This window comes from Takifugu rubripes, chromosome 20 (assembly GCF_901000725.2).
Source record: "Takifugu rubripes chromosome 20, fTakRub1.2, whole genome shotgun sequence".
Classification (NCBI taxonomy): domain Eukaryota; kingdom Metazoa; phylum Chordata; class Actinopteri; order Tetraodontiformes; family Tetraodontidae; genus Takifugu; species Takifugu rubripes.
In genome coordinates, this window is record NC_042304.1 from 6,699,160 (window position 1) to 6,769,465 (window position 70,306).

Genomic DNA, 70,306 nt, shown 5'->3' on the forward strand with positions numbered 1-70,306 from the left:
CGTGGGCTCATCTGTACAGCGTTTATGACCGCCTTAAAACTTATCATGTAAATTACAGCGGCCAGCATCAAACATCAAAGACGCGCAGAATAAAAGAGCAAGAGACTTCACGTGGAGACCTTTCACAAAGAAATACATTATGCTCATCTCTCCATCTGTCACTGAGCTCACCGCCCAAACGTTTGTTTCCAAAGCAATCTGCTACCACATCTGATACTCACATGAGGCCCTTGCTTTGTTGTTGACCTCAGGGGTCATTTCGACGTTTCCGAGGTCAAACAGTAACCAGCAGAAATGGTGATAGGATTTTATTTTTTGGACAAGCCGCCCCCCCCCCCCCCCAAAATCCCAGCAAAGAGCTGAAAGAACACAGAACACTGCGATGTGCATGCATCACCATGCAAATGCTCAGTGAAATGTGACGTCGATTTCAGAAAACATCCAGTACGTTGAAAAGGCGTCATAACTATTATGAATGGTGATCTCCAACCGTGGCAGTGATTGAGTTGCTACTCTGGTCATTTGTGAAGTTGGAGGTGAATTTATCATTGCTAATGTTTTAGCCAATTAATATAACAAAATGCAAATAGTTTGAAAAAAATCAGCCAATAATTCATGATTAAAACAACTAAAAAATATGTCAGTTCAGGTCTGCTGAGAAACATCACATCTATTTCCATCTGTGCTACATGCAGACTATTTCTTTCACCAGGGGTTCAGATTTACTTTAGTTCATTTTAATTCCGTATTGTTGCCTGTGAATAATAAGTCTTAATGGAAAATGCAAATGTTTACAGGAATTCTTGAACTAAAATGTATGCTTTGGTTTCCGAAGGCAAATTATTTCCTTAAACTCCAATACAGAGGGAATAACACGGCAGTCAATGAGCCAAACCTGTGGTTCAGATGTCCTGAAAATAAACTGCATTTTTTTTCCACACTAACAGAAAACACACTCCTGATGCTTTGTGTACCACGTTCTTGCTCTTGTTTCTCATTCCAAGTCCCGGTTGTTCCAGGAAAACTAACAAGGATGGCTCCAAGCGTCGTACGCAGATTTTATTTTTCAAGGACAGAAACGAAAGATGGAAAAAATGGAATCAGAGAACCCGAAGAGTAAAAAAAACCAGAGGAAATCAAGATGTAGAGCAGAGTTCCGGATGTGAGGGTAAAAGACTGGGAGTTTTATTGACATCAATGTGGAGCTGAATGGACTGTTTTTTAAAACGAGGGTTAAATTTAAGTGAAGGTGGATTCAATTTTATATCTGTTTATATGCAAGTTACATAAAATAGTTACATAAAATAGTTCAGTCCAGTGAGATTTGGACACTCCTAGTGTTGAGAACAGAATTCCTTGAGAAAATTGAAAAATTAATGTTGCTACTTAAGAACAGAATTGATTTTGACCACAACACTGGAAGTTCATTTTTATTCTGTTAACATTATAGATCACAGCTGACATGTCACACAAAATGCATGTTTATGTATTAAAGTCTTCTCTCTGTGCTTGTATTATTGAGTGATTGAAGCCACGACCAATAGAAAGCTTAGATTATTATTCACGATAAAATTTACTGTCTGTGTATCATAAATGTCTGACAATGGCTTAAAGGTCATCCATGTTCTTTCACTTCTGTCTCACTACGGAGCTTAAGAAGTGAATCTCTGCAATCAGGAGCTTTTAACAGGAATAATTTAACTTTGCTCTGCTCTTATCAGGTTTGTTTAACAGCTTGTAAAATGCAGAAAGAGGGTGTGGGAAGTCGCAAAAGAGGTGTCCTTTCCTTCCGTCCTGCTCGCCCACATGAAACAGCAAAGATCAGACGGGGTGTTACGCAGAATAAGTTCACAGCCGATCGGAAAGCCTCTCGGTCTGGACAAGCTCTTCCGACACTCCTGCAACCTGTCCTGTGGTTGCAACTGGGTGCTGATTCAGACCAGAAGGTTCAAATCACCATGTTCCTTTAATTTGCCCCATATGGCCCAAAGGAAGAAAGAAAAAATAGAGCAAAGGTGTCAAAAAATGGCCTCCTAACTGGTTCACTGGACAGTAATAGGGTTGATCTGATCTTGTTTTAGAACACCTGACTGGTCAACAGCAGAGGCCATGGGGCAGGAAGAGGATGTCTGTGTGTGTGTGTGTGTGTGTGTGTGTGTGTGTGTGTGTGTGTGTGTGTGTGTGTGTGTGTGTGTGTGTGTCTCTATAGGTGTCACTGAATGAAACAAAGATGAAAGAGGATAAGTGATCTCAGGTATAGGCAAAAATTTTCCTCAACTTTTTGGGGCGACGGGGGCTGTTCTTGCAGGGTTTTCGCATATCTTAAAATGTTTATGAATGAGTGCAGTGGCCCCACCCCTCCTTTTTTTACCCCCTTAGATTTCTGCCCTGACCAGAATAAAATGCAGGGCAGCTCAGCCAGGGTCGTCACAGAGAAGAGGGCTGACCGACTGACTGCACCAAGCAGAGCGTGAGGCCATTCACTCGCTGCTTCACTGCCCCGTGCAAGCTGACACACACTCACTGACTGCTCTCACACACACACACACACACACACACACTCTCTCTCTCTCTTTCTCTCTCTCTCTCTCTCTGTCGCAAACACACACCGGCTCTTTCCCTCCCATACTCACTCACTCCCTCTCCCTTTCTTTCTCTCCCTCTCTTAGTATCACACACATACACACACAGAGTCAGTCACCAACCTTCATTCAACTCCCTCTCAGCCACGGGTCAGCAGCTCAGACAGGCACCTTGTTCCTATTCAGCTGGAAAGAGTAGAGCATCGCAAGGTGCACACGTCCACACTGGCACACACTCGTGCTAAACCAGGCGGTACAACCAAACGGAGGGGGACACACCTGCATCCTCGCACACACCCGGGACTTCATCTGTGGGTCAGGAAAGAAGATTTCAGTCCGAGAAGGAACGAGGAGCAAGACTAAAGAGGAACTTTTAAAAGTGGATTCCTGTTACGACAACAGTTTGAGAAACAGTCGGGTCAATAGAAACACAGTCGAAGCCGGAGATGACATCTGGAGGACCTTTAACGAGCCTGCTGCTATAAGAGGGCCTGCTGCTGGGACTGGTCATCTGTCACGTCCGAGCAGTCTTCTGTGAATGCCATTTCCCTCCCTGCTCACTTCAGGGCTCCCACCCTCTTGTCATCCCTCCACTGGGACACACTAGAGATCACCAGCATGCCTACAGCTTGCACAAGGTGCACCTTGGGAGTCTGACCCACCATGTGCAGATGGACGCCGCCCATAGCTCATCTCTGTCCTGAACCTGCACTGATCAGCGCCACTGTGTCCACTGGACGAGCCGTCCCCCTGCCCACCGCAGCCTCCCTCTGCCTGGCATGCTTCATCCTGCTCCTGGTCACCGCCGGTACCACAACCGGGGCCTGTCCTCCTGGGGTAGGGCGCGAACCCTTTCAGGTGCTGGCAGGCGGCCTTAACTGTTCGTGGACGCTTGAGAGGCACACTCGCAGTTACAATCACCTAGAGGGTGATGTCCGACTACGGCGGCTGTACTCGGCCAACAAGTTCTTCCTCTGCATTGACAAAACAGGCAAGGTGGATGGCACCCGGCGGAAAAACTACCCAGACAGTGAGTAGATATTCTCTATGTGAAGTGTTTACTGGGTGTTGTCATGGACGGGATGCCCTGTGACGTTGTGACTTTATCTTTATACCTGTATTTTCCTATCTGTTCACTTTTATGGCAGTTCACAGGGATATCCTAAGGTTCAGCCACTGCTGAGCTATTTGTGTTGTGTTTAGAGTATGTGAGAGGGGGTTGCTAGGTAAGGAGGGAATACCCTGGTGTGGATTTGTGCTCCCTGTGGGAGAGCCGGCACATGAAAACTGACTTGAGGAGAGACATTTTGCATCAGTTGGTGAGACAAGCTGGACCTTGGAAAAAAAAATAAATTTTTTTAAGTTTCTCTAGGGAGAAACTTGTCAAATCTGTGACGAAAGGATGTCAGTCGTAAAAGGCAGGTGTACATGGAAACAGATTCCTTAGACTTGTGTGCCTGTTATCCTTTGATCAGTGTTATCTTGAATGTGTGTTGAGCCTGATTTCAGGAAGCTGTGGATGTCAGCAGTAATGTTTCTTTTGGATAAATAACCATTAGTCGTTGTTTTCTAGGAATCATGCACAAAGATTAAGTGCAAATGACTGACCTCATATAGCACCTGCTCAGATCAGACACTTCCCAACATGATCAGTGTTGTACACATACATTTCCAAATAGATGCACATTCTCCCAGAAAACAACAGTCAGTTAACCAGTTTATAGATAAAGGTTTTTTCCACATGTTGGATCAGGTCAGGTGGGCCGACTCCGTTGATGACCTGAACCCCTTTGACATTCACTTCAGGCTGACTACTGACTGGATATCCATGTGAGATGTTAATGCCTTTGAGGGCAATATTTATGTTTTTGGTTGTTAATGCCTTTTACACAAGTGGGTGAGTCAGAGTTTTTCCATAAGGCTACTGGGGGCAGCAGCAGCTGCGGCGAACTGCTAATGGGCCGGTCTGTCTGTTGTCACTCTTTCAATAAACTCCAGCAGCAGACTGAATGACATTTGTTAACCTGTCAGAATTAGTCACCTGGGAGAATCTTTCAAAACCAAACACTCTCGTAAAAATTCCACTTGCGACAAATGATTAGCGCGTTAAACCCAGACCCACAAGGCTGCCCAAGCTCTCAGGTAATACATGGTTTGTCAGCTCACATAACAAATGACCGCTCAAAAACATCCAAATATTTCTAGACAAGGTGGATGAGTGGCAGCAATTCCAAATTTTTACTTAGCATTCCCAAAGTTCTGAATATCTTTCAATGTAAGCGTGATTTAAGTTGGGGGGGGTGGGGAGGGCGCAGCAGGTTTCTGAGAAAGTGCAGTCCCCTAGGAGGTAATGTCCTTACACACTTTAGACATCATCCTCTCATTTCCTCTGGAAACAACGATCCTTTCTGCGCTCCTATAGGGTGTGTGCTTGCACCCGGCATCAACCCATCGTCGTGTAGATGCTGGGTTCAGTCTGTGGTTGACCCTCAACACGGGGCAAAACTGGACAAAAAAATTATTGCAAAGATCTTAAAATCAGTTCAACTGTTTTCTTTTGGGTGGGGGGGGGGGGGGGGGGGGGGGGGGGGGTGTAATGCCAAATTGCAATATATACATCCCCTTAGAAGTGCAAAATGTCTGCACTTTTATTGTTTTTCTGCACGATACAGCAGTGCTGACAACATCCCTAGACAAAAACCGAGCCCAGCTGTCTGGCCGAACCCTCTGTCCTCTGTGTTGCCTGCTACACCCTCACCTCCACCCCACTCAGTTTTTCCAGCCCCTGCTCCCAGCTCTCAGGTGCAAAAACAGTTGGAATTAGTCAACAGGCTCTCTGCTAATTGAGGATGGAAAATATTGTATCAATCCCAGTGGAGCGGGGGCATGGAACAGCTGAGGGAAGAGGGAGGAAGACTGGCTTGGATGGAGGATGAAGGGACATGGGGACAAATGCAAAGCACCCAGGCCCAATGAATATGGTTTAGTATTTTGTCAGCCATCCATTTCAGTTCATCAAGAATAAGGTCCAAATAAGGCGTGTGATACACTCATCGATAACCCTCTAAGCGAGAGAGCCACGGGTAAAATTCATACGTATCAATACGGAATGTATCAGCTCCCTTGGTGTTATGAGAATAATGTCCTTTTTGGATGGCTTTTCCTTAAATAAATTAGAGTCAAGCAAAACGCAAGCTTACAAGGTTTGCGATCGTTAATCAGATCAGCTTCTGATAGAAATTGGAAAGACAAATGCCTCAGCTATTGCCTGAGTACAGCTTGTCAAGTCACATAAAGCAAATATACTTTAGACTGATATGTAAGTACGAGCCAGCTGATGCTAAAATGGTTCAAAATGGCCACAAGAAAGTGTACAGCGCAGCACTTAGATGGAGAAAAAGGGAGGGTGTCGCAAAGTGTTTTTCTTTTGACCTACGGTAAAGCAGTGAGGGATCGAGAGGAAAAAAACACACCCAAGTGTTTAGAAAAGCTGCAGAGGCAGGTACGCATCATATCCTGCTCAGGGTCATCGGTCATGGCCTGCTAATTAGACAGCAGCAGAGGTTCGGGAGCACGCCTAGCAACCAATCAATAGAGAAAATTGTATAGAGCTACACGCAAGTAGTCCTGAATGCAGGGAAGGAAATAAAATTGCTATTTAAAGATTAAATCAAACTATGAGTGCAAAGCCTTTGTTTTGCTTGCTGTCTGTATTCATCTACAGTTTCTTAAGTTTCATTTTTGTTTATACAGCCTCCAGGTAGTTGCGTTCCCTTAATTCACCCTTAAGAATTAAGCTCACCACACTGCAATAATCAGGCCAGGGTCGCTCTTTCCTCCTTCCACAGCCACGTCCCGCTCACAGCCAGGGTGGGATGTGTTGACTAAATTTCCCTCGGTGTGCAGCATGTTGCCTGTTTGATGTGTCAGTTCTCCAAGTTCATTGGTGTGTTTGGCTTGGATGTGACACATGGGAAGAAAATCTTCCACCCTGCTGAAATATTCTGGGGAATATGTTCAAAGTTGTCTTTAAAAGTCTGGAGACGGACTTTTCTTGAAAGTGAGAAAGTGAAAAAAGTGCGTGTTGATGAATGGAATTAACCCCCACTGTAAATGATTCGAGGCGATATTATCTAAAGCACATTAAGTCTCACATTTGGAGCGACACATTTTCTATTCTATGCAAACATGTGATTTAAGAATTCAGGTGTTATGTTTGAATACAAGTCCTGTGGGAAAATCAAAAAGTGCAGAAAGAAATAATATTATGGCAAAAATTAAAGAAAACAATCCAGATTAAAGACTATATAACTGTACATTGTGTCTCTGTTTTTGTTATATTTTACTAAATGAACAGCTTTTTATTTGCTGCTGTATTTTAATTGCAGAAGTCACATTTATTTTAGAAATGCAAAAAAAGAAGAAAGAAACTACTAAATAATTATGCAGAACTATGTGGATTTGGATTCAAAATCTTTTAGGAAATTTCCGTTCATTTTGGGGTTTTTTTTTATTTAAAAAATGGTTTTTATTTTCCTAAGAAGAGTAACTTTGATCATAAAATCAAGCCCAAATAAATCTACGGTATATTTTTATCTTATTTTAACACCTGCAGTTTAGCTTCAAAGTTAAGGGAAGACACAGATCCATGTCTGGTCTGCAGGATTTGCAATTTTGTGAGAACATTCAATCTGTCGTGGACGTTCTGCAGCCTCACCGTGACTCGCCATTAATTCTGCATGAGCTCAGACGGGCATGTGTGACTGGATCAACATCAGGGCGGCTGGAGGGGCTGAAGAGGGAAGCACCTGGCTGAAGGAAGTCCTTTGGTGTTTTAAATCAAGAGAATACACATGTTAATGAGGCCAGCCTACAGAAGGGCCGGGGCGTGCTTTGCTCAGCATTGAGGTGGAAATTAAAGGCTGGAGGAGTGCTGGAGCGTTTCCCGTTGCTCATTAGGCCTTATGTAAGGTTTCTTCTGGGTCTTCTCAATCCAGAGACCATTCGTGGACATTTTTAATGCCAACGGGAGTGAAAAATCCCACAAATCATGCTTTCATTACTGACCCAGGAACTGTCCTCAATTGACGCAGGACAAAAGGAAATCAACGGTCTGACAGCTGTTTCAGGTATTAAAAGGAAATCTAAAGAAAACATGGCTGACGATGTTTAGAACACGCCGTCCTGGGAACAGCGGTACAAGAGTGTCACTCTCCTTTTTAATTAGCCGAGCATCTCCCGGTCCTACCATTGCGGTTTGATGTCATGAATGGGCTCCAGAAATGTAGCAATTAGTAGCTACCGAACTTTAGCAGTCTGGAGGCACCACCTCACTGGGATTTACAGGGTTCATCAGTGGGTTTATAGAGTCTGACTTTGGCTCCAGCAGCCTCTTCTGTTACTGAATCCCAGAGCTCTGCACATCCTGTGGGTGTGAATCCAACACAAAAGAGTAGATTTCACAGCGCCAGGAGCCAGTTATGTGGATCTTAAAGCCACTGGTAGATGAAAAACCCTCACGGACAACAAATTGAAGAATTTAATCACTCCAGATCAAGGAGGAAAAGCTCCAGCTGTTTTTAGGAGGCAGAGAGAGGGCCTAAAATAAATGTAATCATTCATGAAAGAGTAGAAAGAAATGAAGTCATTTATAAAAAGAAAATTGTTTTAAAAACCGTGTGGAAAGGGGGAAAAAATATGTCAAAGTTAATTCTTTGTGCTTTTCAGAGAGAGTGTAAATCGATCACGCAATAAAATCCGTTGGGAACAGGCATATGTTAGAATTTCTCACTAAGGAGCAGCTGTCAGTCATATCTGACGATGTACAGCGAGCGCGCTGACGTGTTCAGCCCACTGAGTCATGGGGAACAGGTTCCGTCTCTGCCTTCAATAATCTGAGACGCATTAATGATTTTGTTTTGGCCTTCCCCATAAAGCTTCTCTCCTCCCTGCAGAAACGGAGCCAGACATCATGTCTTGGAAAGCGCTTAGCCACTGGCCCGCGAATAAAGCAGCTGAAAGAGACCCCCCCCCCCCCCCCCCCCCCCCCCCTCCTGAAGGGGAGGTGAGGGGGGACAACTTGGCAACTCTAAATACAACCACGGCTGACTAGCTAATGCTACAGAACTTTAAAGGTGTTCACATTGAACCTAAAAATCACAAGGAGCCTCAGACCAGGAAGCAATAAGAGCAGGAATGTAATGCACCTGTTGCCCTACAGACAAATCTGGGAGATTTGGTCGAGCTCATAAAGGAAGCAACAAGGGACTGTAAAATCACGTCCTTTTGAGTTTATTACATGTAACATTGGCAAATCTGGGTCTCCCCACTTTGTAGCCTGATGTAAGAGGAGCACATGGCACTTGTGTGAACGTACACTAGACTTTAGTCTGTCCATTTCCCATAAACAGCTCTTGCGTACAAAGAAACCACAACCTACACAGCTAAATACTGGCTTATTGTAAAGCAATCAAGTCATAAAAGGAGTCACGACACCTCAGTGGAAGTAATTCTCCACGCTGACACATATCGCCGGCGTTATTGTTCCTTGTAACTAGTTTTTACATCAAATAAAGAGAATTTTTTTCATTTATTTCACTTTCATCCGCGCAGAACTGCTTTTATTTGAGAACGCCACCACTTGTTGTGTGCTGACAGCAAAGTGTCAAAGCTTTAGCACCCAAACAAAAAGGAAACTTTAAAGTTCCATTAGAAAACTCCATGTCCCATGAGGAGATAACGTTTAGGTGTCATTGAAACGCAGCCGCGTGGCCGCCTAACATCTTGATACGCCCTTACTAGACGAAGCCGGCCTGACTTACAGCGGTCATAGTGAGTTCGACAGCCTGAATGTCTGAGACCGTTTCCCATAATGCAGCTGATGCACAACATTTCGGTACGCCTCATCTCAACTCCTGGAGCGACTCTTCAGTGTCTGTCAGACAGGCAGAAGTAGCTAAAGTGATAGAGGCACATGTTTAAGAGTGCATTAGTCTACAGGGGCCACACGCAGACCACACGGAAGACAACGCAGACTTGACATCAAAACCGAAAACCAACATGCTGAGTTGGTATGACAGGAGGCGGTTACGTTCATGTGTGTGCGCGTGTTCGAAGAAAATGGAGGAATTTTGTTCCATTAGGTAAACAGCCTCCTCCTGAAGCTGTGATGCTTTGAAGACGTGTCTGGACTGAATAACCGTGCTGCATTTCCTGAAGGAGGATAATTAATGCAAATGAGGAAGGTTGAAGACGCTCTCTCGTGCATTCCACCAGATTGAGACCATACACTTTCTGAGGTCACATGCACTCAGACCTGCATTCTGTCTCAAAGGCAGTTCCTCTAAATTGATGCGAACAGAATGGGAGGATTGCATCAGGACGCTTTGAATGTGTATGTGTGTACAGTAAGAATGCATGCGTCTGTGTTTGTACATGTACTTGGGGGAGCGTGAAGTGGACTCTAAACTGAAAAAGATGTGCATTTTCTTTGCCTAATGGTTAATACGAACCAGACTTTACCTTGCACTCAATTCGGGTCTATGTATATTCGTGTGAGGGTGTGTGTGTGTGTGTGTTTGCATACATGTGACATGTGCAAATTTGTGTGCACACTGGTATTTTCCCTGTCTGGAAGCTCGTGCTCCTCATTAAAACACAGATGGTGGCACAAAGCATCACAACAGACCAGTCAGGACAACATGGTTCCCCCAGACATCAGGTCACTCCTGGTGTTTATTCTCATTCTTGCTGCCTTCTTGTTCTCCTGTCGTGCGCTGATCAAAGCAGAATACGGCTGAACAATATATGATAATCCCTCTTGTTACAGTTCTAATTGGTCTGCCTCCTGCTAACCATAAAACCTGCGCAAATGAGCGAACACTGCGAACTCCGGGTAGATAAAGGCTGCTTTGACCTGTTTATCTATCCGTCTGTCTTTCACTACCATCCTTTTGTTTCATTTTCTGTTTCCCTCTCTCCACCTCTCACCATGTCTGCCTCTGCCCTAATGTCTCGTCTCCTCCCCTGCAGTGGATAGGGTTGGGGTCAGGGCCTTTTAGCCAGTGGAGCAGGAGACAGCTCTGACAGGGCCGCAGATCTTCACTCGCGTGTCCTCTGTCACCTCTCTGTGCGCCTGTCTCATTTTAATAATGTAAATATGGGGCAAACTCAGGCCAGGGAATATTCTGTGTCTGGGTGCTCACTCACTGGAAACTCACTGGCCCACACGTGCACACGCTGTCCATGTATTCTTCAATCAAACTTGGGTTTTTGTGGTTTTCTTTTTACCGAACTTACAACTACTGCAGATATATTTATATTTATTTATCCAATATGCTGCTTTATGAATTTTACTTGGTTTGTTTGTTTGTTTGTTTTAATAAAAATGGGGTGTAAACTGTTTTATGTTCCGTTTTATGACATATATCAGCAGTGTATCATGTCGACAGGACAGCCTTCCTCAAAAGTAAAATCCACTCATTATGTTCTCTTCTATGGCCATAGAGGATGTTAAACAGCACAATTTGATTCTTATCTTAATATCTTTGACTTACCATCCGCCCTGTTTTTATATTAGTATGACAGATGTATACCTCATCTCCTGTAATTAGATGCTTGATTTACAAGGATCTAATCAGTTAATTAACTGATTTTCTGGGGCAGAGTACAATAACAAAATCCAGGTCAAAGTTCGCGCAAGTAGCGGCAAGAAAATAACTTCATCTATTACAAGTTCTGTAGCTTGGATTATTTTCTGCAGGGTCGGCAAACAGAAATTTGGATTTGTTTCCTGTGCCACATCTGTCTGTTAGTAAAATAACATATAAACTTAAGTTATGAATGGATTGAAATGACATTTTCCCGAAGTGTTTATAGTTGGTCAATGAACACATGATTCATTTTGGTGATGTTCCGGAGGGACTTTGACCTTTAAAAGATCTTATGCCAAAGGGCTTATACTGTACTATATATAGATATACACACCCCACACTACGGGTATAACTCACATGTAGGGGGAAGACCTTTGGTCTACAAGCGCTTATTTCTAGTTCTGTATTGTTCTGCTTATAAAACTTGTCCAACTACCTATTTAAAAAGAAAATTAAAGTTGAGTATAGAGAGCGTTTGATTAATTGTCAGGGAATTCTGGGTCACCTCTTTGTGGAGGCTAGTCAGTAGCTCTGTTAAGACCACAGCAATGATGGAGGTAAAGCTTCAAACAGGGCATTTGTTCTGTCCTAATTGCGTTGGATCTGGACGGCCACCCTAAACCACCCACAGATGCCAAACACCAGTTTACTGCAATTTAGTTGCAGAGGGGAATGACCTCAGTCTAGTGTGGATCCTGCTCTCCCCACCACTCCTCCCAGGGTACCAAAGGGCAGGAAACTGCAGAGGCCGTGAGTCACAAAGCTCTCGGCAGGCAGATCTGTTCGTAACTATCTGCGAAGCCTTTGATATTTTGCTATTTGCTTTTTACGGATGTGATGCATGATTTGGTAGCAGTCTGCCTGGGTTGTCCTGATTAAAGAAACAACCTTAGTCGGTAAGATTGCAGCCCCTCAATACCACACAGACACAGACGAGCGCGCAGTGGGCTTCGTTAACCTTTTTCACCCCTGCCATCCCTCAGCCACACCACACCATCCCTCCACAGCGTCGCTCACCCACCCCCTAGGCTTGTCCTCTCCTGTTACCTTCTCTAGCTGGACGGTCCACCCCCACCACTGTTTGTAACTCTATGGTCTGATCAGCCAAAGGTCTTCACCTCAGCCACTCAACATCCTGGAGCGCCCTAATGAACTGACTGATGATCCATTACATACAATCACAACTTAGCATGTCCAAGGAAGTTAGCGTTCCATGTTTGAATTACCGCAGAGTTACTGATGACAGGACAGACTAATCACTGTCATGGAGACAGCGTGTAGTAGAACACACACATGCATGCACACACAAACACACATTTACATAGAAGATCATAATGACTGATTAAATCTCTCCGTAAAATTCTTTATCAGCTAGAAATCAAAAAGCAAGTTAAACTTTGATTAGCATGTTGATTTAGATTATTCAATTTTTTTTACACCATTAGAGATTAAGATATAAGGTTTTTTTTTACCATGGAGTCTTTACACCGTCTAAATCCTTCTCCCATCCACATCTGTATCCCTTTTTGAACAGAAACACTGTTTTACTTCTGTCCGCACACATCCAGATGTTGACGGTGATTCAGGAGTATTGGGTCAGTCTGTCTGGGGATAAATCAGACAGACTAATCTGTCCTGTGAGGGGATGGGGGGTAATTGGTCACATTTGACCCCCCAGCCCTCACGGACTGTGGGAACGCAGGCTTTATCTAGCAGCGGTAATTGGCTAATGAAACACTTCCGCAACCCTTCCACTAGATTGTCATCCACCGGTTGGGATTGGGTGAGGCATGTTTGTGTGTGTGGGTGCGTGTCTGTGTGTGTGTCCATCTGCATGAGTATGGCTGATACAAGTTATCAGAAGTCTTGTTTGTGTGTGTGCGCGCGTGTGTGCGCACACAGGGGTGCATGCTGTCTAGAGAAAATGGCAGGATGCGGAACTCCCTCTGGCCATCTCCACAATTTTATCACCATCATCAGGCTGACGAGGCCTGCAGCGTACTGATACATTGACAGAGCAGACATTAACGTGTGGTTGCCATTACAGCCCAAGTTTAGGTCCGAGGAAAAGTTGGGGTGACTCGAATTAGATTTGGGGCCTGAGGCGGGGTTTTTGCCAGTTGGCAGAGTTTTTCTCATACTCCCCGTGTTGCCATTGATGACCCGATGTCTCTCTTGTGTGATCTTTTATCGGGGTAAAGTCGGGCTCACATCAAAAAGACAAGAAAAGCAGGCTGGGGCGTGTGAGTTGTGGGACTGGGCTGTGGGGGTTACCGAGAAAATAAAGGCTAAAGTTACGGCACCGAGACAATGTTTCTGAGGTCCCATCAAGTGAGCCATTCATGGGTTCAGGACTACCAGTTTGTGGAGCCAGGGAGACACTCCGATAGAGTGGGGCCCAGGGTGGCCTTCTCTTTTTGTCCCAAGTTGACCCCTGCTCTCCCGTATGGCCTCTGCGCCCCTCACCTGGCCTGTCCCAGTGCACCAGTAACAAGATACCTGTAATTTGCTCTAATGGCCTTTGAAAGACCTGGCTAGGTTAATCCCCGGAGTACTTCTCCCAGCAGCACCATATGAAAGGGGTGGGGGTAAAAGGGCCGAGCGCGAGTCCTGAAAGAGGACCGGCCTTTGGATTGTCTGCAAGAGAGTGTCACCCCTTGCGGCTGGGCTGGGGCCGCGGGAGTGTGGGAGTCAGTTTTCATCAGATCAGCAACATGTAGTTTGTTCACAGGCTCAACAAGCTCAGCTGGGGTTTGTAGAGAAGAGCAGCATCTTCTTTACACCTCCTTTAGTGTCTCAGACTGGCAGGAAGGGGAACAGCCACACAAACAGGCTGCAACTCTATAAATTGCCGCTACGATTCTATCGAAATCTAACGATTGATACTGAATAACAGCGATTGATATTTCCTAACACGTAGAGCAGAAATTTTGATCCGGGGTGATGAAAGACAAAGAACCTGAATTTGTCTTAGGATCAGTGAAAGAAAATGAATCATAAAATGGAATGAGTAAGAATAGTTCAAGATGTCAGTCAATGAGAAAAGAATTCTTAAAAATATGGTGTGTGTATTTATCTGGCAGCATCCTGGACACAACATAGTGTTTACAGGATGATTCTGAACGTTACAGCATGTTTACATCTGTAAAGGTTCAAGCACGTAAAAAGAGGGGCCACAAACACTCCTGCTGATTATTTTCACCGCTGTTATTTTCATCATCTTCCAATTTCTAATCGGTTCAAACAGGAGGGGAAGTAATTCGAAATGTGCAGGAATTCTGAATGCGCCCGCTGAAACAGACCAGAGAATCTGAGCTCATTGGGGTCTGCAGGGTCCGGTCTGGTTCTCTGGCATGTTGGGTTGAATGTTTTGCTCTGTGGTTAGAGTAAACAGTTCAGCTTAGGTCCCTGTTTGGAATTTATATTTGAAAATATTGTATGTATTTAGGAAGATATATTTATATCGGTGTATGTCTGCATCTCTGCTGCCAAAAGCTTTTCAATATAAATAATAATTTTGTATGATTGCAGTTAAATTTACCTGTCTATTCTATATTATTACACCATAATCTTGAGTTGAGTTCAGATATAAATTAAATTCATGTCTTGGATAGGAGTCAAGGACCAATTGATTGCAATTTTGTGACTTTTCCTGCTCTGGATCAGGATCTGTTGTACAGTATAATCATTACATTCATAACTCAAACAGCAATTGAGCGTGGATTTGGCTGAAGTCTGGCATGTGGCTTGGGTTTGACCCAAAAATAAATGTGTTTATTTTTGTGTGTGGCAGAATTCTGACTGACAGACATTTCTCATGGTGGTCTCCAAGAAATACATAAAATATTGTAGTGCTGTGAGAGTGAGCAGTGATGCATGTCTGGAGCAGACAAGGGAGGAACAGGAGGACTGACCCAACAGAGGAAATGTTAGAGGGGCAGACAGCGCACTAGAAGAAATGGAGACAAGTAGAGTTAGGCATCAAATTCACCTGTCATTAAGGTGCGGTATCATGTCTGACAATACATTAATGACAAAGATACTATCAGGTGTAAATGTGTGTGATGAAGTGAATTCTGGTGGGATGCAGCACCACACTTTAAAGACAAGAGTAATGGAGACCTTAGAGGATGAGAGGAAAATGCTGCATGCTCATTGGCCATCTCTCTTTCTCTCAGACAGACACACACATGCACGCATGCACACAGCAGTCACTACTTTTAAAGAGACTGTTTTTTATAGCTTTTTTATAATCCTGTAATCTTGCAAGGATGTTGCATAACATGCATTTTTAGCCTGATTAAATGTTTTTAAATGCTAAAAAAGTCATTTTTTCATCACATTCTGTCTGGAGACTCAACGTGCCTCTTTTGTATTGTGAGGGAAACCTGAGAAAACCCACCAACATAAACCAAAATAAGCCTTGAGCCACAACAAAATGACTGAACATGGAAGCTGAAAGGTGAACAAAATCTGAATCTGTTTCCATACCTGGATTACTTTTATAGCTTATAAAATGAACAAAGGTAACGCTTATTATAGCTGTAGCAGCAGGGAACAAAACACATTTGATTCACAGCAGAATCGTAACTGAGCAATAAACTGTAACTTTGTGCGTCGTCTCTCTTAATAAAGCTCATGACATTGTTGACATCTCTACAATGCTGACATCTGGATGTGTTAATACTCACAGCCTCTTATATCACTGACAGTCTGGTGAAAACCAGACACACAAAAAAGGTCAAAGGTCGGGCCTTGCACTACAGAAGTAATGCAGCTCAGTGCTCCCTCGTGCATTAAAGTGAAGCCCACAGTTGCAGAGACATGCTTTTATTTTGAAGGAGGGAATAGATTGATATAATGTGGGCTTTCTCCCTGAAGTTATCGGATTGATTAAAATAATTCGGAATGTATTTTGGCCCAAACTAGACAGGAATAAATGTAATGGTTTATAAACCTTAAATCATAACAGCATTTTAGTCATTTCAGCTAAAACAGCCATTGGGAGATACCACAGCATCTGCTAATCAAGGGCCATGAGCTTGTGATCCCAGAGGTCAAAACCCTGCCCGATGAAGCCTATTTTCCAGGAGGAAATCTCCACTGAAGTCATGGTTCACAGGCAGCCCATGTTTACTCTCCTTTCACTCAGTTTAGAGTATCTTTGGTGTATGTGTTATGCATGTGTGCCGTCATCCGACCCCATCCTTTGGTGTTCGGCTAATCTGGCGTCTGTGTGATCAGTTTCCATCTGATCCTCCCTGATCTGAGCCCTGCTGAGCATGCATCACCACAATCAGTCTCAGCCACTCTGTCAAAACCAGAGGAACAGTTGCTGGAGTTCAACTGTCACCCTTTTATTTACCGGAGTTTCCATCTAACAGAGCAACCCGATTAAACAAAAACACTGCAGGTATGCCTGGTAAAGTCCGCCGGACAGCTTTCTACATATAAATTGTCTTCCTGCCTTATGAAGCTAGAGATCAGCTTTCATCCAAGCCACTCATTGCAATGAGATCATCAGTGCCCTGCTATCACTTCCTACTGTACATTTATTACTGTCAGACTTCCAGTATATGAGCCTCCTGTTGAGCCACTGCTTTATCTGCCAGCTACAAATCAATATGGAGAGTGTGGATCGATTTCACACAGTAAAGAGTCTAAGAACCAGCCATGCTGTGATTAAACACAGCTCATGGCATTTTGGGAGGTTTTTGACAACATTGATGACTTACTGTATGTTGATTTCTCTATTGTGGCCCAGCCAGCAACATTGCGCACTGATTTCCAGCCCATCTTTGATTTCTTTGCTACATACCGAGGACCATGTTTTCCCTATTTTTGTCAGTTGACAAAGCCTTTATCTGAGATCTGTGTGTTTTCTTAATACAAATGCTGTGTACAATCAGTACATGTGTTTCTTTGATTGCCCCAGGGAAACAAATCCCTTTTGATTTGGCATCATTATTGGACTTTTGAGCATTTTTGATCAACGGCCTTTCCTTTTAAGGCTAAAAATTTTTTGTGAATCTGTCTTGGCTGCTTGAAAGTAGGCAGAAAACAGCCGCCTGCTGGATACTTCCCACTGGAAGAGCAATCACTCTGAAGAAGTCGTGCAGACTGATGAGCCCACAAAAGCTGTTAGACTGTACAATCTCAACATCTGCAGGAGGCACCTGATACTTCTAGTCAGGAAAAAATAAGAAATTCGAGATGGTTGCAGAGGGACTATCAAGATATTTACATGCACAGAAAATTTGAGCATGTTCGAGGTTCTTTTAGAAGCTGATTGAGTTCCGTTTAAGATCAAACACATATATTTGCTTATATATACATTGAAACCAGGTCTTGGTCAGAGATGCATAAAATCCATAATGATCACCACAGTTCTATGTAAAGAGATTCATGTTAGAGGTTATGAACTTTTCCTGCCTCCATCACGATGTAAATTATTGCGTCAAATCGACTGATTCCCACTAAAAACATTACTATTCTGTACTCATTACCTGCATTGATATGATCCAGTTTTTTTTACCTGCATTTCTGCACACAATGTTTATATTATCTTCAGATTACTGAACCAACTACAGGAAAAATGAGTTTAGTTCCGGTACCAAGTAGAAAACATTTCCATCGGGCTGCCAGCGGGGGTATGAACCTGGAGAGAGGTCATATATGAACATTAAGCTGAGCCACTGAGGCTGAGCAACAGCTACAGTGCAAAGGACTTCTGCCTGTGTCCCCATTTATGCGCCACAGTAAATAACGTATGACGTATGTTCAAGTCTACTAAATTATCAGGTGATTTGCCTCCTTTAGCTAAATACTAATAAAACCCTCTTCCAGTTGACCTCACACTTCAGAACATCACCTTAAAAGTGATTGCATATTGACAACTATTCATTTTTCATTGATTTTTTTCACCATGAACCACAGTCTGTCCATACATGCATCACTCTTGCTCTAAAATTCACCATGTTAATGGCTTTATTCTTTTTTCATCACATATTTTGTTACATTATGCCACGGAACATTTCCTGGCCACAGCCCAGCCAGTTCAGGGCCAATGAAGGCACATACATACAACGGTTGTTTGACTTTGACAAATTCAGTTTATTCCAACTCTGGTCAGGCTATGCCGTTGACAGGTTTTGTTAAACTATAACTTGCCAGTTATAGTTTAACAAATGCATATACATGTCATCATTTACACGTACTGAATGGTTCCAAAAAATAAGTTACTACTCATTTCGCTCATACGGATGCGAGTTTCTCTTGGTGGATTCATTCGTGCATTGCATATCCATATTTATAAAGCGAACATGGTCACTATGTCAAAAGTTCATTTTATGAAGCCTTAAAAATCATTTTTTTTTACAAGATCAATCAGTTCTGAGCATGGTAAAGAAATATGCAACATATGTATATAATCTGTTGCCCCCTCACCCCCACCGTGCTGGAGAACTTAACAGGAAAAAGATGGCCCGCTCTACAATTAAAGGGTTAATGTCAAATTGTCCACATGGCAACACCTGTGATGGCCTCCGCCAGAAAGCCTGTTCTCATGGTAATGTCTCAAGGTGTTTAAAGAAATAGTGAGTGATGCTGCCTTTGTCTGCGCTGATACACACAGGCGGCTGCTTCGCCCAGTACCAGACCCTTCGAGGGGGTCACAGCAGATCAAAGGTGCTGGTCACAGCCATTAGGCCCAGCAGCCCAGACCCGACATGAAAAGCTTGTGTTTTGAAAAGAAGGGCAGAAGGAAAAAAACAACAGGGCTCTCTTCATTTAGAAAGCAAGCAAACTGTGAAATAATTGAAAAGGTATGTCAATCAAGAGCAGGAGCACAGCAGGAACCCCAAGATTCCCAGGCTCGGCTCTGGTTGAGCACTGAGCCATGGAGGGCAGCTCAAGGGGGCAACCCAAGAAATTCAAGACCTGGGAAAAGGAACAAAAAAGAAGACAGGAGGGAAATGAGCAGGAAAATCTCTTTTTCTCACTCCTTTTTCTCTGTCTTTTGCTTTTTTCCTGCTTAAAATATGTGCTGAAAAGACCTTTTTTGCCGCACTTTGTAGAACTCCATTGAAAGCGCTCGATCATTAATAAGATCTTGTCTAGCTCTTCACCTCTCAGGTGAGTAACAAAGACTTATCGGGGGCGGTGGGGAGGGGGCAATGTCACCAGCTGCCCCCACCTACGAACTCCACATCTTATAACCAGTACCCTCACCCTTTACCACCACCACCCCCCACCCCATTACTATGAGTCTGACAAAAGGAAACCCCGTGAGAGTGTCTCTTGCTTTCCATTCTGCTTTTTTTTTTCAAAGTCAGAAAAGGCTTGAATGATCTGACGATGGGCTAACGTCCAAAAAATGGGGGACAGAAAGAAAAGAAAGAGTAAAAAAAAGAGACTGGCTAAAAGACATTTTCTATGCTTTTAAAAATCCCATAGAGGAGAAATAAATGGCAAGTCCACAGTTGACTAGACATGTATAGTGCAGGATTTGCTTGTAGTGGCAGCTTGAGCTTATTGACAGTCCCAGCCAAAACATGTCAAAGGTTAAGAGATCCTGCCAATTGCAAGTGGGAAGCCAAAAGTACTGTTTTCACGAGCTCAATAGGGCCATCAGTTGATACTTGCTCAGCAGAACACAGGGCAGGAGTGACCTTCACTTTTCAAAGCAACACAGGCACAAAGAGCTAATTTGTCTCCATTATTTCTTTCTGTTCTTCAATTGTGATGCTCTTTGAAAGATTTAAAATACTTCTAGAATTCAAATATGTCCCTATTCATTTTGAAAACGAGTCGAATTTTCAGATATCCTTCTTGGACAGAGCTTTCAGACTTTCAACGTGAACACTAACAGCTACAAATATTTCACCCTAATTTCTCAGGGTTTGAACACAATGGAGTGACTTTTCAAAGGGGAAGCTGTGAGTTATCAGGACCTAACTGGTCTTTATAGATGTGTGGCCAAGCGTCCCAGGCTGGAGCAATTCCTCCAGACGATGTGAAATCCCTGCTTCATTCCCTTACATCTTTTCTGTCATGTGGCTGTGAAATGAACGCGAAGTGTGTAGCATCTACTCGACAGGAGGACAGGAAAGACAATATTTAATACACTACTGATGTTCAGCAGCTTTAATTTGAACACCTGCTGCAGATGGGAGCAGGTCCAGCATCTCAGGACTGCTTTCTACGACTTTGTTTATTAGATTTTTCTTTTAACCTGATATTTAGCCATTTACGGTACACCCAACATAGCGATTTCTCAGATGTGACAAACATCCTTGCAACACACCTACTGTGCCTGGAACTCAAATGATGGCTATTACTGCTGGCACCACTTTCAGGCACCAGCGGTTTTCATTGGCCTGGACTAATCCCCCATAAATCCTTGCAGCGCTCCAATCGCATGCCGGGCCTCGGCTAATTGCTTATGAGTCCCTTGCACGCTCCAGGTGCAACCATAGCACACCCGGTGTTTGTAAACACAGCTTGTAAAGAAAGGGGCTGCCATCAAAGTGTTAATGTTTCCTCGCAGGATCAGAGACTACGCGAGAGTGATGGGGGTGCAGCTGGCCCGATACCTGGATGGACTTGTCTCAGGCATTCCCTGCTTCCCCCAGCTGTGGGGTACACTGAGGGCTTCATTTAGGTGGCCGTGTAAGAGAAGAAAGACGCAGGAGTTTGTGTTTGTTTACCTTCGCCTGCTTTTCTCTACTCTTTTTTTCCACTCTGTACTTTTTTTTGTGTCCGTGCCTAAAGTGGATGACCTCACTCTGTAAGCACGGCCGCTGGTGTTTAAGGCTCAAAAAAGCAGAACTCTGAGACGGTTGCAGATGGGTGTTTTTAAGTGCCGAAGCATCAGATGTGCTTTTCAGAGCGACAGGAATTGTGTGACATGTGCAGCTGCCCTTAACACAAGAGTGATTAGCATCTCAACAAATTAGAACAAGAAAATATGGCAATATTGTGTCTGTCAGGGAAAAAGTAGTAAGTATTCAATATTATTTTGAATCATTTTTACTGAATTGATTAAATTGTCGCTCCAAAATTGCCAGATTAACATTTCTTTTCCACCAGCATTTTCAGTAAATTTCATCACCAAGTATTTATTTACCTGGTTATTAAAATTCTGGTGAACTGTATGTATTGAGTTTCCTTTGCAACTCAAATCCTAAAAAAAATATTCAAATCAGGAAGGTGATGTCGAGGGAGATGGTGCAGTGGTTCACTGCTGTGGCCTGTCAGCTTCTTATAATCTTGCAAACGTTTTTCCTGAATATTCATTTTAGGATGTGTCCTACTTATAACTCCTGTTACATGTAGTACAAAATGATTTTTTTTACCCTACATCATCTGTCCATTTCTCCTAGCTTCTCTTCTTTTGCTCCATTTTCTAAATGACTGTAGCGATTCCAGGAAAACTGAAAGTTCCCACCACCTGCAAGGTACTTTTCTCAAGGAAAGTTTGTGGTTTAGACAGTTGTTAAACCAGGTAATTTTGGTGGAAATGTACCAAATCTGTCAAAATTTGGGGTAATTAACAAAAGGTCTTGTGGTGGAAGAGGGGCTAATGAGGCTCCAGCTATTATGCTTTTTGACTAGACGGACATGTATATTGGACTAGATATTAGGCAGCATTAACGTTGGACAATACAAACCCATAATATTGATTATGATAATCACCTGCTTTACACACCTTGCTCATATTGCAAACTCAGCAGACTGACTGTGATGAGTGAAGACACAGGTTACTTGGGGTAGAGCATCATAATCTGATGAGTTAGCAGGGTGAGCAGTGAACCAAAAAGCTCTCCATTAGTTTAAAATAATAAAAACCCTTTAGACACATACGTATATGGAGACAATCAGTTGGAGGCTCACAGTGCGACAGAAGCATTTTGTGATAAAAGGCCATTTAAAGTTGGGCTAAAAGTGAGAACCTTCATTTTCCACACTTTGAAGCGTAAAGGCTGCAGGACTGCTCTGTTCTTTGGAAGACTTGCATTTGTAATAAGGGAGCTGCATGTAGGTCAGTTGGGTGGCTTCTGGTATGCTGCTGCTTTTATGGCTATTTCCTTTCTTAACACCTTTGGGTCACCCTACCCTTCAGCGTCTTGACCCGGTACAATGATTACAAGTTCTATCCAAAGCCAACAAACTGCTTCCTCTCAAACATCCTTCAGTGGTTTGCCCCCTGTGCCACCACTTTTCATTTCTCCGCATAGACTCGAGATTTCATCCTCTGATCAGATAACAGACCACAACGGGGTGCCTTTGAAGGTGTGAGCAGGCAAATGAGTCCAGAGGAAACATCATTCAAAAGCAGGCTTCTTTTCCAGCAATTAGTTTCTATTCAGGACCCTGTGGCAAACCCTCAGGTCAGCTTCAAACATCGCCTTGTTGTACCCATGACAGTGGGAGTGAGCCTTTATTTTGGTATGCAGACAAAAACCAGATCAAGAGTGAACCACATGGGACTTGTTTGCCATCACTGCCCAGAGGAGACAATTAGCCCACAGGTTGCCAGCTTTTTCATGGGCTGAAGTGGAGCTGAAGAGGGGGCTTAAGTGGCCAGCAGACAAAACTTTTATGTCCCTCAGTAAAGCACACAGGGTATCATCATGAGGATGTGCTGTCACATCTGGAGGCTGGAGGCTGGAACGGATGCAGGCAGTATGGCCGAATGAGCCTGTGCAAGTTCAAAATGTGCATGCATGTCCAGATTTTATCTAGATTGAGATGCGAGGCTCTGCAGAGGTAACGGGATCACTAGAAAAGCCTGGGATTAATGCCTGCTCTGGTTGCAGTAGATATAGTTCAGAATGTCATGTTTTGGATCAGAACATCTTGCTCTGGCATTAATTATAATCTGTATATGCAAATAGTGTTCAACTATGACCAGTTGTCTGTTTTGGTCACATTGGGCTGCATGTTGTCACACACAGGTAATGATTCTCAGTCAACCAGTCAGTGCCCTGCAGTGGGTCTGTCCCAACAGACGAATGTGGTAAAGAACTAATGGGTTACATTGGAACCCTCCTGGAAATGGTAGAATAACATCTGAGTTGCATTCTTGGGTTGCATGTCCTGAGGAACTTCTGTGTCATTGACTTTTTTTAATATATTTTGGTTGTTGTTGTTGTAGGTTGTCTCTACCCAGAGAATAAATTGGGGCTTGGATCCTAATCACTAATGAGAGAGTAGCTTTTAATGGGGATGCTCGGGTAAGTCTGTGTTTCTAACAAACATCCTTGTTCTCTCCTTTTTTTCCAGGCCTGATGGAAATCCGATCTGTCAGTGTAGGAGTTGTCGCCATCAAATCTGTCAGCAACGGGCTGTACTTAGCTATGTCCAAGAAAGGCACGCTGTTTGGATCGGTGCGTATACAACTTGAGCAACATTGTTCTTGGAGGTCAAGTAGGGGAGGTTGGGAACGGGAATGGGAGGAGAGGGTGACGGTATGGGGGAGGTATAGGGGTCCCAAATGTCTCCCCAGCCAAACATGCCCGATTCTACTAAAGGGATGGTGAATGTCAGGAATACTTTTGTTGGAAAGTCCAGAAAAGGTCAGAGCGTTATAATCAATCATGGCTCTACACCTGGGCTGTGATACCTGCAGCTTCAGTCGGCTTGTTCCACTGTCAAAATAGATAAAAGCGGCACGAAACCCAACCAGCAGCCACAAAGAAGCAGCTGGCCTCCTTGAAGAATCCTTGCATGCCATCTGCAAAGTGCTGTTTCACCGGCAAGCTTTTAAAAGTAATCACCTCCCTTTGTGAAAATCAGACACACATCAGACCTGAGGGGTGTCGCGTCTAGCTCCACAAACAGATTAAAGGGCTTTGTAAAAAAAAAAAGAGTCTGTAGCAGTAATAACACCAGTGACTTCAGCACCTTTATCATCCTCCTGTAATAACAAAAACCCAATTAATTGTGATGAGCATATATTATCCTGGTGTGAGGAGGGGGGGGGGGGGGGGGGGCTCCTGAAGACACCATGACAATGATCCTTAAATATATGGATGCAACATAATCTCCTCCCACCATCAGTAAAGCGTCTTGATTGATAGTGTTCAAGAGTCAATATAAAAGCGCCTCATATATAAAACAAATAACAAAAAAAAACCTTATATATAATTCTTAATATGCAATGTATATTTCAATCAAACGCAAGGCTATAAAACACAACAACATCAGACCCAGACTCAAGGACACCAGCTGTGGTTTAGTGAAGTTTAATTGAATTTTCTGCAGTTTTATTCCAAATTATGACTCTCAGATGGGCTCAAAAAGTCAAGTTTGGCTGCTTTTTCATGCAACAAAACACAAGGGGAATAGTTCCAGAGCTCATCCGTGGTGCGGAGGGAGCGGACACGTCCTCTCATAATCCACATCCAGTCGTGTTGCTGCTGCACTGATGACCAGAAAGTGGCCCTTTCACCTCCTCACTCTATATGTTTACTCCTACGATGTTTTCGTGGTGTGCTGGAGAGTTCCAACTATGTTTGTGCAACCGAATTCAAGTCTGACCAACACCTGGACTGTATTTTACTGCAACAACACATTTTATGCTCTGTGGTTGGACGCGGGCTCATGGCCCAGTGGGCCCGGCCCAGTCACGCCTCCCCCACATTAACCTCTCTGTGCTCCTGCCTCTGATCACAGGTGAAGTACAACCCGAGCTGCAAGTTCAAGGAGCGCATAGAGGAAAACGGCTACAACACTTACGCCTCCCTCCGCTGGAAGCACGGCGGCAGGCAGATGTTTGTCTCGCTGAACGGACGGGGGAAGCCGCGGCGAGGTCACAAGGCCCGGCGGAGGCACCCGTCCACCCACTTCCTGCCCATGCTCCCGTCCTAGCCGCCCGGCACCGAACTCTGTCCGGCATCAGGCTGCCCCGCCTGGCTTCTCCCACGATGCTGATGTAGCTGAGGCAGCAATCGGTTCATTATTATCATTATTATTATATTATGATTATTATTCCATCCTGTCCCATACTGTATGTACATTTGTTGCAGTTTGTAACATTTATAGAATTAGCGTAATGTGTACTTTTAAGTTATTCTCTGTGATCTAATGATGTCATTGCAGTAGAACTATGCTCTATTCAACATGTCTGTATGAACTGCATGTTTTGGAAAAAAGTGTTTTCCCGCTTGAGACTTTTAACTTACAAAAGGGTAATAAGGAGAACAATAAATATGTCCTATTGGTGTTTTATTTAGCCAGTTTTAGATGCTCTGATCAATATGATCACATGCATCTGAAACAGTTAAGATAAATATTAATTTAATCTGTGAAAATATAATTTTGAGGTACTTTGAACCATCTGAACAATCTGGGCTAATTTTATTTGTCAAATCTGAATGCCAGCTTGCTCATGAGCTTATTCAAATAATTCCACAGAAAACCTGATATTGGAAGGTTAGCACTCCAGAAATTAAAACTAAAACTGACGAGCAAGCATATAGATTGCTTGGAAATACATTTTTCAGAGTTTATAGCACCACCAGTTAAAGTATAAAATATGTTAACAATTTTACTTGTATATTAAATACTACATTGTAACAAATTATAATAAGGGTACGTTTATTCACCAGTAATCATTTAGCAGTAATAAGCATTAGCTAACAATTAATGTGTCAATATGTGTGCTTAAAATCAGACATGATTGAAACAGAAATATCTTTATTAACTTTAGCAACAGTAATTGCAGGTTATGAGATGTCATCTAAGTGGCAGGGTTGATTTTTGCTTTTTCTTTTAAAGGTAAAAAAAAAAGTAAATTAATGTATTATTTTCAAAAAAAATTCTTATTAAAAATTAGTTATTCCTCACACTCTATTATGTTAATGGAATTGGCAAGATTGTAAAAAAAAGTTATTCTAAACACAAGGGTTATTCTTTTATTGACATATTGATGCTCAGCTAGTACTTATTACTACGTTAACTAATAACCTATTTACCCTTATTGTAAAGTGTTACAACTGCGTTAGTTACTGAACTATCCCAGAGTTTCTACCAAAATACCCAAACGGAATTTTTTTCTGATTATTTGGGGCTATTGTCATGCAACATGTAAAACTTTCATTGAGCATTTGCTAATTTTGGAATAATTCTCAAGCGTATCTAAAAGAATTACAATACAATGTGAAGGCATAAATAAATAAAAAAGATTAGTCAACAGGAGACAAAGGCCAACACTTTGTGCCCGTGAAAGAGTTGTCTGTGCCACCCGGATAAACCCAGAGTTTGACCTCTTCTGTACTGAACTGTACATAAGTTAGACAAACATATCATATATATACATTTATGTAATTTCATATGTGACTGGAAAACAACCAGAATGAAGCTGCTGGGGGAAAAAAGTTGGATTTTTCTGGACTTTTAAATGCTTCTACCTACTTCTCCCAAATCCCATTTCCCTCAGTGTGATACTGGTTCTGGGTGTCTTCAAAGTTTCTTCTAAGTCATCATAGTGGCCGTAGGTACGGATTCAGTAGTCTTTAGTCAAACCCACTGTAATAGTAAACCGTTATCACATCCTGCTTCTGTCAAGTCTTGCTAACATTTCCTCCCTGCTGTCGCTTATAGAACATTTAATATATTTAAAACGTTTTGTACTCTAACTGTTTCAAATGGGTTTTTGTTATTACTGTCGCGTTTGTGTTGGATTGTAGTTTGAAAAAATGGGGGAGAAAAATACTCAAGACCCCCCTGCTTGGTCCTTTTTAATGGTTTACTGATACATTTGTGATCCCATGGACAGCATTCAGTCATAGGCCAGTAACTGTAGTTTGTATATGAGGCAAAATCTCAGACGTGTCTTTAGACTCTCTTCTGCAACATGAACTCATGTGAGTGCCTTGGTCTATGCTGAGTATGGTAACTTAAATAAAAAAAACCTGGATAAACCCTGCATCATGCTTTACTGTGTCACGTTAGCATACTTTGAACTTCACCCGCAGGTGCAAACGTGGCGTTCTAATCTTGCCTAGTGTGCAGCGCTAACTGTCTTGCTAACATCTAAATCAATGTTCCTGCAGCGGGGGTGGGGGGGGGGTGCTCCCTGTGACTGAGGAAGGGGGCTTCCTGTGACTGATGGGAGCGCTGCGATATGAAACAAGCGCCGGGGTCATTTATGCCAGAGGAGCCCACCAGCGGCACTGGAGGCTGCTGCGGCTTCACGGGGAAAAACAAAAGGAGGGTCGGGGGTGAACAAAGGCCGACCTTTCAGCTTGTCATAATGTCAGATTACCGGGATGGGGTACATTTCTGCTCAGAATGGCATGGAGTCCTACTGTAGCCGAGACCTGATTATAGCCTATCTACATAGAATTACAGTCCAGATCTGGGCAGTAGTTGCCAATATTAACGCTTGTATTCTGGTAGAGGAGAGTAGTCTGAACATGTCTTGACTAACAGTGATTGTTGTTTTTGTCCAGTAGTGGGCGCTGTGAATTATTACATGCACACATCATGATCATACGACAACTTTATTTCTACTAAATCAATGGGCTACATCTAAAATAATGTCTATGTAAAGCAAGTTGTAGCTTTGTAATTGTAATGGGAATTAATAACTCCATCTTCTGCCTGTACTCAGCTGACTCACCCCTTTTGTCCTCTGTCTTTTCTCCTCTACCTCTCTGCCCTCCTTTTCTGACCCTCCAAGAATCCCTCTTTTCTTCTCGGACTAAGAGCGCAATTGGCCGCCGATGCCAGTTCCAGGGACACCGAATGGGGGCTGTAATTATCATTGCTCTGCCACCGACCTGTCAGTGCACTCGCCAACAAAACAAGAGGAACCTTTTGGAATTCTCCATCAAAAGCTTCGGCCTTTGATCGTGGAGCAAAAGGGGGGGGGGGGGGGGGGGGGGGGGGGACAAACAGTGTGCAAAACGAACGAAGAATGTCCCAAAGAGAGACAGGGGGAATGGGAATGACAGCCGTCCAGATGACGTCCTCTGCACTCGTCGTGTTGATGTCAGGTGCACAGGTGTTGGTTTTTGATCTGTACGGAGGTGAGTCACGCGGCCATGTTGTCGCTAAAGCTAACAGACCTCAGGTTAGCACCTGTCTGAACACTTCAAGTCATCATGAAAATTTTCTACCCTCACCAAACGGAGCCGAGCGAACAGAAAAGGTTACTTTGGTTGCTTTGAAATGAACTGGCACCTGAGCGCCAGCAAAAGAAGAAATAATAAAAGCCCATTTTGAGGGTCTTAACTAAAATCTACAGGGGCACAAGTCATGCTGCTTCAGCAACAACAAACTACAGCCCCTGGAACCTTTGAAACCCTGTGTGGTAATTTTCTCTCACAGCGACTGAAAAGAACTGTGGTGGGTGGGAAAGAAGAAAAAGAGATCCTCGCCACTCATAATACCAATCTTATGTATGTAGACGAAAATGGGAAGGGTGGGAGGGGTGGGAGACGGACTGAGGCACAGTTTTAAAGCGCTTATTGAATTGCCATTACAGCTCCTGAGACTAATTGTGGCTGTTGTGTGTCTCTCGGTGGCCTAGGGGGCTCTGGAGTGGCCCTGTATGCTCTTACTCAGTGGGGTTTTCAAACCGAGTGGCCCTGAAAGAGAACAGGACCACCGTAGATCAATGGCAAACCTTTCAGTCTTTCACAGGCCCCCGCTAATCCTTCTCATTTGTCTGCCATTTGTTGAGGCACATTCACAGCTCCCTGAATTTAGGATTAGGCCTTGTTTTGTTACAAAAACAGCCCAAGTTATAATCCTGAATGGATGGACTAAAGGGTGACCAACGGATGAGTGTCTATGTGGGTTTGCAAGCCGGTGTGTAGCTGGTTATCAGTATCACGCTATGCTCGTGGCCACCTTAATGTGACGGTGCAGCCTTCTAAAAATGTTGTCTTAGTCCGTGCAGAAATTAGCGGCACGACAACGCTAGCTCCTTGTCATCATGCAGAGGGTTTGTCACACGCCAGCAAAGAAACTGCTGATCTATAGATCTGTTTTAGAATTATTGTTGGTCTGTTTCACCCTCGCAGGCAGCTTTCTAATGCTGTCAGAATCCACTGGCTTTCTGAGGGAGCTGTGAACAATCTAACTTGTAATCTGAATTCTCAGTAGTAGCAAACATGTCATGTGGCAAGCCTTCACTTTCTCTCAAACCGTCTAGACAGCTGGAGATCTCAACGGCGGTCAAGTCAGGAGTTGGTTTAGGGGTGAAGAACCAGGAATTTCAAGGCAACGTAGGACCAGAAGGAAGTCTAACAGTTTCAGAGCCGCCACACTGATGCTGCTGCGCTGCCTTGTGTCGTCCTTTAAAAGCGAATGTTTCATAAAGGAAACAAAAACGGGAACCAATTGATTCGTCACGGTCAAATACCTTCAGTTTCCTGTAGGTCGCAGTGATCCCTGTTGAAGCCTACAGTTTGTTCCCATTCTGTCCTGTCTGAACCCAATCGACCTGGACAGTCTTGGCACTCGCAGAGCCGTCAAACAGAGGCCTCCTCATCGCTGACGGGATTAGCATTCATGTCTGCAGACGCTTACTGGACATTAGACAGATTAGACGCATTGCCCCTCCACGCCGGTGCTCAGGTATGCGGTGCTGACTGGCCAAGGCCCGTGTCAGGCATTTTCTGGATACCTGCAGCGGTGCCAGACACCGAGGTGAAGAGGTCGAGACGGGGATGATTTGGTTCACTTAAGGGCTGCTTTTGATCTGGGGTGGGTGGAAAATCAACCAAAAGTGCAGCCTGACACTGAGGGAGAGGATATCGCCGTTTTCTCACATTGCACAGAAGTGGCCATCCTGCACTTTTAGGTCAGCATCAGCAGCAGCCGGTGTGGCTGGTTTCAAATTCCTGCCCAGCAGCAGCGAGGGCTCAGCTGTCAGCCAGGATGTAGTTTGAGTCAATTGATGGGATCGAATGACTAATGAGAAACGAACTGATCAATGAAGATTAACCCTGAAATATACATTAGAGCGATGGGAAGCGGCTCAAAGGGAAGAAATCATCTTTGGGGAAAGGGGAAGGGAGGAGAGATTTCTACAGTCCTGGTGTCAGCACTAGTCTTTTCCCAAGTCTTCCCTCTGTGCCAGGAATGGCCTTTTAATCAGTTAAAACTAATGGCAAGACTGTAAATATTCTTTAAACTGATAGATTATCTCTGTCGTTTGAAGCTGTGAAATAATAGTAGAGAGAAGTGCTTTAATTGGGTTGAAACTGGGGGGAGGGTTTTTGATTTTATGATTTATGATAAACATGGTATACAAATGTCGCTGTCAGCCAGCTGAGGCAGTCCAGGCAAATGTTGACCAACACCCCAGTCAGCATCCCAAGGTTGTCTTTGGCTTCCAGCGACTGGAAAAGACCAAAGTCAGCGCCCCCTCATGCAGAGCTCCTGCAGTGCCAAACACCATCCACCCTGCAGCTCAGCCTGGCTGGACTGAGCCCTTGTGCAGAAACCAGACAGACTTTACATTTTCTCAGTGAACAGGCTTCCTGGAGATCTTTTTTTTCTTTATTCCTCAAAACTGAATGCAAACCACGACTAACATTACTATTTTTTTAACTGCATGAAGTTAATTAGAGAAAAAAATGATCCTGGGACTGAATTATGTTGTACCTTCATCAAATTTTGAGTCTGATAACACATTTTATTCAATTGCAAAAGACTCTATTAAGTTCGTATACTTACTTTACAACCATCAGAAGAAAACTGTTGAAGTTTTAAGGTCAAACGGTGGGATATCACCTACTGGGCTCCCAGCAAGAGGACATGCACTCCCTTTTGACCTTAATGGACGACAGAATGCAACAGAACGCCGTCACGGTCCGTCAGACAACTCAATCGGTGACGTCCAATTAAGTGTAGATTATTGAGAAGCAGCACCATCTATCGGTCATAAAACAGAATAACATATATGGTCACTTTGCGAATGTTTACGCCATCTTTCGGACATTTGTAAGAACTACGGCAGCAGCACAGAGGTTGGGGTTTGCGACACAAAAATGTCTTGAGCATTCTCTGATCGAATGATGACGTGCCGAGTCCATAGACAGTCCGAAATACAACAGCTGGATATGAGCCAAGCAGGTCAACACGGAATAAAATGGCGTAAACTAAGAGCTGGCATCGTGTATGTGAACATGTGTGGCGAATACGGAGTGCTTCTAATTTGCAGTGACCAAATTGTGAGGTCAAACCCTGAAACTAAAAAATTCAAATGGACGGAAAACCTTTAAGTCATTTTCATTTCTGCTCGACGCCACAACAGAGCAAGAAAAAGGCTTGAGGAGGTGACAAAAGGCACATATATACCACAGGGTCGTTCAGAATGCAAACTGCTGCACAAACCACACGACTCCCTCGGTTTGATGTGGACAAGTTTCATTTTCATGTCCCCAACATTTAAGGTAAAATTTCACATCACCATTTTTGATATTATTATTATTTGTGAGCTCTCCATATTTCTCCCCATTATTTGTGAGCTCTCCATATAACTTTATTTGCATTGGAAGAGAAATCATTAATGAAGTCAGCAGAAAACCTCAGCACACAGCAACAAAGGTCAGGTACAATTTCCCAACAATGTGGCAATGATCTGCAAACAACAGATAAACCAAAGGGTTACTTTCTTTTCTTGTTGCTCTATTGTCACCTCATCGCTCATGCAATATATTTGCATAAAAATGCATCCAACAACTTGTCTCATGTTAGGTCGCTTGATATTCCGGACTGTGCTGGCCCCCCCTGTGCTACCTGCAGCGCGCTGCTAGGCTGCTCTGTGGGAACGTCACGGCCGGTAATCTGTATGCTTGAACTGTGGTTTGTATGTGGATTCTGACAGCCTGTCGCCATCACACAGTTCCCCGAAGCCCTCCAGGGTTGAGGTTGCTGTCACACACACCCACACCAAAGCCTTCTTGTGTCTGAATTTTATTTTTAATTGAGTTCTGAAGCTCAGGTTCATTTGATGTGGCTGAATTCTGTAAGAAGCAGAAGAAACAGAATAAAAGGCATATTAAAGGGGACAAAACGGCTCTATATTACACATAAAGCACAGAGAATAAATAAACTTGATGATGATGCTAAATGTTAAAAAAAAACATGAGTAGATGAAAAGCCTTGAAAGAATACAGGAGAGTAACTCAGGGGTTGAAACTGTAAAACTACACGAGAGGAGAGATGTGGCGCCCTTTGGTAGAAGATAGAAGACAGAATCAAGGCAGACCTGAATACATGCAGGGCAGGACCGACGGTGAAACCATAGACAGGAAACATGATTTAAAGGTCATGTGAAGCGAACACGCACTCAACTAGAGAAGAACTGAACAAGCAGCAATTGTTGCCCTTAACGTGTAACATGACTTTATCTATATGACCCTGCTGGTGATGATGAGGAGCTTATCTGAATTTATAACGCACGTCGAGAGATTGACGCTGGATTTGTGACCATAGATATAATCTCAAGGGTCTCTGAATCCTGCTGTCAGCGCAGCCCGAAACCTCAGAGATGATTAGATCTTACTGGAGGGTGATGGTTGCCCTCTCAATCCCCTGAGTGAAATCCAAAGCACAGCTCCTCCAGGCCCCACTGAGCCCCTCAGTTTGAGATCCACATTGTCAGAAAAACAAATTAAAACCTTCATGTAATGCAGTGGCATCTATGCGTCTGGCTTTCTCCTCTTTATGTCCTTTACTGTAGTGCCCCAGTACATCCTGGTCCTTTTAAAAGGGAGTTTTCCCTGCCACTGTTGCTTGTTAGGGGAGGTTAGGCTCTTGCCAACCACACCTAGAGACAGCTTAGATTGTAACAGATGCAGAACGGGCTGAATGGAGTTGGATCCGGGCTGTCTACAGCTCTCATGTTCCTGCAATTAACCAAATCTATCGCTCCAGAGTTGCAGCCCGTTATGACTTTAGCACCTTAGTTTCAAAACGTGTGAATCAAAACTTGTGTGGACTGACGTGTCTGAGTTGGTTTTCCATTCTACATTTTTTTATGTTGGCTTTAGTGGACATACAAAAGAAGGAGAAGGAAATGGAGAACCCCCAGTTTCTAAAGAAAAGGATCTTTATTTATATATAGCCAGTAGATATAAGAGAAACTGTTTGCATCTAATGGCAACAACCCCGTGTCTTGATCATCTACTACTTGTGAGGAGAACTGAAGGCTTTGTTCTTACTATTAGGGTGGGAAAATTGCATGACTGATGTGTAACTGCTGACTCATCCATATATGTCACGGTGGCTGTGCAGACCCTCGGAGGATGCGGCTAAATGCATGACGATGTAGAGAATAAAACCACAGATGTACTGACTCAACATCCCTGGGTATATAAACACCTCTGGGGGACAACTCAAGAAGCTCAGACCTGAATAGCAAGATGAAGACTCTTCTCAGCTTCCTGGTTTTCCATCTTCTCCTGGGCCTTGGACCAAATGGTAAGTTTGAAATAACCGTCTCAGGTGTAAATCTGCTGGAGTCATGTATCACTGTCACCTTCTCTTTACTTCACAGCACATGGAAGTGAAATCATAGGCGGTAAAGAGGTGCTGGACAAGTCAATGATGTACATGGCCTCGGTACAAAATGATCGTCACATCTGCGGAGGGTTCCTCATCAGGAAAGACTTTGTGCTGACTGCTGCACACTGTTACAGCAAGTGAGTCAATTGTATCTTCTCAGATTCATTCATTAATTCATTCACCCCTCCAGCTAAGATTCTTCTATGGTCACTCAGGAATCTCACTGTTGTTCTCGGCACCCACAATCTCAAGAAAGTCAGTGATTCCATGAGATACAGAGTCAAGAGCTACAAACATCCAGATTTTAGCAAAGTAAAATATGGCAATGACATCATGCTGCTTAAAGTAAGTGGACATTTTATCAGGTCTGGTTAAAAGTAGAAACATAACCATTCTCATATTGGGGGGTTCTGCATCTGCAGCTGCAGCTGCAGAAATCTCAAAAGGACCACAGAATCCAACCCATCCAAATTTCAAAGTTGAAAAATAACGCAAAGTGTCGCGTGGCTGGATGGGGGTTGACAAAGGATGGGAAGCCTTCGGACGTGCTGCAGGCGGTGGAAGTGCCTGTTGTTGGGCTGGGCAACTGTAGGAAAGAATGGCTAGAAGGCCGTCGCTTAGAACTCCCCAAAGATGTGATCTGCGCTGGCGGCAACACAGCCGTAGGATTCTGTCAGGTAGGTCCTCCCATTTAAGCTAAATAGCTGCTCAAGGTGTCAATATACAGCAATGATATAGTAGTGAGAGCAGGATCTTCTTCCTCACAGGGCGACTCTGGGGGTCCACTGGTGTGCGGCAAGCAGGCGGTTGGCATTGTGTCATTCAACATGAATCGAAACTGTGACTACCCGAATCTGCCCAACGTCTATGTTGACATATCCAAACACCTGAGCTGGATCAAGAAAACTCTGGCGAAAAAGTCCTGATAATTCCGAAAGAATTCCAATTTTTTTTTTTATTAAACCTGAAACCGTCAGATGCGCTTAAACATCCTGCAGGAAAGCAATCAGCTCCTGTCTCTGCATCCTTCTTTCATTTTTAGTTAGGAGAAGCTTCTGGTTCCAGTCCCATTTGTGGACCAAAAATTTAAAACCTGTCGCACAATGACTGCATGTGCATGAGTTCCGTGTGTGTTTGTGATGCATCTGGTGTGTAACATCAGTCATTTCCCCTGTGTGGGATTAATAAAGTAGATTTCTTCTTGTCTGTTCTTCTTCTACTTGAACCTTCGTGTGTGCAAATTGCAGAATGATCAGAGCAGACGGCTGATGTGTGATAATCCGCCGCAACATCCTGAGCAAATGTATCAAAAAATGACAGGAAAACCAGCTGGTGCTGTTTGCTAACAGGGCTGCCCACAGGCATGGCTCCACACAGTGGTTACACATCACCGAGGGGGTTATTACACAAATATATGGCAACATGAACCTTTTTCTCCCACCACCAGTGTGATCAGACTGTTGGCTCCTGATCCCAGGTCATCAATTTAGAAGATTTGTAAAATCATAGTGAGCATAAGTTGTTCACTGAGGTAGATACACTGATCAGGGCTACTGTGGGCCAACCATGAAGAGGAAGAGCTCGTGATCTGAGAGTAGGGTCTTTGAGCATACAGACGGAGCAGAGGAGGAAGTGGTGGAAGCTAAAACAGGAGGGGTTTGGGGCTTTCAGAAAGGGGTTGAGACAGGTCAAAGGCTTCCAGACAGATGAATAGTTACAGCTAAAAGACAGAGAGACAGAGAGACAGGTACTTGGTGTGTCATCCAGAAAGAAAGCAGACAAGGAGACATGGTGGGAGGAGGAAGAGCAGGAGTGGATACAGGAGAGAGGATTGATTAAAAGACATGGGACAGGGACAGGGACTGAAGAGAGAAGACGGGAGTACAGGGAGATACAGCGTAAGGTGAAAGAAAGGTTGTCCAATGAGGTCAGACAGCAAAGAAGGAGAGAACAAATACCAGGTGGCCAGACAGTGAGATGGAGATGGGAAGAACATGCAGCAGGTTAGACTGAGCAAAGATGGAGACAGAAATGTTCTGAGTGAGGCCCGAAGTGTGAGAGGAAGATAGAAAGAGTGCTTAAAAGGAAAAGGAGAGAGGACGAGAGTAGAGGAGGCGACCGTTGGGGAGCAGGACGTTGCAAAATTTGGTAAGAATAAAGTTAGATGGTCAGTGAAGTGGGAAAAGAAGTTGGGACTGGTGAAATAACTGTGGGGGCACGTGTGAAGCTGCAGAACTGGTATCTGAATCTTCAAAAACAATACCGTAGAGTTTTAGAAACATGACTCAAAACCTTCTTCCTTCCAAACCGCTGCCAAAACTGTACAAAGTGAAGTCACACAAACTCACACACATCTGTGTGCATTGCACGGACACAGACACACAAAGTTTAGCCACTCATTAAACTTCGGTTGCACAGTGAATGTGAGGCCTTTGCCGGTTTGCATCAAAGTGAAGTCACACTTAGTAGCCGTTCAAATTTGGCTGCACCAGTTGTGAAACCTTCTTTTGAAAAATGCCTTTTGCCACCTGATGCAGTAAAGCCCACAAATGATGCAAGGTGCCGCTCAAGAGCTGATAAGAGACAGGAGGAAGCTGCCGCTGTGAGCCGTCACCATGGCGCGTTTCAGCCTGGCCCTGCTGCTGCTCTTTATCTGTGACGGTAAGATATCGGGCCGGGATCTAAAACCGCCTCATCTTTTTTATTCGACAAAGTCATGAAAGTTATATTTGTCTTTCAGGCATAGAAGGTTCTCACATTATTAATGGCAGAGAATCTGCCCCCCACTCACGTCCGTACATGGCCGCGTTGCAGCTCCGGGGCCGGCTGATCTGCGGGGGGGCCCTGATCCGAGAAGACTTCGTGCTCACAGCAGCTCACTGTCAAATATCTGTGTAAATACCTTAAATCCTCTCTGAAATCAACCTCAGATATATACAACAGTCAGTGGTTATGACGAGAACTTTTTTTGCTCCAACTATGTTTCTCTTTTCACTGAACCCTGTTTTTACACCCTTTGGATCTATTTTTACAGAATGAATTGACTTCATAGTCTTTTATTCATCAAAAGACTCACGTCTTTAACGGCTGTTGCCTTGTTTAGCTCAGTATAGTTTTGATAAGCAGCATGGATGTCAGGATTTCTTATCTAAATACAATTTCCCGTCATCACCTTTGTGATTTCCTAGACCCTACAGAGTTGTTCTTGGATCTAATTCCTTGTCTGGGAATGAGACGACGCGGCAGGAGTTCAGGAGCATCCAAAACTTCCCACACCCGGACTATGATGGGCACCTGAATGATATCATGCTTATTAAGGTTTTAAACTCTTTAATAACATGTCACAGTTAATAACCATTCTAATGTCAGACCAGATGTAATGTTAAACATAAAAGCTTAAGTCATGTGAGTTTCTGAGTGTGACTCCCGTCCCAGCTGAATGGAAGAGCCAATATGACCGACGCTGTGCAGCTGATTCCTCTGAAAACTGCCAGGCTGCCAACATTCAGTAAGTGCCTGACAGCTGGCTGGGGGGACGTGGGGGATAACAACACCTTAGCAGCCAGGCTCCAGGAGGTCAACGTCACCACCCTGTCAGAGAGAACCTGCCGCAGAAGATGGCGAAAAGTTCCCATCGCCCGGACGATGGTGTGTGGAGTCGGGGGAAGTGACTTTCAAGGCTTTTGCTCGGTAAGATCCATCAGGTATCGAGTGGGTTTGAAGGCTGCGGATGGAATTACTGTGGATACAGGCACGCCTCAAGGTGTGTTATTAGTCTTACATCTGTCCTCTTTTAGGGAGATTCTGGTGGACCGCTGGTATGTAATGGAACCATGGCGGGTGTGGTCTCCTTCTCTGGCCGGCGATGTGGAGACCGCAGGACCCCTGATGTTTACATGCGGGTGTCATCATTCAGTGACTGGATTACGAGCGTGCTCAACAGCGATGACACAGACCGTCACTGATATCTGATGTGTTTCTGAAGACAAAGCGAATAATTGCAAGTGCCACTGTTGAAGTTATCAGAGTGAAAATCTTCCATCAGCTTATCCACTTTTGTTGCTGTTTTCTTGTATTGTTTCCTTCCTATGTTCTGTAAAACTCTGAGCTGGATCGACTGCACATATTAGGTGGACCAAAGAATTATTTCCCACATATTTTGCATATGTGTATGCATGTTGAAATTGTTTCTCTTGCTCTCTTCAGTAAAATTTAACATTGGGAGTTGCTGATGTACGACTGTAGTGTTATATTCTATTGCACTGTTCATCAGTAAACATGAAAATATATTTTAAGGAAAAAGCCTGTCGTGTGTTTCTTTTTTCTATTTGTGTTTGAACTCAAGACATGCAGCAAACTACATCCTACTGCTACAACGTTTGAAACCATTTGATTATGTTAACCACATCATGTGACCAACGCCCCACCGTCCATAGAACACCAATTCCCAGCATACACCGCGCCTCCTTTTCTGCGGTCATGGTAACCGAAGCCTGCTGGGAATCAGAGTCTCTCACCCGCATCTCCCATTTTCCCCAGGTTTTGCTAGACTGACAGAACCAGGTTAGCGTGTGGGGACGTTTCTGAGCCAGAAGAAGCGAACTATTCTGATATGAAATCTGCGTAGAGGTAATGACAACGTGTTCCCACGGGAGAACACGCCTGTTATGACTCCGCGGTTTATGGCATTTGTTAGCTTCTGTCGGGGCCGGCGATGAGCGGATGTAGCTTAAACGTCTCCACTTCAATAACATCTGCATTGATGTAGCAGAATCGGGACAGAAGGGAACCAGAATTCCGTGTATGGCTGTCTCTTTGATCCAGACAATATTTTACGCGTAATCTACCCCCTATTACCCATATTATCACGCGAATGTTGGTAACATATACTAGTGTGTGTGCACAAAAATGCCACTAAGGCACAGCGCCGATTTTGTCAGATAAATTACTGAGGTATTTTGCTAAACTTAGGTGGGAACAATTTAAAATGGGGTGTTCTGAAGTGCAGCCGAGGCGGTACGTGCTGTTCTAACTACAGATAAACATTCTCGCCTCAGTGCTGAGCAACGACCTCCATGATTGTAGGGTTAAGTATAACGTGTGTCCTCCTGCTAACGTCATCCATTGGCTGTTCCATATGTCTGTCTGTCTGTCTGTTCCGGCTGCACCGCTGTCTGGCGCAGCGCTCAGGCCCTCCTTGTAGCAGATGTGTCAAGTTTGGCAACTTTAGAGGCACACGTTCACTAAATATTGCACTGTTTTTGTCCTCTTTTTGCAGTAGCCATTGATATTCTGGAGGCATGTCCAAGAAAAGGGGCAGGTATGAGATGCGTGATTAAGAACCCGTTTCTGTGAAGTGGCCTAAGTTTCACTTTCCTAAAATGTCAAAAAGAAACTCCTTTGTGAACAAATGGGTTTCTCTATCTAGCCTGATGATCCCCGTGATGGCATGTAGTGTCACAGTGGTGCTTTTCTTACCAAACAACATATTTTAGCACACATGTTTTTCTTATGTTTCCTGGTTCTTAATCACCTGTATGGACAGTTTTGTCATTATAACAGTGTTTTAATACCTGCACATATGATATGGCTCTTCTAAAATCATTATTTAACCTGCTGCACCTGAAGCTGCGTATTCATGCTGCTCATCAGAAAGAGGAGCAGCGGGGAGCTGAGTGACATGCTGATCCCGGACGCCAGCAGCATCCTAGGAGCCCGCATTCAGCACAATTGGCGCGAGAAAGGGAATCAGAGCAAATGGAAAGGGACGGTGCTGGACAGGGTCGGCGTGAATCCCTCCCTCTTCATGGTGAAGTATGACGGCTTCGACTGCGTCTACGGAATAGAGCTGTTCAAGGACGATAGGGTCTCAAACTTACAAGTCCTGTCTGAAAAAGTTGGTGAGTTTCATAACCTCCTCGTCTCCGAGCGGGAGCTGTTTTCTATTATCCAAACGTGCGTTTATAGTTTCCAGTGTGGTTTCCTCTGCAGTCAACAACAAGATCAAGATTCCTTCTGGAGCAGAAGAGCTGGTGGGCAAAGCTGTGGAGCATCTGTTTGAAAAGGAGGATGGAGAGAAGAATGAGTGGAGGGGCATGGTTCTCTCCAGAGCGCCAATCATGACCAACTGGTATTATATCACTTATGAAAAGGACCCGGTTTTATATATGTATCAGTTGTGGGACGACTACGCTGACGGAGACCTCCGGATTTTGCCTGAAGCAGGTGCGTGTGGTTTCCAAAGACAGGCTGACATTTAGTCTTTGCCAGTTATTTTAAGGCTTTTAGTACGTTCACTGTCATGGCGGCACAAGGGTTTCATTCATCCGGGTTAAAGACCCGCGAAACTATCCGATCAGTTCGGATTATCGGTCACTTAAATAACGGGTCCTTTCCTAACATACTTTTATAAAAGTGCCATTTATAGAGCCTGTGAATGTGCTGCTACACAACAGGTGCTCTGATCCAGAACTGCTTTTAATTCTCAGAGAACAAGCACCTACTGCCTGCAGACAGGAAGCCAGGAGAGGAGACCGAGAGCCTCGTAGGGAAGCAAGTGGAGTATGTCACCGACACGGGGGTGAAGAGAACAGGCCTGGTCATATACCAGGTGCCATCCAAGCCCTCCGTCTACTATATCAAATACGACGATGACTTTCACATCCATGTTTATGACCTGGTCAAAACCACCTAGACGTTGTGGACGGTTCTTCCTCTCCAGCCTGCATTCATCTGCTTCAGTTCCACTCTGTTCTTGTTTTTTGGGCCGTTGCAGGGTTTACTAGTCGATATGCTTTGTTGTTCAGAAGAGTGCGGTCAGAACTGTAGCGCTGCTAAACCCTAGCTCTTTAAAAGCAAGCGAGTTCTTACCGTATATATATATATTTGCATATGTTTTCTCCATGGAGATCACACAGCCGGATGGCTACGACATCGACATGCTTCGTTTGTAAATCAGGCCTGGTTAAAGTACAGATTTATTCTTAGATTTCCCCAGTTTTCCTAAAAGGTTCCTAGCCTTTATAACCATGTTATAAAGCGGTGAATTAAGTTTGGCCATTGTAACGACACATGTATGTTGGGAGGAGAGCTGTTCGTAATTGTTCCTCAGATATTTGTCTTTGGAGTAATGCTCAAGATTATTATTTTTTAAGTCGGATTTTATTTAAATATATATCGTCATTTATCTCTTAAATTATGCACTTTTCAGAAACATAACCAAAAAGTCCCTTGGAAGCCACCGTGTTACAAACAGGCATCCTTGACGCTGAAGGAGCAGGCAAATAGAGGATAAGTGATACGTTTACTCTGATATCTCAGTGCTTGCACTTTAAATGACGCAGCGTGATGTGGAGGACGCGCCTGCACGTTTCCATTGTAATCATTTTTATTATGAAGTGCCTTCTGGCCTGTCACGTTCTGCTCCATAGACATTCTGTTGCCATTGTTTTCTATCCTGTTTTTCTGTCAGTGGGGATCCTGGAGCCGTTTGAACATGTTGTGTTTTGCTCTTAATGAAAGCGGCGTTCCTTAGGGTTAACACTCCTCACTGTCCAAACTGTGGGAAGCACTTTATTGTTTGAGATTTACAGCGAGACAGTTCCCCTCCCCCCAGCTTTTTTTTAAAATTTATTTATTTGGCAGGAAAATGCTTTACTTAATATGCATGGAGAAAAGAACACTTGTTGCAATACAGATATCAGTGGAAAATGTCCTGCAGTGTTGTCTGGCATAAATACTGTGTAAGCATCTTCAATAAGTCCACAGCTTCTAATAAAAGCACCATTTATATATGTGTATATATACACACATAAATACACACACACATACATACACACAGTGTGTATATATATATAGACACAGAGTATATATGTTTTTCAAATGCAGATATATTACTCAAGCCGACTCATTCTGGTTCTGCCTGTTATAACTATGTTATGTTAAGTGCATTATTCAGACTTTATCATTTAGAATGAGTCGTCAGAGTCCCTTCCTTTAAGTGAGGGAAGATGAAATACATTGCTTCTTCACCTTTAGCCTCACCTCATTAAGCTGTAGCAGCGTCAGTGGGACATGGGTGTAATTATTTTGTCATTATTAAAGAGTTTTGCACATTTGTCTGGTCATGTTCTGTAAACAGGACGGTCAGGGGTTTGAATAAATCAAAATGGGCCATGTGATCACGTGTTATTTATTCACAAACAGTGAAACTGCATATATACATCAGACATTTGGGGACTTTTCGGACGTGTCTCTGGGTGGTGTTGAGCACCGGGGATCGCATTTATCCACAAAAAATAACTTGTTGATTATCTGTACATTTTCCATTCGATGCCACTGGAAGCACAGACTCAACTTAGAGCATCTCTCCTGCTGTGGACTTCTTTCCTGTGAGGGATTCTAATTTTGAAGGAGTAAGGTCCATGCTTGAGTGCAGAATATTTATTTTAGAAGCCCTGGGGAACCGGGAAGTTCTTTTTACTTGGTGAGGTCCTTCAAGTAATGAAACAACTGGTGTGTGTACTCATTTGCTTTCGTGGGGGCTTCAGAAAGGGCTGAAACTGTCCACCGCACTCCTGCAAGAACAACAATCAGAATGCATGTACTCATCCTGCTAGAGACTCATCTCAACAGTGATACTGTAACTCTTCATGTATTGGACATGTTAAGATCACGGCGTGTGTTTTCTCTTACCAGAGTTCCAGGTTTGGACAGGAGAAACCTCAACCGTAGGCATTGTTGGAAGCTGAGTCTGCGGAGAGAGAATGGCCATTAGTGAAGACAGAATGATTCAGTCCTGAGGGCCAGCGTGTATGTCTGTCTGCTGGCTTCAATTCATTGAAAAGTTAAAGTCTGTTCTTCATCGTCAGCGCTGTGACAAACCGATAAGGCTGTCTCACAGCCTGATGTCTAAAGGTTCACAGAACCAGGAGTAAGATTCATCATTCATTCAACCAGCGTGAGCAGGAATGAGGATAGTCTTTTTTTCTGCTAGCAGTTGTTTGACTTATCTGTACCTCCAGACCAAAGTACTTCATCCACTCCTCAACAGCCGGGGGGATGGCAGCCTTTGCCCTCCCCAGGGCCTCTGAGCCCTGCTCACCGCTTCCCAAAAGACCGGAGTCACAGGCCACATACAAAGCTCCTCCTGCAATGGTCACCTTGGTAGCCAGTCTTTACGGACAAAAGACAAAGGGGAAATAAAGTTAAACCTAATTATTTCAATATCTGATTAAAACACGTCAGAAGCGTGAGCAGCTTTCACTGTTTATACTGTGTTGGGCGTTAGCATACATTTAAATATAGACATTAGTTTGGCAATAGTAGCACTAAAAGAAACAACCTTTGTTTTTGGGTTCAGCATGGAAGCCATATGTTTTTCCCTATAGATATTCAGTTAAATAATGTATTTTTATGCCCCAACACCATGCAAAGTTATCTGAAGATGACAGCTTTAAAGCTCACCGGCAGAATGACAGGACGCAGTTAGCGCCATATTGCTAAACGGCTAAAAGAGCTACCACAAACAACATCGCGGGGTTATGAAAAATGAGCGTATAATAAGTAAAATACTAACTTCAGTACTGGCAAAATCCTTGCCGCCATTGTCCTCCGTAGTTTTTATTTACGTGATTTCCAAGTATCTCAAAAAGGGCTGGAATGAAGGCTAACTGATAGCACCCCTGAAGGGCAACAGCGATTGTGTACAGAAGGTGATATCAATAAAGTTTCACATTCAAAGCCCAATTTTAAACGTCATTTAGGAGCCGCAGATTCGTTGGATTCTGTATTGCTGTTTTATAGTACTACTTCAAGAAAATGTAAGAAGAAAAAAAGCAATTCTAATCAAGTTTAGTTAATAAACAGCGAAAATAACAACCTCATGTTTGTTTAGATGTACGTGGTTACTTGGATAGCATTTATTTAACAAACACTCCCAGTTCTAAAGGGGCGGGATTCGCTTATAAAGGCTTTGGAATTTAAGTTGCAGACATTGTTACAGCCCGGACCTGCAACCACCATTAAACTTGTTTCAAGGAAGACAACAGCTAATTTGCAAAATGGGAGTTTTTACAAAAATTATAATGGCTATATGCGTTGTTTTAATAGCTGTCAAGTGGACTGCACCTCGTTTTGATGAAGGTAAGTGCGTCTACACAACTCCTAAATATACATAAATGCACAGGTAAGACTGGGCGCATGACTTATATTCAGCTGTCGATCCTCTGTTGTGTGCAGACTGTTGTGTGAAGTTGGTGTGAGCATTTTGGTTAGTTATGCATACAACACAACTGGCTTCTAGACAAACAAAGCTTATTGCAAGATGCTCACTGAATCAAGAGATTATAACAAATGTTTTATTATTTCTCGTTTGTGTTGCATGTATGCTAATGTGCCCCAGTCATGTGTGCTAGCCATGTGTTCAAACGCAACATGAAAATACCATATTGGTCATTTCATACAGAAAACAATGAAAACAACCTCAAGCTAATGAATTTGTCCTGTTGTAAACATATTAATCAGACAGGGCTATTTTTGCTCTGGAAATAATACAGGTGCATGTAACACATCTAAATAATCTAGGTAAAACACCGAATAAAAAAATAAAATAAAACAACTTGATAGTGATGTAAGTTTCCACAGTTTGTTAATCAGACAAGAGGATAAAAATACGCACAACAGGAATTTGCCTTGAAAGTAGAGAATAACTGCAACTGGGATGATCAGTCCTAACTGATTTCTTACCGATATCTTTAAAACTCATCAGCAGAGTTAAAACTTTAATATCCATGCAAATCTTGCTCTGCATACTTTCTGTATTTGCACAAAATGTGTGTGACTGAGGATTAACCTGCAATGACAGACGTCCTTTATCATTTAGGAGATGGAGCTGCAAGCCTTCCATATTTCCGTCAATAGGCTAGTGTTTTCCCCCTCATACACGTGTGCCTTCAACAAATAACCCATTTCTTCTGTTAGTTATAAATGACAGTAATCTGATTATGCAAGGAATTATCCAGAAATTACCATTTAGCCGATCATAAAATTGTCCTTTCTTTTTAAGTGCTTTCTTTATCCTCTCCTGTTTCTGTGACCTTTATTCGTCTCATATCTGGATCTGATCTGAAGTGTAGCTGATGTGACGAAAATGAGGACATTTTTAAATCAGTGGAAAAGGTGGCATCAAATAGCCTTCTTGTACCTCCAGGTCATATCACAATAGACCATTCAGGGGTTTTGCATTGCTGATTACCCAGAGAGTAAATGTAGATGCTTTATCATCATATGTTAATGTTCCTTGCATGTATTTTAGATAAAACTCAATGACACAACTCTTTGGTCTTGGATTTCAAGATGTTCGATAGCCACACCCATTCACCTGTAATAAGCATTTTATATTTCTGTTAAAAAAGATTTTCCTGTTGGGATCAAAGTTTTTAGTCTAGAGACTGAAAAGGGAGTATCTGTGGATGGAGAGATAAGATAGTGGGATGACCACCATGTTTGTGTAACATGTCTTAAACCTCACGGCTCAGATCAGTCAGTCAACTTCAAAGGTGATGGTTTAGGGAGCACGTTGTGAATCAGTCTCTAATGCTCTGGTGAAAACTTTGAGAGTTCTGGGAGATGAAACTGATAATTTATCCAACTGTGTAAGGATGTACCATCCTTAAAGCAAACTGAATGTGTCTTGTGTCTCTCAGAATCCCTCAGAGGGGCCCGGGTGGTGGTGACCGGGGCCAGCACAGGTATTGGCGAACAGCTGGCGTATCATTACGCCCGCTTTGGAGCCCAGATCGTGATCACAGCGAGAAGAGAGAAGGTGTTACAGCAGGTGGGTTTATTCTAGTATTACTTTGTCTTTCTTTTCTTGGCCGCTGTATCCCTTTCTGGGTCATGGAGAGGGTGCTGGAGCCTATCCCAGCTGCATATGGGTGAAGGCAGGGTGCAACTGAATGATTCGCCAATGATTCGACATACTGAGCTACACTGTTCTCTACATTGATATTCTCCAGTTATATTTTTATGCTGTTTTCTACAGATCGTCTCATACTTCATGTATTGTTTATGGCCTTTAATGGCTGACAGGTGGCAGAGAAGTGTCTGAGTCTGGGTGCTCAGAAAGCGCTCTATATAGCAGCTGACATGTCCAGTGAGTCCGAGCCAGAGAAGGTAGTAGATTTTGCCCTGGAGAAGCTCGGAGGGCTGGATTACCTGGTTCTTAACCACATTGGGCCCTCCCCATTCACAGTGTGGCAGGGTGATGTGGAGCACACCAAGTGGTTGATGCAGGTACTGCAGCATTTCCAGTTGATTTTTCCCTCTATTAAATGACAGAAATGCATTGATCTGGCTATCTGTCTGTCTTTCCCACTCACGCTGCGTGTGTGTGTGTGTGTCTGTGTGTCTGTGTGTGTGTGTGTGCATTTTCCAAAGGTCAATTTCTTCAGTTATATTCAGATGGCTTGGAGGGCTTTGCCATCTCTGGAGCAAAGCAATGGATCCCTTGTGATCGTTTCATCACTTTTAGGTACACAAATAGAGACACAATTAAATGTCGAAGGCAACACTATGAAAGTTAAATATTCTCGCATGACTTTCAAAACTGACATTTATGAGCCATTAACACCACAGTGTTCAGTACATACTTATAATGTCAGTGCTGTTTTATTTGATTTCATTGGCTGTATTTCTCAGTTTAACTGTAATTGTGTTTAAGCAATTTGATCAACTGATGACTGCCACCATGACGTGACCCTGGCCTTTTTATTTCTTTTCAAAATATCAGAAAAATGAAAGATGACTCCCAGGGACAGTATTGGTTGATTTATTTGCATTAAAGACGAGTCTAACGGTCGATTCTTACACAGGTAAAACCACCAGTCCATTTGTGGCACCTTACTCCTCAACAAAATCAGCCCTCAATGGTTTCTTCGGTTCCCTCTATCATGAATTGGCGATGAAGAAAAGCAACGTCTCCGTCTCACTGTGCACGCTGGGCCTCATAGATACCGAAGCAGCGATGGATAAAGTCAGGTTAGTCTACAATGCAAACTGATCCTGAATAACTAGATTCTCTGTGAATTACAGAGCTGTATCTTCTTCTCTGTTTTCCAGAGGGGTTGTTAATTTGCCAGCCTACCCTGCCACAGATGCAGCCCTCAACATCATCATTATAGGAGCCACCAGGCAGCTGGAGCTCTACTACCCTTGGTACACCTACATCATCGTAGTCACCAAAGACTGGTTCCCCTCCATCACAAACTATATCGTCCAGAACAGCTACAATTATATCCCATAGAAAAGCTGACTAATATGGAAACTATTATTTGGTGACTATGACATCATGGGTATTGTGTATTTACGCTTCCTGAGAACTGTAATGATTCACTACACAGGTTTTGGCCCCCTACATTACAATAGAGATGTGAGTTTTTCTCTCCGTTGCTGAGCAGCCATGGATCATGTCCTCCCTTCCCCAACCTGCTTTTTTGGAGTGATCCAGTAATATAAAGTATTATAATTTAATATATTATAACATAAAGTATTGAGTTCGTGCAGCACGGCAATAGGAATTCATATCAATCAGTATAGATACATCAGTTGCTGATCAGACACTGTTGGAAACAAAAGATCTCCAGTCCAAAAATTTGATTAAAGAAAGCTAAAAAAAACCCCAAAACATCATTAATCAGCATGAAAACAAAAGACTCAGCTGCAATCTATGGCTGGAGGGAAAACCAAAGTATGAGACCAGAAAATAAAAGAGCACAAACCTATATGACCTAAAGATCATTATAATGAAAATATGCAATCTTCATTGACTTCGAGTAAATAGATGAATTTATCGTAAATATGCAGTATCGCAAGTGTCCACATGGGGGCAGTGCCGCCAAAGGCGCAGGGTAACTTTTAGCTGCAGAGGGAAACATCTAAGAAGAAAAAAACAACACTCAACGGCATAGCAGCTCAGAGCATGCTTATCTGAACTATGTGATTTCGTGTGTCATGAGGTCACAAAAAAAGATGTATATGTATACCATGTATGGCATCAGTCCTTACCCTCTCTATTCTCCTTCCTGCTGTCATCAGCCTCCTCCCTGGGATCCTTCACCTCCATTCTTCTCTGTTTCATTTACTTTCCTATTTCCAAAGTTGCCAAGAGGCTTTCTATGGAGCAGGCCATTCTCAGTGGGGCCCTTTGTATCTTTATTCATCACCCCCCCATCCCTCCACTGCAGGGTTCATCTGAAGCTGTTGGATCAATACATCCTGGTGGTCTTTTCTTTATTGAAATACACCCTGCAGATTACACCCTGCTGGTGTCTCACTGTATTCACAGTGCAGGCTGTCACTGTGAGAAACAAAAAAAAAAAAAGTAATTTAGAAGTTGAGGAAAGAGTAAATCCACAAAGTTTCAAAGCGGTTTCTCTGTTGTGATTGTAATGAGTGATGGGGAGGCATCATTGGGTGTTCTTTCTGGCCTTATGTTAATACACCAATTCATTAGCCAAATGTTAATCAGCTCATGTGGTTGAGGGGATTTTGGAAAAGCGTCATCTCTCTGGATATTCTATGGAAAAGAAAGAAAACCTCGGACTTCCTCTCTTATCCCACTGTCGTATACACAGATATGGAGGGAGGAGATCCTGAGGAAACAAAGATCAGTGCTTCTAATGCAGGCTCATAAATGTAAATCTCTCCAGCAAACATAGATCTTACAGGCCGAAGAGGGGCAGAAATGATCAAACACAACAACTTTCTCCTTACTTAGTTGTATTTTAATAATAAAGAGTATAAAAACAAAGCTGTTGTGTCATTATTGTGGAACATTTATTAATTACCAATATCAATGATGGGTCTACTCCCCACTCATAAAACAACAATGAAGAAAGGCTGGATCAGCCAGATATAAACCAGGATCACACAACGGATCTTTTTTTTTTCTTGAGCCGCCCTTTAAGTCAGAGGAAAACTTTGACACAAGGTCGGCATCGTTTTGCCTAAAACTTTGGATTCTCACCTGTGTTGAGTGTTGGAAGTCTTTCTGCTCACTCTTTTTCTGATGATGGGGAACAGCGCAACCTATTTCTGCTCTAAACTTTTAAAATCTGGGCAGAGGTTAATGGGACAGTTGGGGGGGGGGGGGGGGGGGGGGGGGGGGGGGAGACGGACAGGTTATTATTTGCACTGAGGTTAGATTCTAGCAGGGGTGGACAGATTATGATCAGACAGATGAGTGCAGCTAATGTCGAGATTTATAATCTTTAGACATATGAAGTATGAAGACTTGTATGATTGGTTTTATTGTCTTCTCTTTGTTTCATCCCATAAGTAACTATGAAGTCAAACAGATCCTCCACTTGGCTGGTGGAACTGCTGAAGATCACCATGGTTACCAAGGCTGCTGTATTACACTCAAGGTATCTTTTGCTTACAAAATGCAACATTGTGAAGCGACTCTCTGTTTACTCAGCCTGAAAAACAAATAATTATCCAATCACACTTACATGAACAATTAAATTTTATTCAGACAGAAGACGTGGTGCAACTGAAGGAAATCTACATCAGCATGAGAACATTCCAATTCTGCTTTCTAAATGACCTCATCTTAATCTATAGAGACCCACTCCTCCATTCCTTTGCCAGTTTAAATGCTTCTGTACATGCCATGTCTAAAAATACAAGGATCTTCTGCTGCCTCCTGTCAGATTTTGTATTATATTTATGCTTTTTTGGTTAGTCTTGCCCACAATCTCCTGCACAGATCGAAATGGAGCAGGGTTCAAAGTTCACAGTGCACTGGTGCGACAAAGTAGGATGTCCTAATTGTGTTCATGAAGAAAGCCTACTTTTAAACTGAAGGTAAAGGCTGCTTTGTAAATAAATAGATTCAAAAATGATTTAAAAAAGGCTCCTCCATGTGAATACGAAGAGCGCCGATCCTATCGAGTGCCGAGCTCGTGCATGACCTCCAAAGAGTTTTCACAAAACATTGAGCTATGATAATAAAGGGACGTGTGTGTGTGTGTGTGGGGCGGGGGGGGGCATGAAAGGGAGCGCCAGTGTGAATAAAAACTGTGGGTGTGAGTGGTGGATGAGGTGGCCCTGTGACCTCTGACCTCCATCCCCCTGGTCCATTCAGAGCAGCACAATGGTTGACACCTGTGTCCTTTCAGTGCTGGCACTATTATTATTTACATCAGTCAGTGGGAGAGACAGAAAGAGGCCAGAGGTGCTGTGAAGCAGGGCGCGCCATCCTCATGCCAACAACACCCCCCTCTCTCTTTACAGGTGCCTTGTACTGCTCCCCTTTTACCCCTCCTTCCCTTCCCGTCTGCCAGCTTCGTCCTTTTTAATTGTTTCAGATAAGTCCAAACACTTGGGCGGAAGGAGAGGATCCACATTGAGGTGTGTTTACATCCTGTGACTAATGATCTGCTCCTCTGGTCACGTTGGCTTTGGGGTAAACCGGCGCTACGGCCGCGTACGGCCTCTCTCTTCGTAAGTCACCACCCGCAGGTGCAATAAAGAACACTTTTAACCTAATTAATAGCTGCTCCTCCCCCAAAGAAACATCCATCTATAAAGTGGGGGAGACCTCTGTGATGATCTCAGGGGGACAAACGGTTTTCAGAAAACCTTTTCCTCTTTATTCTCGCGCTCTCGAGGATCAGCCTGGTGGGAAGAGTCACGGGGAGCATGGGTGGCAGGCTGGGGGTTATATGAATTCTCTCTTTTTTTTCACTGGGGGAGAGAAAGCCCAATTAACAAAGGATAAGAAGTGAACCGTAAACACCCTCAACAAGGCCCAACAAACCTAAGAACAAGAGCTTTCTCTCCCCCTTCTCTCTCTCTCTCTCTGCTGGCCACTCCCTTGCTCTCTCGCTCGCCCACTCTCTCTTCCACTCTCCCTCACAAAGGGAAGGCCCAGAGCTTACAAAGTGCCAATTAACACTGAATGTTTGCCCCTCGCACCTCCCTCTCTGAACTGCTGACAGCTCTGGTGTTTGGGTTAATACCAAAGGCCTGCAAAGAATTATAATTCTCCTCCTTGCCCCATCCCCCCGCTTCTCCCCCTGTCCTATCCCTTTATTTGGTTTCCAATGGGGTGGTTTTACAGTTCAATGCACAGTCAAAGGGTGATATAAAATGACTTTCCAAAGAATTTTGTCCGAGGAGGAGCGGGGCTGTGTTGCTTTGGGACAGAGATTGGAGGTGGCGGCAGTGGTGACACCATCAATTAGAAAAACAACCATAAACTTTCAGCTAAAAATAAAAAAAACAACACTTATGTGCACCCAGGTTTTGCACTGATTACACCATGAAGCCCTTTATTTTTCTGATCAACTCAAGATATAGAATAATATCAGAATAATGAGTTAAGGTATCAAATCTCCCATTAGGAACACTTCATGCATGAAAACACAGGGGAAGGACTATATGAGGTTATTCTATTGTTTTTATCCCATGATGCTTTGCAGTGACTCTGTCTGGATCAGACCAACGAGCCGTGTACGAGCATCTGGTGGGAAATAAAAGATATCTATTGATTAAAATACAATAGTCTGTGTCTGGCCAGTTGGTCAATATTTTAGACACTTGATCAATGATCAATATGTACAAATATATGAGTGTCATAAAATAACGTTTTTAGTTCATTATGGCTATTATCAACTTGAAGTCATCAATCTGACCCAGGACCGTTGTGATCACTGATCTTCATGATTAGCTTCTTCTGTTTCACATCTGTATAAAACAATAATGCAAATAAATGCCCATAACTGGATTCCAGCTTCCAACTCACACTCTTGGATCAGAACTTGGGTCCGTCCTGAGACGGAGACAACAGCCCAGCTCATTCATCACAGATGGGGCCGATAGTTGCGCTCTGCTTCTTTCTTCCCCTCATGAACTCCAATAAATAAGACTATGGTATAAAAGAGCGGCCGATGAGACGAGGTGAGAGGGTTAAACTCTGGGAGGAACAGAAGACTCTTGAAGAGAGCTTCTGCCTGCTCTCAATTCTCTGTAAAAACTGGGGTGTGCCGGGACAATTTATGTCCTCAGAGGACCGAGCTGCTCCGCTTTGAGCCAATTCTCTTGGTTGAAATGATTTATTTATGCCTGTGCTTAGATTGGATTTTCATTATTTTCTATGAACCTGGATCCTGTCAAATCACAACTTAGTTGTGAAGCAACCGTTTAAATCACCAAATGTAAACAACATGTGCTACTTTCCCCCATTTTGATATGTTTGGATGTCAAAAGTTGGGAAAAACATGATGTTTTTCTTAGAAGACGTCAACACAGCCAAACTTTATTCACACTAGAGCTGACATGCTTCATGGTTTCGGCAGTGACCCCCCCGGGGGTCAGAGAGCCATGGTGATGCTGGGATGAAGGTGGCTGGACAGACATGTGACCGCGTTCTAAATCCTTGGTTGTTGGGACTCACTGATGAGGGGAGTGAACCCATAAGTCAGGCTATGGAGGCGTGGAGGGGGTAAAAAAATAGTATCCATGAACAAAGACTCAGATGTCCAGCCATTCCAGACATGTGATAGAAGCTGCACTATATCATTTTTATCTGAAGATTTATTTGGGAACAGGTGCTCATTCTTTGGCTGAGGCCTCGCTCCGGTTCCCCTGCAACGTCTGACCCACAGGAACTGTAATTTCTGCCTTCCATGACAGCTCCAAAGGTCAGTGATGGGACTGTGTCAAACCAGGGTCATGAGAAATGCAGCAGAGAGCACGTGTCGGGAATTAGATGAATATCAGCATTTGCTCTGTTTCCTCCCCAAAAGCAAACACATGGCAGAGGCGGCATTGACCAAGCAGCTCCTGTCATTTCCTCTTCCACTGCAGGGCTCTTCACCTCCCCGTCTCAATATGAAAGCTTTTTTACTCTGACCAAATCCACTGGAATTTCCCTTGACGGGCCCCGATGCGAGTGTTCAATGTCTGGAGTCTGCGTGTGACCTCATCAGAGACCGGCGGCGCGTCCACAGGCCCAGCGAGACCCGGATCTGGCTCACCGGTTCAGGGCTGCTCTGCACCACAGTGGAAGCGGGGCTGTAACTCACCCTCTGTCTGTGATTTGGGATGGTGTGGAGGACAGGGTGAACTGTGGGTCAGCCATGGAGAAGCCTGTTTTATTGTCTGTCTCTGAGAATGAGGGATATGAAAGGGAGAGAGAGAGAGAGAGAGAGATGATACTGGGGATGAACAGAAGGCTGCATTAGAAAGCCTGAATTCAGCCATATTCAAAATCTAGAAAAATGCTGAATCTCTTTACTATTAAAGTGAGACTTGTAGTAATAATAAAGGTTGTCGGTTACCATTTAAACCAGTGTGAATAAGCCATCATTAAGATGCTCCTCTTGTGTTCCAAGATTTGTTTTTGTATTCTTCCATAATGTCAGTCTGTCAACCTCAATTAATCATAAGGATTTCCTCAGCTGCACAATTACATATTTACTGTAACGTGCAAGAACGTCGTTTTGTACCGGTGAAATGTTTTCCATTTAAAACAGGACTCCAAGTTCCAAGTGATAAACGTTGAAGATTTAATAAAGCTAATTCTTCATCTGTGCAATGGGAGCTTCTTGGGACTGAAAGACCATTCACAATGATCTGGATCTGGTGTCCACGGCACCCTAAGACAAACGCAGCTCTGTTAATTGTAGTGATTTCTGCTCCATTTTAGGTGTCAAGACTCTTCATAGAAAGTGATTGATGAGCGCTCTGTAATTGTCCATCCTGAGGAGATGTCAGAGGGGGACGGCGTGTCACCTCATAGCGAGAGTAGAAGAGCTGGCAAATGGAAGCGATTACGTCTAATATTCTCCATCTGGGAGTGATTCCCTCAGAAGAGAACTTTCAAAGAGCAGGGGGGTGGGGGTGGGGGTGGGGGGCAGCCGTGAGGCAACAGTAATTTGCAAAGGATTTGCAAATCTCCTGAATCAAATTTGGGGAATCTGCTCACTTGTTCATCTCCCTCTGGACAATCATTCATGAAATGATCTCACACATCCATAAACAGCAAAACATATTTTGGTGTGCAGGGTGATGCCCCCCCCCCCCCCCCCCCCCCAGACAAAACTTCTCCACAGCGTCAGAGACTCCCATCCTGATATTCAGAGCGACGTGCCAGAACTTGACTTTGTCTGTGAGCAATCACAAACCACCCAGGAAACGGTGTCGAGTGTGTCGGAGCTGCAGCTCCAGGAGTGATCGGAGATGGGGGGAGGGAGAGAGGGAGGGGGGGTATCTGCTCTAAATTACATTCTATCATGGGAAACTGGCAAAGTGCAACACAGGAGAGGTATTGATACCAGATGAGCCGAGGTGGTCGTTCATCCTTCTGAGAACGCTGAGGACGCCCTCCTGTTATTCACTGTCTGGGCGCCACGGCGATATGGATTTGGCTTATCTGATTAACAAAAAAGAGGCTGATTTTGGTGTAACATTGGAAAACAACACGGCTCAAACAAACAGACCTCACACGTCTGTGGGCGTGGATTTGTGGTTGGAGCAAATAAAGCACTAGTAATAAATCATAGAGTTGTTGCTGGTATTAATTGAGTTTCGAATATTCTGCACACCATTTTGTATCAGGGATCACCCATAACTTAACCTGATTCTAAATGAAGGCTTAAATAATGAGCTGCTGATGATGTGTGACAATGTAATGTCAAGCTAATGCCACTTTTAAAGATGGGGCAGCTCCGACAAAGGCTTCACTTTGCATTCAAAGGAGCTGGATGGAGCACGTTTCCCTGCCTAATGACGGCTGATATAGTGAGAGCAGATAACCAAACGCGCATAACAAAGGAGATTTCGCTCTCAGGATCTTTCTCCCCCATTTGTCAAGTGGTTCCATCTGCCCCCCGATTGGCCATGAGCTCATCAAAGAATGCCAACAAAAAAAAAAAGGGAGCACCTCCTTCTCCTCCCACTAACCCCCTCCTCCTCTGCCTCCTCCCCCCTGCTCGTTTTCTCCCTGTTGCCTAACGGCTCGCTGTGACCCATCTTGCACCTCCCGAGGCCCAGAGCAGACGCTTGGTGTGTGAAGAAGGTCAGGAGTTCATGCTCGGCTGAGGCTCCATCCCTCCCTCTGCACAGAGGAGGCCTGCCCTGCCGGTTTATAATTATCTGCCGTTGGCATTCAGCACAGGTTCAAGCACAGTGCAAGCGCTGGCACCAGCGTGGGGGGATGCGCATGGCTACACACTCAGTGATTAGTTGTCCCTAATTGTCAGCTCTCTGTTCATTTTTACCTTTCCCTCCTCTCTGTCTTTGTCACACACACACACACACACATGCACGCACACACAAACGGAAACATCTTTACATTAAACCTCTACCTAATCTAGGGTCACTTATGCTCCATAATGCTTGGAATACTTTGTAATTCATAATAATTCATATGTTTTTTAAAGAAAACAAGTCCTCCATCTTTGCCGCAACCGTCTCGTTTGATAGGTGGGTGATTCTGAGGTGCTCGTCATGTGGAGCGATGGGAAGACGTGGTGGTCATCGATCAGTCCGCATGCCAGCCGTGAGACTTGAATAATGGATGCTGGTTAACATTCTATTGCTTCCTATGATGGATTCAAATGTCTACGTGACAGATCCAAGGTTAGCTGCGTGGGGGGAAGTGTCGCAAGTGTGAGCGCATAGATGAATACTGGAGATGAAAAAACAAGGAACCTAAATCTAAAGACGTCACATTATTGCTACAATCAGCTCAATGCTGATGTCCTGAACTGGCCGCTGAAATCAGACGATCCAGAGAAAACTCTGGAGGAGCCGTGACTCAAACCCCACACACAGAGACTCTGATTGGGACTCAAGCCCAGCGCCTTCTAGCTATGAGGTGACAGTAACCCTTGGACGGACTGATAGCCTGTCCAGGGTGTTTTCCTGCCTCTCACACAGTGACTGCTGGGAAGGACTTCAGTACCCCAATGAGCCTGATGGATGGATGGATGGATGGATGGATGGATGGATGGATGGATGGATGGATGGATGGATGGATGGATGGATGGATGGATGGATGGATGGATGGATGGATGGATGGATGGATGGATGGATGGATGGATGGATGGATGGATGGATGGATGGATGGATACACCCTGAAACCAGAACTGGTGGTTCTGGTGGAAAACACAAGGAAAAATGGTCCCTTTTGATTGATATCTGTGATGAAAACTCCTGTGAACCTGCACAGGAGGAAACTCAACATCCAATAACCGGGTTGTAGCAGTTAAGTGAATTTACATGGCCTCCGCAGAGGGCTGGACCTGGAGTAGCTGTATCCTCGTCAATTCCAATAAACCATATCTGGGTGTACGGCGAGCTAAACTTTAACATGAGTACGTGCTCCCTGGGTTTGTCAGAGAATAATTATTTTCCCGATTAAAATGAATGTAAATCTTTTTTTCCCCCAGCAGTGGTTCGCTTCCTCCAGGCCTGCAGCATCAGTTTCAAAGGTACGTCCTCTCTGAGGGATTTATATTGGCAGCGACAGGAGGAACCGTGAACGGCAGCAGATAAATCTACCGCTCCGTGCCTTCAGAGATGCCTCTGCACCATTAGTCACTCACACCGCGAGAGTCGATCATTGCGGTTACGGGAAACATATCTGCAGACCTTGAGACAGACCCTGAAATGAGCTGACAACTACAGCAGTACAGTGGGGAGGGGGGAGGGGAGGGGGGCCTGGAGGAGACGGCAACAGCAGCCGGCCAGATGTGGAGCCTGGACTGTTGCCAATGAGGCACCCCCATCATCCTGGAGTGGAGCCTTCATCTGGATACGAGCGGGAGAGAAGAGAGAGAAAGATGTGGAAAACAACAGGTAAGGTGTGTGTGTGTGTGTGTGTGTGTGTGTGTGTGTGTGTGTGTGCTGGTAGGGTTAAAATTCTCCACCTCTCTCCTCCATCTGAATACAGAATCAGAGCATATTCATGCTATCATCAGCAAATGTTGGGAAGACAACACCCAAAACGCAACACCTTGACCGGCCTGTTATTCTTGACATTTTAGTGGAAAGTGGAGCTGGTCCTCGGAGCCCTCCATAAAATAGGTCTATATTTAACACACGCACAGATGGTTGGAATAAAACCCACGTTCGGCCCTCGTCTCCTCTCCACTCCTCTCCTCTTATTATTTGGAAAGTTTTTATTTTAGCTTACTAATTCCAGAGGTCACATGTGTTGTTTGAATATCTGGGGGGGGTACATTCCAGACAGGATCTTCTCTCTAAACTCAGAGGATTTGAAGAGCGTCCGACCAGGATTGCACCCCCCCCCCCGTTGTCATCGTCGTGTGGCCTTCGCCTGTAGGCAGCCTGGCAGAGGCTTTGCTGCTCTGTGTTGTTTATTTTTGTGTAGCCCATAGGAGGGCCGCGCCACTCTGGCACCCGCCAAACATATGTTAGTACAAGGATGGTGTGTTTTTGACAGTAACAGTGCCAGATGCCCATCAGCACACCGCGGAGCCACATGTCAGCCGTGCCCGCACAACAGCTGACTGAGCTTTAATTGAATAAGACTGCAAATATCAGGCCATTGTGCTCCCAGTCAAGTAGGAAATAATCCTATTGACTCTGAGATCATCTCCGTGGAAGCTTCAGCGTGATTTGCTCTGGGAACAGCAGTTTGAAAATTCACAGAAACACAAAAATGATTATGCTTTAGCCTTAACACATGAAACGGAGGTGGTGGTCTGAGTGATTTGCTGGGCGCTGTACGTTAAAGCAGCGAGTTCTGGGTCGGACTGCATGAAGGCCAGGCTGAGGCTTAAACAATTTGTTATATTTAAGAAAAATGAATGCGTCAGGCTGAAATTATAACCAAAACTTGTAAACCTTCATCGGTGTTTACGGCCTGACTCGCTTGCTCTGTTTTTATTATTTTAATTTGACATTTAGCTTTATGGTGCATGATATCACTGTTTGCTTTGCTGCCTTTTACTGCAGGCTTTTCTTTCTACCTGGAACGTAGGAGTCGCCGGTGAGTCAACAGGCAAGAAGGTTTCGGCCAGAGTAAAGGTGTGGTGTCATCTGTTGTGGAGGCAAACAGTCGGGGTGTTTGCTCAAGGCCTCGGGGATGTAAAGACGGCCCATCGTGATGTTGGACATTAAACATGTCAGGGAGGAAGAGCGGAAAATAATCCTACCGACAATGGGAGGACTGAAGACGAGGTGAGTGGCCTGAGAGCTGGCAGAGGTGCATTCCTGCAGACCGATCCTGAAGAACAGGGCCAACATCAACAGAAGCCAGGCCACAGTGCTGCCCACGCAGCCATCGCACACGTGGGTCTCATTACATAATGTCTTCAGAGGAGAACCGGTCGAGCGCGGCTCCGTTAAGTCCCTCTGCAGCTGCATCTCTGCTCCTTTTCATGCAGCTTCTTGGCATCTCACAACCAATTTAAAAGCCGGACCAGCAAGACAGAAAGAATCTCAGGAGGAAAAGTCAGAATTCCCCAAGGTTCTATCTTTTTTTTCTGTGTCTTTTGTATAATGGAGCGATTTTTTTTCCAGCGGTATTTCCAGACCATCTGTACTTTTTAGGGAAAAAGTCAACACAACATGGACCAGATGTGCTCCTGGGCTCCACAGCCAAGTCCCCGTCAGCAGCCTGCACTCTGGTCCCCCTGAGGGGGGCAGGCTGGCGGCAGAGCACATAATGCTTCAGCTGTGTCGTGCAACAGGTAGCCTAAATTTCCGCATTCGCCCCCGCAGCTTTGCATTGGGCCGATCTCTCACAGCAAGCAAACCCACAGAGGAGAAGGGAATCTGTTTACCCTGCGGCTCCATTGTGACGATCCGCATGCTGCCTTCTACTGTAACAATGACCTGTGGATGAATGCACAGCCCACCCCCCCACCTCCACCCTCCGCTGACCCCGACAGAGGCTGCGGAGAAAACACACAAGGTTATTTTCTTAACCCTGATACAAGACAAATAGAACTCCCAGGGAAAAGGATCCGGGCCCAAATTTGTCTTTTAATTCAGAGGAGCCTGTCGAGGGGGGGGGGGGGGCTTCACAGGGCTGGAATGTTTGACTCCTCTCTTTCTGAAAGTTGGGAGCTGGGGGAGGGGGGCGTTGGGTGGGCACCAGTCAAGCAGAACCGAGGACTTAGTGGCTTTTAACAAGGAGGCTTCTCTTTTTTAAGACAGACAGCTTCAATCAAGTTTCCTGAGACATGAAACACGGAAAGCTTTCATTGTACTTTCACTCTGAGAGGAACCACATAAAATGGGTAATTGTGAAACGCCAGTAAAATCGCCCACATGCTAACCGGCCTGACATTAACAGAATCTGACCGCAGACCGAGACAAGTGGCTCCCGACGCTCATCTGCATCTAATAGAAATCAGATCTCCAGTGTTCAGGTTTGCTGCCAGTGGCGAGGTGGCAGGTTGGTGGGACCTGCGGTTGGTCGGTTCTGCTCCCCCAGAGGAGTTTAAGGCGAGGAAGGCCTTTCAAATAAACACTGTCTTGGAACAAAAGGAGGGATGGAGGAGTCCCTGCTGAAAGAATGGAGCTCCTCTTTCAACTGCTGGTAAGCTCGCGGCACCTCCTGTCAAGAGAAGAAAAATCCCAGGAAGAAACAAACTGAAGAAATGCAAAACAATCCCCACCTCCTGCCGCCCGCCGAGTGATTGATAAGGACTTGACACATTTCTGAGCCCCCTAAACCGTTAAAAGCGCCGACAGTGCGACACCTCCAGGTTTATTCAGATTTAACAGCCACCATCCCAAATTTCAGACGCACCATTTGCCACTTTCTTTTGACTCAAATTTAAAAAAACTGCCATCAAGAGAAAGCGACAATTGGTTCAAAACCCAGACTTTGGGTCAATTATTTGACAGAACCAGGACAAATGAGTTTCTGTTGTCATGAAATGGTTAAAGCCACAAAAAGCCATGAAATCTATCAATATAAGGTGATTATTATGACTGATTATTTGTTGTTTTACATTCCAGCATCTGCCATGCAGGAAAGCTTCACATATTTATTTTATTAATAAAGTGTAGAAAACCTTTTAAGAAGGCTTAATGAACTTAAACACAACTCAATAAAACCTTTTCCTAAAACAAATATTGTAGAAGTTGAAGTGAGGCCTAGATGGCTTCCAACCTGATTTCCTACATTTGATTCCTACTTGTGTCTCCTTGACTCAGTCGCTGTAGTGAATTGTAGCATGAGAAACCAACTTTAAGTTTTAATTTTTATTGTAATTGTAAATGATTAATTTCTAGTCCTATAATATTAGGTCCTTGTAAGCATTTCAGATGCTTTTTTAATCTATAACATATGGTTTTAGGTACTTGTGTTTTTTTAAATATATAGGAATTTAAGAAATATAAACATGTATTGAATATAAAATGTATTGTCCCTCTGTTGATATTTTGAATTCTCTGAGGTCTAAACGTCGGTTCGAACCCAGAGGATAGAAAATCCCACCTAAGCCGCTTGTTGGCTTGTTTGTTCTTCTCTGGTTTTGTTTTCCTGCTCTCAAGCTGCAAGTCTTTACTCTGGGCTTTGCTTTGACAGGTGAAGATCAAGCAGAGTCATCGCCATTGGCAACCGTGTGGCCCTCGCGGGGGGGAGGAGGCATCCGTGGAGTTATTCTATACCAATGCAACAACACTCCCGGCCAGGGCAGAGTTCACAACTTCCTGCAAAACACACTTTCCGAGCGAACCGGGGGCAACGGCGAAACCAGCATTTATACACAGTGTTGATTCTTCTGTCAACAATAAGCTGAATGAGCAATGGGCCCCACGAACGTCTTCCAAATCTCCCAGTTGTCCTTTCAAGCGCGTCATTCCAAGGAGAAGACTGCCCTGTAACCCGCATCCTCCTGGCTGATGAATGGTCGTGCGTGTTGCTGGCCTCTGCAGCCTCTTAAAGAAGGGGAGCAGCGGCTGGCTGGAGCAATTAAGCAGCAATCACATTCATAATTATGTTAATGTCAATTGAGCCTGTCAGAGATGAATAATTTCAGGGGAGACAGTGAAATACACCTAACAAGGTCTCTCTCAGAGGTAAACACGGCTTTTTTTTAAAAACTGCAATTAGCTCTTTAATGTCTAACACATGGCTCACAAGCCATCCATGGGCCTGACTTCCCTTCTCCCGACCACTTTCCCCTTTTCTCTGTAGGACACACTTTTCACATAGCTGGAAATCTAACCACACCAATAATTTGTGCTCTCAGTGGGGTGGGAGCCGAGGATCACGCAGGACTAATTCAGCAATTGTGGCACAAATTGTTATTTTCCTGTGTTTGAAACAGGCACACAGGAGATGCAAAGTAATGTTCCTGCTGGGCCTTTGGGTGAGTAAACACTAAATCCTGTTTTTTATGGACAATGATACATTTTTTAAAATTATTAGCAAGTAAAAGCACTGATTATTATTATAAATGATTATGCTGTGCTACAATACATGATACAATACAAAAATCCTCAAGTTCTCCCCCATTATCACTGTCCCACTGTCCTCTTCCACAACTGCCACCTATACTTCTTAACTTTGCACCCACCCAAAGGTTTTCCATAATTCCTATTAGATAGACAGACACAGATAATTGGTCACAGATTTTTTTGTTGGCAGGACACAAAGAGACCTCCTATTCACCTCCGTGCAGTTGTCTACTCTCCATTCTCCCATCTCCTCTCTCCAGGAGCTCCAATGGTTTCCCCACCTCCACCACCACCCGACCAGTGCTCAGCTGCTCCCCATCCACAACACAGCCCCTTTCACTGCCACAATAAAGCCATCAGGACACACAACCGTGACCCAAACCCTCCTTTCCTGCCTCAAGGTTGCAGAAACATCAATGAGACCTCTGACCTCTTGCTGGTTCCCTTTGATGAGCTTGCTCTCATTAATAATGCACCGGCCTTGATTAATGCTCTCACATTTTAAATGTACACAAAATGCTCCTGTAAGTCCTGCATGTAATGTAAAATTGCAAGAAAGAGACAAGTGGTATTTCATTAATGCAATACATGCAATATGTCACTATTAATGGCCTATTTTGCATGTTTGCAACAGATTGGTGGCTTAAAGTGTTGAGTTGTAACATCGAACATTCTTTTAATCTTGCGCTCAGTTTCATAAGGGGGAGACAAAACGCTGCACTGCAGTTTAAAGTAGATCCAACACATTTAAATTGTTGTCTCAGTAATGCTGACCTGTCTCCATAGTAACATATATTACCCTCTGTGAAGGCACAAACATGGGAAATACAGGGAAGGCAGAAAAAGTAGAGCTAGAAGTTTGACCTTTACTTTTCTCCTTTTTCTAGCCACAGTAATGGTTTACACATGCAGGGCTGTTGTGCCAGAGACTGAAACACCTATAACAGACGCAAGACGGAAAAAAGTCCTTCTGAGGAGAGACAGAAAAAAAAGAAAATGAGAGTTGATTTAGAAGAAAAAGGTGATTACAATTCCAGTCACAAAGCGGCAGCTTGCAGCGCTTCTACATGTCTTGAGCGAGAGAGAGGAGCTGTTCCCAAGGGGCTCATGGGAAGGCAGAGGTCAACCACCCCTTTCCTGACTCACCACATGTTAAAGGAATTCAGCGGTGCATTGTGGGTATGACACCGGTAACCCCCGCAAACTAGGTTCCTAAATTACTAACACATACATTCTCGAAGCAGCCTGCAAGTTCGGCTTTGGGGAAAATGACGGACATTCATGTAATCATGTGATATCAGGAGTGTTTTCGGATGAGCCACCGAGTAAAAGAAGATACAATCGTCCTGTTCTTATTCTGATGAGTCACTTGTGGGAAATTAATCATTTTCATATATTTTGCAACCAAACAGGAGAAAAAGGAGATAGGCCAAGTATCAATACCTCAATGTGCAGATGCAAACATGTTGAGCATCCGTTAACTGTTATATTATCGTGACTCGCATTGGTGAAAGTGATCGCAAACACAGTCAAAACACCAGAAAGGCACAATTTCTTATATTTTTAAAGCTGTAGCGAGCCCCGTGGTTCGTGCCCCTTTTGTATGCACCGTAAGAGTCTGTGTGCCTTGCTCATGGGCAGCCAAACTCCCTCAGTCCTTGGACTTTAGTTGTGGAAAGAAATTCTTATCTGTTTACCAGATGGAGACAGTAGAAACTATTGTAGCAGTAAGCAAAGATAAGCCAGGCAAACGAGATTGTTCTGTTAAAGAGGGCAAATGTTTGCTGTTCTGTTTAACATTCCAGCATCCAGCTGACAGATTTCTTCCCCCTTCAGCTCCTTTCTTGTCCCCCCCTAATGCAAAACTAATCAGAGGTTATTAGTTATCATATCTTATAGTTATGGGCTCTAACTATCTGTCACCGGGCCTTGAATTGAATTAAGGAGATTATAAAAGCAGGGGGGGCTGTTGGTTTACTCCCCATCTGGCCAGAAAAGCTGCTGGCTGTTCGTTCTTCCGTCACTCTTCTGAAACGTTCTGTTCTCTTGAGCAGCTCTACCGAAATGAAGTGAATCAAAGTGTGGAGAATTTTCCGCCTGCTGATGGAAAGATGATTGCAACCGAGCTTTTTAATCATCACAGCGACTCTAAAGAACATACGAGAAGACAAGAGCCCTTTTTGTAGCCAGGAGACTGTGCAGTTAAACGCTTTCGCCTTAGAACCGTTGCTGTTCTGATGCTGCTGCCGGGGCTGGAAAACAGCGTAGCCGAGGCCCAAGGGGGGGGGGGTGCCATAAAAGGAAGGAACAGAGAGCAATCAAACAATTAGTTGTTTCTTTCACTGGAGTTAATAACAGTTTAGGAAGCACAGTGATCCTCTCAGCCTGCAGGTTTCTGCCTCCCAACCAGAGCCCCGGTTCCTGGGAGCCCAGAGGGACCGTTTGGAGCCACAACAGGCCTGAGGGAGAGCTTTACCACAGGTGGCAAGCAGCAGCTGCTATGGGTCTGCATAGGCAAACACACACAGCCTGCACCAGTGCACATTCTCTCAACAACACACACACACACACACACACACAGACACACACACCATCCAAAGGCATCAGTGTGCACAATGAACACAAATGCGGCGACAGACAGCGCGCAGACCGAACCGTGGGGTATAGAAAAGCACGGCCCATTGTGCAGACGCACAGAGGGTCTCGGAGTATCTCAGAGTTCAGAATAATTCATCCACATATGCTGACAGATACGGCGCCACACACAGGCACTGGAAAATTATTCATAAACATAATCCCCAGCTGAGCCAAACGATGCATGCTGCACAAACTCACTCACTCACACACACACTCACACACACACACACACACACACTGGGCCAGTGTTGAAAACATTGTACCAGCATCTGGTCGGCACACATGGCAGCACCAAGTCTGTCGTAGATCCACATGACACGGCGAGCTCAACATCCAAGCTCACTCACACGCTCCGCCACAAGAATGGCCTGACAAATTAGGAAAGAAACAAACAAATAACTTGATCAAAAAACCCCAAAAGAACCACAACCCTGTACATTGAGCTTGTGCGCAGCCACCCTTACACCCACTCAGATTCCTGCGAGGTGTCCATCTTGTAGTTGTAACAGGAGACAAACGGCCCAAAGAGGAAAAACTCACCAGCTTCACTGGCTGGAATCCTCCGGGTTTCTGACAGTCTGCACCACAGCGACTGACGTGCACGTCTGTCGGATCATTTCACTTTTGATCACAGGTCCCTGCATACCGATCTCCACAAATAGAACCTGACAAGCGGTAAATTTCAAAACCGATTTATTAATGTGCAGAAGCGATTCTGTTAAAACACAGAACACCTTCCTTTCACCCAGAAATAAACACAACATAAAACTTATAGAATGAATTTTATAAACCCTCACAGACTTTCCCAGGCTGACCACCCAAAGGAACAAGGCTGGCAATTTATCCTGGATTCCAGAGCAATGAGGCAACAAATTAAAACAGGCATTAGTCGTGAATTTGAGCAGTCTTACAGAGTAACAAGACACATGACTGACAGCAACATTATGCAAACGTCCCACAAACGGCCCTTTCATTGGTCCACTGACTCAGACCGGTCGCCTTCGGGAGAGAAACTCAAGAAGTTTCCTTCGGTTTGCACAGACTTGACGACAGTAACCTCAACACCGTGATTTGTTAACTGCTAATGAATAAGAAAAAACACATAATAAATAACACTTCAAATGACTTCGACTGACATTTTTTGTATCAGTATCTCCTTTAAGTGTATATTTTGCATCTTTAAAAGTTGGGGCCAAATCTTATCCCTACAATTTTATAACCCGCTGGCATAGAAACGCATGAAATATTTTTCCTTAGACAAACACAGGCCGCTGATTTGAAGGATGGAGGGAAATATTGTGTGTAAGCCATCAACACCAAAGCTGTTTGCTGAATCTTCTGATCAATTTTCATTGTCAGCCAAACTCTCCTGCAGATTGTGAGCAGCTCCTCATGATGGGCAAAATTACTTAAAATTCCTTTGTTTTCTAATGTGTGCACGTTTGGGAGAAGCCTAATCAGGTGTGAAAACAGCGGGTCTGTGTCGTAACGTCAGGAAATCATTCACCTCCTCTAAAGCTGAGCCCACTCCTCAGTTTTTGCTTACATTATCTTGAGTGAGTTACTTTCTGAAGATGGATCTTGGGTGTTTGAATGTTGTTGGAGGTTTTTGGACTCAACAAGCGGCAGGAAAATAAATGCAACCCACTTGACTCGGTAAAACTCTGATGTGAAGAGTCTGTGGTTGTTTCTCAGTGCTGCAGGCTGTGTCTTGTCGCTCCGGGTTTCCCGTCTCCTGTCGGATGACTGTGCCGGATGTTCGGTGGGGACGCTCACATCTGAAAAGATGGCCGTGCTTTAATGTTTGTATTTGTCTCTCAGGAAGTCACGGGGCACCGGGCGGGGGTGGTATTGTGGTGGGGACGTTAAAGACTGACAAATTGCTGAAAATTGCCTTCACACAGTCATTCCTGTTTGGACACACTTGGCACATCTGGATGTGATCTGGCAACAAAAAGGTTCCATGGCGGAGGGCCCAGCTCACAGAGTGGTGCCACATTTTAACCCTTCCTCCGCCCGACCCCACCCTTTCTTGTGTGTGGGGCGCTAAGAGCTGACGGAGTCTAGAGTGATGCTTGGCAGTTGTCCCGCCGGTGCATTCCCGAGCTCCTCTCTCCGACTTGGAGACAATCAAAGGGTTGTAATTGGAGCAGCTGCAGAGAGGGAGGCAGTGCCGTGACACTGCAAGCAACGTATATTTTCAAAGGGGGAAAAGCTGCTCACGATGTGGAAACTGTAAACACGGCCAATAAAATGATCACAGAGATAAAAGATTTGTGTTTGGCACAATCGAGCACACACACACACACACATATTCAGGAATATTCCCGGGGTTTTCAGCCAGCGCGTGTCTCTGATCGCAGTGTGTGGCGCAGAAGCATCAGCCGGCAGCTCCTTATAAATCCTCACCTCATTGTTCTAACATCGGCTTTGCTAATCTCTGCACTCTGGATAACATCTGCCGGGGTGAACGTGTGTTTTCCATGTTAACTCAGCTTAGGTCTCCATGGAAAAAGACACGACATGCATACGAAGCAAACGGCTGCACTGACTCAGGCTGATGGAGGGAAAAAGAGGCAACTTTCAAAAAGCCACAGGCGACATTTTTGTCTCTTTTGTCACTTCGGGGTGACAAATCTGCACGTGTCTACAAAGCAAGGTTTTGAGGGAGCTTTTGCTCTAGAAATGAAATACGTGTGAAAGGACTGGATTGTGAAGTAGAGGAGAGGTCATGGGGAAATATTTGCAGTATTGTCGGCCCTGCAGCTGTGGAGCTGTGAGAGGAAAACTGAGTGCACAGCTGCACGCTGAGGCCTCAGCTTCTCAAATTGCTCCTGCTTCGGTTTCCTGCCCTCCTTTCCATCCAGGCCAAACCAAGCCCTTATTAAGCCCGCCCACATCTTAATAATCTATGATGTAACCTCAACATCGCCTTTTTTAAAAAAAAATATATATTTTTTTTCCATTCCTACTCCACCTCCATTGTTGTGCTAAATATTAACAGGTGTTTAAGTGGAGGAAGAGGAGGAGAATACCGCCCCCCCATCACCGTCGGCGTGCCTGTCTATCCATCTGCACACATCTGCTTCGGTTTTGACCGTTTTGTTTGTCCATCTGTATTTGTGTTACTGCCTCCTCCTTCTTCTCCGACCCCCTCTGTCAGCAGAGGGAGGCTGAGGAATGATCAGTCAGGCTTTGATGCCGCTGGCCCCCGCCCCAACTCTCCACAGCCCATGAGGCCGGGCAATCAGGAAAGCCTCCTGAACCAAAGCTGTGTGACACTCCTGTTTGGAGCAGGAGGACGGCTGACGTGATATTAACAACCACACATGTTGCAAACGCCTTCACCTGTCAGGGCGCAACACACTCGCTCACTATCGCAACCGGCACAACAGATGCCTGGATGCTGCACCGCACATGTGGCAGACAGGAAGTGCTTGGGTCTGGAGAGGGATCAGTGATGGGGGGGGGGCGTCCCTTCATCCTCAGCAATCATTAGACAAGACTCTTCAGAGGAAGTAAGAAATCAGCATCCCATATCATCCATACTTCCCCTCCTTGAAGATACAGTTCTGGATGCAAACTGATTTGATCTGAGTGGAAAGTCCACAGCTGGTTAAAACCCGTCACTCAGCACATTTAACGGTCTGTCTGTGCAGCAGAGATTTCACATAAATCAAAGATCTTCTCTCTGGTTGGGCCATAATATGCTGACACAATGGAAGCTTCCACATTCATATTAAAAGACTTCACTTTATCAGCAGTGGAATAATGAAAAAAAGCAAAACACTGAATGTATTTCCATGATATCTGCCTATTCTCTCCTCTCCTCTCCTCTCCTCTCCTCTCCTCTCCTCTCCTCTCCCCTCCCCTCCCCTCTCCTCTCCTCTCCCCTCCCCTCCCCTCCCCTCCCCTCCCCTCCCCTCCCTCCCTCCTCTCCTCTCCTCTCCTCTCCTCTCCTCTCCTCTCCTCTCCTCTCCCCTCCCCTCCCCTCCCCTCCCCTCTCCTCTCCTCTCCTCTCCCCTCCCCTCCCCTCCCCTCCCCTCCCCTCCCCTCCCCTCCTCTCCTCTCCTCTCCTCTCCCCTCCCCTCCCCTCCCCTCCCCTCCCCTCCCCTCCTCTCCTCTCCTCTCCTCTCCTCTCCTCTCCTCTCCTCTCCTCTCCTCTCCTCTCATGGGTGCACAATGATCATGGCACACTTCATATAGAGTGCTGGAAAATAAAAGCCAGATTGGTGTGTGCTGCAGCTGTAGGAACTGTCAGCATGTGTCTGGGGAGGAGGAAAAATAACTGCTCGCTCAGCATTCCATCACGCACATCTGCAGGTCAGGTTTGAAAATAAAACCTTTTCTCTCCACGGTGAAGCCTGCAGACTAGCGTTGCTATCACTGCCTCAGTCTCCTCCACTGGTCCAACTTTATTCCCATATTTGAGTCAAGATAAACGATTTCAAATATTAAGTGATTTTACATTTCAGCTGCTGAGACATGGTCTGTGCCACCATCCTCTCTCTGTCTCACTAAATGTGCAGACAGACACCCTGAGGAGGCCTTTCATCCAGCTAAATTACCTTTTTCAATGGAACCGGTCACAATTATTGCAGACTGGTTAATCTATATTAACTCCCTCTAATCTATATTAGACATATTTTACCCACAATATGAACAAGTTAGTAGCTAAATTTCTAGTAGCTAAATTGCACTGGCAAATGTTTAATCCCATTCAAGTTTCAAAATCACAAATTGTGCACACCCACACCTCAGAAACAATAGAGAGGCTGTTGTGAAGACTGCAGATCAGGCCGGACCCCCCCCCTCAGCTCAGCCCAGCACAATCAAACCCGACCTCACACCTGCTGCATGGCGTGAGAGGACGGAACAACTGGAGGCCTGGACAATGTGTGGGTGTGTGTCTGCGTGTGTTTGGGAGAGAGTTCACGTGTGCGTGGTCATGTAAGAATGCATCAGCGCTGGTGGCACAAGGCAGAACCTCAGCTCGATTTAACTCGCCTCTGAATGCCACTGCGACGCCAGGCGGGCTTTGTGTGGCCACATACCTCCACTGAGGAAGATATGGAAAAAATCTTTGGACCCGTAAGTCGCTGAGATTACATGGCTCTTCTCATCCCTGGCCTCAATAATGCCACAGATCTGATGGTGCCATGTCACTGGAATTTAAGGCTTTTGTCCTCATAAGAAAAATGGACCTCCGTGTCGCTGTGGCGTCATGTGCTTGACCTGGCCACTCAAGAGCAGAGATGGTTTCTGCGCGCGTGTGAAAAAGGAACGCGGCCACAGATTGGGGGGGATTATCCGTCGAAATAGAAAGGGATCAGCGAAAAAACGCCACATTGGCTGGGTTTTTGTAATTGCGTCGCCGCCGCGATGGATGGCCGCCGCAGCTGTCCGCACAAACAGCTGCCGGCCCGAAAAGGTCGGGAAGAACAAACTGCGCCAGGGAAGGAGGGCAAGGTGGGGCGAATCACCCCCGGGCCGTGAGAGGTTGCGCAATATCGCAACTTGGGAAGAGTGCACGCGGGTTTAAGAATCGGTTTTATTGGAAAGCACATCTGCTTGGAGGCCCATTTCCCAGTCTGCAGCGAGGCGTTCTCCAAGACAGGAAGAATTTGGGGGTGCGCTGTTGTCAAGTACTAAAAAAGTAAAACAGACAATGTTTTCTGACTTTTGTAATGTCTGATATCTGAGTTTATGAACTAGAGTTTATGAGTGTGGAGAATCCAGATTCCAGGGGGTCCGAATGACTTGATGCATAAGTATGTATGGACTTCTTCCAGAATCATTTAAGAGCACTTTTGTTTTGCTCGTTCTCTCGCTCAGCCCGAGGCCTTGTGGCTCGCTGCACCACATCTATAAATCAACGGGAATGTGGGCTTATATCCCGGAGCGAGCTCGCTGACTCAGTCTGGCAACGCTGATCACATTCACATCTCCTCGGCCTGTTTGCGACAGCAGACTGATAACCGAACACACATCACGGGACATGATCCCTCTTGTTTGCGAATCCTGCTCATATCGTGCTTCGACGGCGGGGCCACATGAAACAGGCGGGCGCAGGTAACACCACGGAACTGCGGTGTTGTGGCGATTGTTGCCGTGGCAAACAGCAGCGGTGTTGTTGGATCAACAGAGAAATAAAGAAAACACCTCAAAAAGTGGGCGCAAAGCAGGAGAGAGATACTTTCTGGGTGGGGCTGGGGGAGCATAATGGACGAGGATCGACCGTACTGAGAGACAGAGGTCTCATTCATGTTGCACACATGCTCGGCTTACACTGGGGCCCAACGCTTGGCTGCACTCATATCCTTCTGTCTGTGCATTTGATGGGCTTCAAGAGAATATGGGAAGCTTTCCAAGCGTGACACATGGTGCGCAGACTATGAATATCCACAAATGTAGCATAAGTCAGGTTTAGTTGTGGGTGTGTTTCTGAGTGTT

The 70,306-nt window shown here is 44.5% G+C and overlaps 5 protein-coding genes across 6 annotated transcripts; 4 read left to right on the forward strand and 1 right to left on the reverse strand.

Annotated features, from left to right (window-relative positions):
- The first annotated feature begins 2,473 nt into the window (after positions 1-2,473).
- fgf22 (fibroblast growth factor 22) lies at positions 2,474-25,261 on the forward strand. The gene is made up of 3 exons (XM_003974066.2): positions 2,474-3,612; positions 23,519-23,622; positions 24,911-25,261. The coding sequence occupies exons 1-3, from the start codon at positions 3,246-3,248 to the stop codon at positions 25,103-25,105; spliced, it is 666 nt and encodes a 221-aa protein (XP_003974115.1). The 5' UTR covers positions 2,474-3,245; the 3' UTR covers positions 25,106-25,261.
- An 8,271-nt stretch (positions 25,262-33,532) lies between these two features.
- LOC101065927 (serine protease 40) lies at positions 33,533-38,065 on the forward strand. The gene is made up of 10 exons (XM_029828385.1): positions 33,533-33,679; positions 33,756-33,900; positions 33,979-34,108; positions 34,186-34,440; positions 34,531-34,687; positions 36,371-36,424; positions 36,504-36,657; positions 36,952-37,081; positions 37,199-37,453; positions 37,561-38,065. Exons 1-10 carry the CDS (start codon positions 33,622-33,624, stop codon positions 37,726-37,728), a joined length of 1,506 nt encoding a protein of 501 aa, XP_029684245.1. The 5' UTR covers positions 33,533-33,621; the 3' UTR covers positions 37,729-38,065.
- A 176-nt stretch (positions 38,066-38,241) lies between these two features.
- Positions 38,242-41,939, forward strand: LOC101072194 (spindlin-1-like). Its single transcript, XM_003974008.3, has 5 exons — positions 38,242-38,392; positions 39,042-39,083; positions 39,416-39,663; positions 39,755-39,988; positions 40,252-41,939. The coding sequence occupies exons 2-5, from the start codon at positions 39,064-39,066 to the stop codon at positions 40,455-40,457; spliced, it is 708 nt and encodes a 235-aa protein (XP_003974057.1). The 5' UTR covers positions 38,242-38,392; positions 39,042-39,063; the 3' UTR covers positions 40,458-41,939.
- micos13 (mitochondrial contact site and cristae organizing system subunit 13) lies at positions 41,936-43,498 on the reverse strand. The gene is made up of 4 exons (XM_003974007.3): positions 43,341-43,498; positions 42,781-42,937; positions 42,458-42,515; positions 41,936-42,339 (listed from the first exon to the last, which is right to left on the reverse strand). The coding sequence occupies exons 1-4, from the start codon at positions 43,367-43,369 to the stop codon at positions 42,242-42,244; spliced, it is 342 nt and encodes a 113-aa protein (XP_003974056.1). The 5' UTR covers positions 43,370-43,498; the 3' UTR covers positions 41,936-42,241.
- Positions 43,499-43,594: 96 nt separating this feature from the next.
- hsd11b1la (hydroxysteroid (11-beta) dehydrogenase 1-like a) lies at positions 43,595-49,802 on the forward strand. Of its 2 annotated transcripts, XM_029828288.1 has the most exons (8): positions 43,595-43,906; positions 45,469-45,599; positions 45,854-46,057; positions 46,202-46,295; positions 46,636-46,801; positions 46,883-46,978; positions 49,101-49,188; positions 49,299-49,802. In XM_029828288.1, exons 1-8 carry the CDS (start codon positions 43,825-43,827, stop codon positions 49,506-49,508), a joined length of 1,071 nt encoding a protein of 356 aa, XP_029684148.1. In that variant the 5' UTR covers positions 43,595-43,824; the 3' UTR covers positions 49,509-49,802. The 2 variants fall into 2 exon arrangements, with proteins under 2 accessions (XP_029684148.1, XP_003974112.2); XM_003974063.3 differs by lacking the exons at positions 49,101-49,188; positions 49,299-49,802 and having other exon boundaries at positions 43,596-43,906; positions 46,883-48,572.
- The last annotated feature ends 20,504 nt before the right edge of the window (positions 49,803-70,306 follow it).

Excerpts from the sequence above, each read along its gene's own strand:
- LOC101072194 (XM_003974008.3), top strand. The coding sequence starts at position 39,064 with ATGTCCAAGAAAAGGGGCAG. Across the intron at positions 39,084-39,415 it reads ATGTCCAAGAAAAGGGGCAG|AAAGAGGAGCAGCGGGGAGC; the intron begins GTATGAGATGCG and ends GCTGCTCATCAG. Across the intron at positions 39,664-39,754 it reads AGTCCTGTCTGAAAAAGTTG|TCAACAACAAGATCAAGATT; the intron begins GTGAGTTTCATA and ends TTTCCTCTGCAG.
- micos13 (XM_003974007.3), bottom strand. The coding sequence starts at position 43,369 with ATGGCGGCAAGGATTTTGCCAGTACTGAA. Across the intron at positions 42,938-43,340 it reads AGGATTTTGCCAGTACTGAA|ACTGGCTACCAAGGTGACCA; the intron begins GTTAGTATTTTA and ends TTGTCCGTAAAG. Across the intron at positions 42,340-42,457 it reads TGTCCAAACCTGGAACTCTG|GAGTGCGGTGGACAGTTTCA; the intron begins GTAAGAGAAAAC and ends TTGTTCTTGCAG.
- fgf22 (XM_003974066.2), top strand. The coding sequence starts at position 3,246 with ATGTGCAGATGGACGCCGCCCATAGCTCATCTCTGTCCTGAACCTGCA. Across the intron at positions 3,613-23,518 it reads GCGGAAAAACTACCCAGACA|GCCTGATGGAAATCCGATCT; the intron begins GTGAGTAGATAT and ends CTTTTTTTCCAG. Across the intron at positions 23,623-24,910 it reads AAGGCACGCTGTTTGGATCG|GTGAAGTACAACCCGAGCTG; the intron begins GTGCGTATACAA and ends CTCTGATCACAG.
- hsd11b1la (XM_029828288.1), top strand. The coding sequence starts at position 43,825 with ATGGGAGTTTTTACAAAAATTATAATGGCTATATGCGTTGTTTTAATA. Across the intron at positions 46,058-46,201 it reads ACACCAAGTGGTTGATGCAG|GTCAATTTCTTCAGTTATAT; the intron begins GTACTGCAGCAT and ends CATTTTCCAAAG. Across the intron at positions 46,802-46,882 it reads GCAGCGATGGATAAAGTCAG|AGGGGTTGTTAATTTGCCAG; the intron begins GTTAGTCTACAA and ends TCTGTTTTCCAG.
- LOC101065927 (XM_029828385.1), top strand. The coding sequence starts at position 33,622 with ATGAAGACTCTTCTCAGCTTCCTGGTTTTCCATCTTCTCCTGGGCCTT. Across the intron at positions 33,901-33,978 it reads GCTGCACACTGTTACAGCAA|GAATCTCACTGTTGTTCTCG; the intron begins GTGAGTCAATTG and ends ATGGTCACTCAG. Across the intron at positions 36,658-36,951 it reads GCTCACTGTCAAATATCTGT|ACCCTACAGAGTTGTTCTTG; the intron begins GTAAATACCTTA and ends GTGATTTCCTAG.